The sequence below is a fragment of the Eptesicus fuscus genome, chromosome 6 (assembly GCF_027574615.1).
Source record: "Eptesicus fuscus isolate TK198812 chromosome 6, DD_ASM_mEF_20220401, whole genome shotgun sequence".
Lineage (NCBI taxonomy): Eukaryota > Metazoa > Chordata > Mammalia > Chiroptera > Vespertilionidae > Eptesicus > Eptesicus fuscus.
Genome location: NC_072478.1, coordinates 106,883,066 through 106,953,139, shown reverse-complemented (window position 1 = coordinate 106,953,139; position 70,074 = coordinate 106,883,066). Strand labels below are relative to the sequence as shown.

The 70,074-nt window shown below is 56.2% G+C and overlaps 1 protein-coding gene across 1 annotated transcript; it reads left to right on the top strand.

The window, feature by feature from the left end:
• Positions 1–13,989: 13,989 nt before the first annotated feature.
• On the top strand, positions 13,990–68,670 carry LOC129149256 (protein sidekick-1-like). The gene is made up of 5 exons (XM_054716759.1): positions 13,990–14,005; positions 14,585–14,744; positions 25,011–25,117; positions 27,663–27,810; positions 68,634–68,670. The coding sequence occupies exons 1-5, from the start codon at positions 13,990–13,992 to the stop codon at positions 68,641–68,643; spliced, it is 441 nt and encodes a 146-aa protein (XP_054572734.1). The 3' UTR covers positions 68,644–68,670.
• The last annotated feature ends 1,404 nt before the right edge of the window (positions 68,671–70,074 follow it).

Here is a 70,074-nt window from a genome sequence, read left to right as displayed (position 1 = left end):
GTTGCACGTTTTACCTGGCGGTGCGAAAGCATGTGTTCGCTGTGGGCCTGAAGCGCCCGGGGCGGCGGCTTTTTAATGCATCGCTAGGACTCGCCTGGCGGGGAAGGGCAGCAGGGGCTGGCGGGCGAGTGATCTGGAGTCCGGCCTCGGCCTCCTCCGCTCCGGGCTTGCAGGGGTCGGGCTGAGAGTGCACCGGGCACAGAGAGCTCACCCTGAGGACTGCTGCTGCCCGAGGGGGCGCAGAGACCGCGGCCTCACTGCTGGGAGCCCCCGGCTGTGACCACGAGCCAGGCTCAGGTGCCATCAAAAGAGCTTGTTCAGCGAAGGCCTGTTTCTGGGCGCGAAGAGCGTCCTTCTGAAGGAACGCTCTTCCCTCCGCACCTCGGGCTGGCACGGGGCACTGGCCTCTCATTCCCCCCGCCCTGCCCCGCCTCCCCCGCTCCTGGGAGGAGATGCCCGGAGACATTCCCACGGCCATCCTCCCCCTGCGAGGGCCCTGCCCCGGGGTCAGCCCCCTCCTCAAACTGTGCCTCCCTCGGGGCCGGCGGACGGCACACGCGCAGCCCTTCCGGGGTAATCCCGTCTGTTCGGAAGGAAACGCGAAGATGCTCCTCGTGCTGCTTCCCCTCCTGCTCGCCAGTCTGGGTCCGCCCGGCGGCGCCCCGTCCAGAGGAAGGTCCCCGGGCAACGAGGGAGCCTCTTAACTTCCGAGAACGATGCCCACACGTAAGCCAGCTGTCCTCCATGCTGGTTGTCCCAGCTTTGGGGGGGCTGTCAGGACGGACCCTGCTGTCAGCATCTGGCACAGGTCCTTGTGCGAACGCAAGTCTTCGTTTCTCTGGGGTCGGTGCTCCGACGCGGCGTTGCCGGGCTGTGAGGGGGGTGCGTGTTAGGGCCAGCAGACCCCCAGCCTTCCGAGGGGCGGTGTGGGACCCCTCCACCCACGGCCATTCCGGGGACCCGGACCGTGTCCCACATCCTCGGCATTCGGCATGTGCCGCTGTCTTGGAGGTTAGTCGTGCTGAGAAGTGTGTGCTGGTAACTCCTGGGGGTTCATCGGCATCTCTCCGGCGGGTCAGGTGTGGCCATCTCTTCCTGCGCGTGTTCCCATCTGCAGATCCTCCTCACTGAAGAGCTGTGCGCGTCTTTGCCTGTTTCCTGTTTGGCTTGTTCACTGTGTACTGTTGGTTCTGAGGGTTCTCATACATTTTAGATTCTAGTTCTTTCTCAGATAGGTGATTCGGACATATTTCATCCTAATCTGTGCTTATCTTTCCATCCTTTTCACAGGGACTCTTGTAGAACAAAAGTTTTAAACTTTGATAAGGTTCAATTTGTAGTTTTTCTGTCTTTTTAAAAAATATATTTTTACTAATTTAAGAGAGGAAGGGAGAGGGGGAGAGAGCGAGAGAAACATCAATGATGAGAAAGAATCATCGATGGGATGCCTCTTGCATGCTCCACGCTGGGGGTGGAGCCTGCAACCTGGGCATGTGCCCCAACCGGGCATTGAACCATGACCTCCTGGTTCATAGGTCGGCACTCAACCACTGAGCCACGCAGGCCTGGCTAATTTTGTGTTTTATGTATTGTAGTTTTGATGTTGGTCTGAGACTTTTTGCTTACCTTTAGATGCCAGAGATTTTCAGGATAAAACCAGGCTCAAAGAATGAGTTGGGAAATGTTTCTTTATTTTTATTTTTAATTGTGTAAAATTGATATGATTTCTTTACGTGCTCGATAAAATTCTCCAATGAAGTTATTTGGGTCTGGAGATTTCTCTTTCAGGAACTCTCTTTTTTCTTTTTTTAAATCCTCACCCTCAGGTATGTTCCCATTGACTCTACCTAGACAGGAAGGAGAGGGAGAAAGAGGGAAAGAAACATTGATATGAGAGAGAAACATCCATCAGTTGCCTCCTTCAAGCATCCCGACCAGGGATCAAACCTGCTTCCTGGGCATGTGTTCTGAATGGTAATCGAACCCGAGACCTTTAGGCGTATGGGATGACACTCCATCCAAGTGAGCCACCCCGGCTAGAACTTCAGGAGCTTTTAATGACAAATTTAACTTCTTTAATGGGTTATGGACTATTCAGGCCGTCTACCTATTTTGATCTTGCTAGAGGTTTGTCAGTTGTATTTTTTCCTCGAATAATCAGCTTTTTGATCCATTGATTTTCTGTATTGCTTCTCTTTTTTCAACTTTATTGATTCTGCTTCATTATTATTTTCCTTCAGCTTGCTTTGGGTTTAATCTTGATTGTCTTTCTTTTTCTGAGTTAGGAAGTAAGGGTATTCATTTGAGGCTTTTCCTCCTCTCTGATGTAAACTTTTAGTGCTATAAATTTTCCTCTCAGCACTGCTTTAGCTGTGTCCACCCATTTTGATACATGTATTTTCACTTTCATTCAATTCTATGTAGTTTTTAATTTCCTTTCAGACTTTCTCTTTGCCTGGGAATATTTAAAACCTTGTTTACAGATGTTTGAAGATTTTTCTGTTGTCTTTTTGTTACTGATTTCTAGTTTGATTCTCATGGTCAGAGGATACATTCTGTATGGATTCACTTCTTTTAAATGCGTTGAGGTTTGTTTTTAGGTCAGGAACATATAATTTCAAGTGCTTACATGCAAAACCATGTGGCAATCTAGTTGTTTTTTATTAAGCCACTCTTTTAGGTATTTTTGTTTAGGATACTATACTTATTTTTCAAGAACACCTGGATGTGTTCCTCAAAAGCTCCACACACTAAAATAACAGAACTTACAGGGAAAATAGGGTTAGGGGCAGAACACCCAAAACATTCGGGATTTTGCAACCAGGGCACCAATAAAAACTAACCCTCCTAGTAACTTTCTTCATCGATTTGCTATTTTGATAAAAATGGAAAAGTCTTCTGAATTTGTTTACCTGAACTTATCTCCATGGCGACATATCGTGGGAAGTAAAGTGGGTCCTGAGGGTCCTAAACCAGGACCTGCTTGCACGAAACTCACCAACGGGCTTCTTTGATTTTAGGGCAGTTGTGTTGGCGGTTATCATTGTTGTTAATTGTTTCCTTTTAATTTTCAGACTTACTTTTTAATACATGACAAAAATTATCTATGATTGCATGATAACATTAATATGCTGGGCAAAATCATGTCCAAATGAATACCACTTTCATGCTGTACTAGTATCAGCTTTCTGTTTATCAACCACATTTGACATAATGTGGGTAAAAGAAATCAGAGCTTTAGCAAGACTCAGTGTACTGTGTATTTTCTGTGTTTGTTTACTATTGATCTCTCTAAACTAGAATATACACTACATGAAGATAAGATTTTTGTTTTGCTTTTAATTCACATCTGTATTTCCATCTCATAGGTGGGGTGCCACTTAAAGTATTTGTTGAATGAAAAAAAACACACCCATATAATTAAGTCAATACTTAGCTCTGGCTGGCATGGCTCAGTGGTTATAGTGTTGGCCTGAGCACTGAAGGGTCGAAGGTTCAATTCCTGGATTGCAGGTTAGATCAGTCACCCCGGTTGGGAGCATGTGGAAGACAACCAATCAATGTGTCTCTCTCACGTCGATGTTTCTCTCTCCCCCCTCCCTCCCCTCCCTCCCTTCCTTCCACTCTTTCAAAAAAAATTAATGGAAACATTTCCTCAGGTACGGATTAACAAAACAAAATTTAAAAAATCAATATTTAGACTTCTCAGAAATTCTGAAATAATTGAAAAAATGAACACCTGTTTTTTGTTGGTTGTTTTTTTTTGTTTAATTGAATAATTTCTTTGGCTTAATCGCATACATTTAAGACTATAACCTGATCTGTGTTATGTAGAAGGCCAAAAGTAGGTGTGTTTTGAATGAAGCTCAAGATTCAACATTCTGTAAGAAGGTGCAATGTTGTTCTATGACCATATCCTAGTATATAGAAAGCCAGGGGTTGTCACCACCGAAACAACTGGATGGACAACTGAATGTGGGGTGACCAGGTCTGCAGGGGGGGCAGTGAGGGACGACCAAACCACTGAACAGCAGGCTGTGTGGGGTGACCAGGTTGGCAGGGGGGGCCGTGAGGGACGACCAAACCACTGAACAGCAGGCTGTGTGGGGCGACCAGGTTGGCAGGAGGGGCAGTTGGGGGCAACCAGGCTGGAAGGGGGGGCAGTAAGGGGCAATCAGGCCGGCGGGGGGGGGGGGGGGGCGGGCAGTGAGGGGCGAACAGGCTGGCATGGGGGGGGCAGTTAGGGGCGATCAAGCCGGCAGGCAGGTGAGCAGTTAGGAGCCAGGGGTCCAGGATTGGGAGAGGGATGTCCGACTGCCCGTTTAGGACTGAACCCTGGATTGGGCCTAAACCGGCAGTCAGACATCCCCCGAGGAGTCCCGGATTGGAGAGGGTGCAGGCTGGGCTGAGGGGACCACCCCCCCATGCACAAATTTCGTGCACCGGGCCTTTAGCGTTTTAATAAAAGCTAACGTGTCTATTGAGCTTTGGCCGTCGGCCCGTGCTACGCACTTGGCACACATCAGCTGGTTTAACGCTGTGACAGTCTCCGGGGTGGCAGTTCGCCGTGTGCTCTGAGGATCTCCTTTAGTTCTTGAAACGGAGACCCTTCCAGGGGTCCGAAGGCCGGTCATTTCACAATGGCACTGGGATGTGTTCGCTGGATCTTACTGACGACACGCAGCGATCCTGGAAGCTCCCGGGCCGCGGGCAGGTGTAGCCTTGGCAGCGGTGCCAAACTCTCCTCGCCGGCGTGGTCCTCTCCCCTCCACACACGGCAGTTAAATTCCCGAGAAAATCCTGGACGAAGTAGTAAACGTCGTTGGCTTGACTGGATGCTGACTCTAAGGCACACCTTCCTGACGTTCTCTGTTGAAATGGGAGTCACGTACACCGGCTGCTGCACACGGAAGCGCGAGGGCTGTCTGAGGCCACGTCCTCCGGAGCGGAGGTGCCTGCCGGACGGCTGCCTTTCTCATGGCGCCCGTTCTTCGTTGTTTTGTTTTGTTTTGTTAATCCTCACCCGAGGATATTTTTCTGTTGATTTTTAGAGAGAGTAGAAGGGAAGGGGAAAGACCCAGAGAGAGGAACATCAATGCGAAAGGGACACATGGATTGGTTGCCTCCCACACATGTTCTGAGCAGGGCCGGGATGAGCCTGCAACCTAGGTATGTGCCTTTGACCGGAATCGAACCCGGGACCCCTCCGTCCACTGAGCCACACCGGCTGGAACGCACGGCACCCATTCTTACTTGAAGTAGCGATTTGTAGACACAAACTCAGAGTTAGGTGTTTGGTAGCACTTTCTTGAAAACGATGAACATACCGTTGTGCCACCGGAAACAATTGACAGTATTTGTTCCGACGAATGAAAATCGAGCTCGGAAGAAAAATCGGAATTCCGGAAGCCATCTCTGTGCCCCGTGAGCTTGACGGCGCCCCATTGGCTGAGGACGTTCCTAGGCAGCAGCATTCGCACGTGACGTGTTTTCCTGCGCCATGACATGTGTCAACATGGGAAGGGCAGCCCGAGTCAGGGAACCAGCCCACGCGCGTGTGAAGGAGCCATTTAAATGCGAGCGAGGCCACAGGGCTGCGGGGAGAGAGCCCGGCCCTGCACCGCCCGCCCGCGGGGCAGGTTCCTCCGGCCACGAGCCTTCAGGACCCGCCGCTCAGGTGGGTGCCGTTCTGTAAGTGTCACGTGATCGGGAAAGGCTGGTGATGCCTCCCTTTCCCACTCGGTCGGGGGGCTGGTTATGTATTTTATATCCTCAACCGCAGCGGCACGGTAGCAAAGATTAAATGCAAGCGCATAGATGGGAATCGATTATCTTTGGTTAAGCCAGGCAGTGAAGAAATTGGAAAAAAAAAGGAAAAAGGCTTTTACTTTGGCTATCAACGTGCCACTCTTTTCGGTATGTTCTGGGGGAGATAAGGTCGTTATTTTTCATAACCATGTGTTTTGTTATAACATATAATAACTTTATTTATTTATTTATTTATTTTATCTCTTTTTCCATCTCTCTTTTTTTTTAAATTTCTTTATTGATTAAGGTGTCACATATTTGTCCTCATCCCCCCATTCCCATCCCACACCCCTCCCCACGGATGCCCCAAACCCCTGTTGAACTTAACCGTTGGATAGGCTCATATGCATGCACACAAGTCCTTTGGTTGATCTCTCCCCCCTCCCCGCACCCACCCCTATCCTCCCTCTGAGGCCCGATAGTCCGATCGATGCCTCCTTGTTTCTGGGTCTGTTCTTGTTCATCAGTCTATGTTGTTCATCATTTCCCCTAGATGAGCGAGATCATATGTCACTAGATATATACTTATAAGAACTGAATGTGAGACGAGCAATAATAGTTATGCTGACAGGCAAATGAATCAGTCTGTAGTGAGTTTCTTTCTGGGCCAACAGTTCTTTTGAGACCCAATTTCAATGTCCACCAGTTCCTTATGTGTACATGTCAGCACTGACCCCTCAGCTCTGAATGGTGGACAAATGGTGGTAACGGAGGTCCGACTCTCTCTGGTTTGGTCTCAGCCGGACCCAGGGGCACGGCTTCACCCGGACTCAGGGGCACGTGGCCTCACCCGGACCCGGGACCCAGCCTCACCCGGACCCAGGGGCACGTGGCCTCACCCGGACCCAGGTGCGCGTGGCCTCACCCGGACCCGGGATCCAGCCTCAAACATATAATAACTTTGATGTTGTTATTTTAAAAAATTAAATATTTTCAGAGTTCTCTTTCACATTCTAATACGATGGAGGAAGACACAGCTCACATACGCAGGACACTGGGTTCATCAATAACGTTTGCAGACGCTGTAAAGGGGCCCGAAGCCAGAAAGCCTGAGAGCCGCTGCTCCCCCGACGCTGGTCTCCCCGTGTGTCCACTGGGAACCCGAGCGCAGGAGGGGGGCTCCCCAGGCTCACGCCGCTCCTCCGGGCAGAGCTGGGGCCCGACGCAGGCGTGACCCCAGCCCGCCTGACCTCCGACTCCTTCTGTGGGAAACGTCGTGGTCTGTGACTTTGCTGAACTCACCCGGCCTTACCTCGCGACCTTGGATGTCCTTCGGGGGCTCCCGGTGCCCTTCTGGGTCTGGAGTGCAGCCTCCCCATGTGGACCCCCTTCTGCTTCTGTCCTCGGTGCGCGGGTGACTTCAGCTCCTGCGAGCCTCTCAGCGGGGGAGGTCGATGGCACCGAGCTTCGCTCCCTGGGCTTCCGGCCGGTATTTCGCCTGAGCTGGGTTTTCAGGATTATTTGAAAGAAATATTGAACCGTAGTCAAGAAAAATGGGGGTTATTCCCGAGCCTCCCCTCTTACTGTGGCCGGCCATACTTTTTCACTACAAACCGCAGAAACGACAACGCGGTGCGTTCCAGTTTGAAACAAGCTGTCGGGAGTGGGGAGCCCATTTCGGTTTGGAGGAGTCGGGAAGGCTTTCGTCCCTTCGCCTCTTCCTCTTCCTGTGGATCTGAACGCGCAGCCGAGGAGCCGGCAGGACCACACCGTCCGCAAAGGCAGCCGCTCCCGCCCCACTGCCAGCCGCGCCGCAGACTAATCTCGGGGAAGCGCGGATGGCCTCTTAGGGGCCAGCCTGGGAGGGAGGTTCACCCCGCGAGCGCCCTTAAACACGGTGTTAACCTGCATCGATCGCCGGGAAAACAGACAGAATCGGTGTGACGTCCCGGCTGACAGCACGCCTGCTGCTCCCACACACAGATCCAGAGGCCAAGGACACGCTGCGATGAGCTGCTCAGCCCAGAAAATGCCTCCCCGAGGAGGCCCGGAGAGAGACCAGGAACACGCCGGCCTGCTTTCTCCCGGGGACAGCGGCGCCCTCCGGACCCACTGAGGCGGAGAGGAGGACGGGCTTAGGGCCGCCGCGTACCCCACGCTCTGCCCCTCACCGAGCTTCGCAGGCCCTGGCACCCGCCAGGCCACCTCACCCTCAGAGCCTCAGGTGTCCTGCAGCGCTGCCCAGTGCCACAGCCAGACGGGCAGACGGCTCGCACCGCCTTCATTGGAATGGAGGTGTTTATCTAACAGAATTCGGTGCCCCGGGGCCGTACAGAGTGGGCGGCTCCTTAACCGGCCCCCGGAAGCCTGTGGGGGCCACTGGCGCTGGAGCGGCACTGGGAGGGCCCTGAGCCCTCGGTTTCTCTAAGACTGTGGCGGCTCAGGCCCCCCGGTGCCCCTCCAGCTGCTGCCCTGGCTGCTACGTGGGCACCTCAGCCCTGGGAGCCCCACGGCCGGGGACCCCATCGAGGGCCCTGTCAGCTTCGGGCATCGCCTTGGCTCGCTGACGGTCCCTCACTTCCTGGACTCTGAGTGCTCAGGCCAGAGACCAGCTGTGTCCCCGTGCCCAGCAGCGAGACCCTCCGCACCGGCGGGAGGATGCCGCAGCGCCGTCACTGTGGGGCCACGTGGCCGGGTGGCCGGAGCCTCCGCGTGGCCTCCGCTCCTGGCGAAGCTCTGCGAACGTGGGGAAGGTGGCGAGGGGCTCCTGGCTGTTGGGGGGAGAGGCTGCGTGCACAGTGGGGACTCGACTCACCTCTGCTCTCTTGGTTGTGCCCACCAGCAGCTTGGGAGTGGGACCACATGACACCCCATTCCTGTTTGCAGTCATCATGGCTTGGTTAGTTTTATCTTTGAAATAATCCTATATAATAAAAGGCTAATATGCAAATCAACCGAACAGCGGAAGAAGTGGTTGCTATGACATGCACTAACCACCAGGGGCAGACGCGCAATGCAGGAGCTGCCCCCTGGTGGTCAGTGCGCTCCCACAGGGGGAGCGCCGCTCAGCCAGAAGCCGGGCTCACGGCTGGTGAGTGCAGTGATGGTGGCAGGAGCCTCTCCTGCCTCCACAGCAGCGCTAAGGATGTCCGACTGACGGCTTAGGCCCGCTCTCCTCCTCCTTCTCTTCTTCCTCCTCTTACTCTTCTTCTCCTCTTCCTCCTCCTCCTCCTCCTCCTCTTACTCTCCTCTTCCTCCTCCTCTCCTCCTCCTCCTCCTCCTCCTCCTTCTCCCAACTTCAGCCACCCAAGTGCCTGCATCTGGTTAGAGAAGTGCAGTGGAGCCAGCTTGTCCCAGAGCACAGAGGACTGTCCTGAGACAGTGTCCTCACAGGGTCATCCTGCAGCATGAGGTGTGACCTCCCATATTTGAATATTTATCTAGAACATAACTCATCATTCGTTTCCATTTTATCTCCGAAGTGCATTTGAAATGCACCACTGTTTTCTTTAAGAAGATGAATGTGAGTGTGATGCAGGAGCAGCTCCCACTGTGAGATCACATGCCCGGCTCCAGTGGGCGCACTAGTCCCCTGCCAGCAGCTGGTGTGAGTGCCGAGTTTACCGGAAAGGGACCCGCTCCCCGCGCTTTTCAGGAGAGCCGCTCACAATGATACCTCACGCCCGAGCTCTCGTTTCTCCCTGGCTTTGAGGAAGGCGGCCTTCCTTTAGGGTAAGCTCAGGAGCTGGGGCATGGCACTGTTTGAATCTGGTGTAAGAGACGTGTTGAAAGGAGGATTAGTGGTTTAAACCAAAAGGTGAGTCGCCCGGGAAGTTCAGCTGCCGAAGAGCAGACTTGGGCACAGGCGGTCCCCCCGGGCTGAGGCCGCCCTCCTGCTGCTGCTCTTGGGTTGCAGCCGGCCGCCTGCGGGCCGCCCGGGAACGTCACCCCTCCAGACAGCGGGGTTCCTCCGCTCTCACCTCTCGGCTGTGGTCTGGGGGCGCCCTCTGCTACGCAGATGCGGGTCAGTCTTTCTTTAGTCACCGTTGCTTTAAGATGGAGGCGGGGAGCCAGTGCCCTGCTGCTGGTGGCCCGGCCGCAGGCCTCTAGCTGCAGCCACAGAACAGGCGGGTCTGACGCTCCCGCCTCTCTGTGCTCCGGTCTGTCCTGCCAGGAGCGGGTTTCTGGTGGTGGGGTCTCCAGTTTCCATGGTGAGCCAGGTAGTTATCCCACCGCGGCCCACCCTGCAGGGGACAGGAAGCCACACGCCTCCCAGCCTCCTGCCCCGCACCAGCCGGTCGTGGCTCCTTCCTAGATGAGCGCAGGCAATCGCGCTGGACAGGAAAGTTCAATGTATTCACGTTACCAGCGAGAAACCCTGGGAGTCCATTTAGGAAAGTGACTTCTGCATCATAAAATTATAATGTTGTCTGGAGAGAACATTAAGTCCATCCCTCTCCTCTGGATGGACCTTAAATCTGTGTTAGCCAGACAGACGAGCCTCTCTCTTTCATAAATGATTTATGTTCTATTTAAAAGATTGTGAAAATGGAAATGTCACCGTTTTCCTTAGTAATTCATTCCAGGGTCTTATAATGATCATCGTAAGAATACAGAAGCAGAGTTCATCTCTGCTTATTTCTCCCAAGGAAGGAGATCTTTTCATTATTATTGGGGAAGACAAGTGTGCGCACACACACACTCACACACACACACACACACACTCACACTCTGCCTCACAGGGCAGCAGGGGGACCCCACTGGCCTTTTCCCAGGTCAGGGTCTGATGACCTTATCTCAGAAAGAACTCAATCATTTCCGTCTTTATGGGCCTTTCCAGACTTTTCTGAGCCACTTTCGGCGCATAAAGACCACATGCTCTCACAGGGCCGGGGCCGACGGACACTAATCCTCTGTCTCCTCCTCTCGCCTGAGCTTTGCGTGTTGCTACCGTGATGCCTCGTTTAACTGCAGGATCCGCTGTCTGCTTCCGTGGTAAACAGTGCTGGGCTCGGGGAGAGAACTTACTCGGCACGTGGGCTAATCTCCGTGGAGATGCCGGTGGTCATAATTTCAACGTAGACTCGTAGATGCCACCCTTCCCCTCATGTAAGTGTCAGCGTCTGCGCCACCAAAAGGCTGCAGTGGCCGGCATCACGAGAGAGCTCGCCGGCCGGCTCTGTGCCGCTGCCCTCTGTGCGGAGTTCTCCCCGGTCAGGGCCCGGCGCCCCGCGCCGTGTCCGCACGGCAGAGGCCTGCTTAGCAAGCCGCGTGTTCTGTGGCAGCGTGGGCCACGGTGTCGCTCACGTTCAAACCACCGCGTCATCCATTTCATTGACGATGCCCTGTCAATTGTAAAACCAAGTCCAAGTTCATGCGTGTCTACCTCGAAGCAAGCTTCTTTCAAAAAGACGTATTTCCTCGGACTTACTCTTGTAGGACACTGCAGCCACAGGAAGTGACATTTCTCGTTCTGTCGTCAAGCAGAGTGCAGATGGCGGGCCATTCATCAAGCCCGTTGCGCCGTCGGCCTCAAGGCATCGAAGCTACAGCCGTTGCAGTTCCGCTTTATTACGCGCTCGGGTCACGCGAGTGGGTGGCTCCGCTGAAGTACAGAGCAAACAGCGAAACTGGACATAGGGTGGTGAATCCCAACCTAGAAACACACGTGAGGGCTCGGAACACGTGACGTGCCGCTGAAGCAGGGGGCCCCTGGACCGGGCCGAGTTATACTTATCAGCAGCAACACCTCACGCCCCACGCCCCACGCCCCACGCCCCACGCCTCACGCCTCACGCCTCACGCCTCACGCCGCAGACCCAGACTGTGATCTCTGAGGGGCAGTGCCTGTCTGACTCGCGTCCACGTCCAGGGCTGGCTGCAGAATCAGTGTTTATCGAACAGAAAGTTGGGCGGGTCAGAGATCTCGATCCCTCCTTACCCCCCTTCTCCCTCACCCCGTCTCCCTCACCCCTTCTCCCTCACCCCCACCGTCAGGCCATCACTGCCTTTTCTTGCCCCCAAACAGTGTTTGAAAGCAGCCGTTTCTCTCCACCACCACAGCCTCTATGATTTCTTCGCCCAGATCCACATCACCCTCCAGAGCGTTCCCTGGGCCCCTGGCCTGGCCTCCCGCCGGGTCTGCTCGCACCTCTGGGTCCCTCCTGATCCCTCCTTGGTGCGGCCAGAATGAGCTTTAGGGACGGCTCTGTCCAGGCTTCCTTCTGTCCCTCTAGAGTGGGGGTGGGGACCTTTTATCTGCCGAAGACCATTGTGCATTGATGACATCGTTCGAGGACCATAAAGTTATCAACGTGAAAATTAGCCTGCTGCTATATTTGATCAAACATTTAATAACTCACCCCTAATGACCCGGGCAGGGCCAGACCCAATGATTTCTCGGGCCTTAGGCAGCGGCCGTTCCCCACCCCTGTTCTAGAGTAATAGCGAATCACCATCTGTATATATAAAAGGCTAAGTGACCGTCCGACTGGCCGGTATATATGACGCGCACTGACCACTAGGGGGCAGACACCAATGCAGGAGCTGCCAAGCTGCGGTGACTTGGCAGCGGCGGTTCTTGGGTGACGCACCCTGGAACCAGAGAGGAGGGAGTGCGGCCCCACTTCCTTTCAATGTGCACGAATCCGTGCACCGGGCCACTAGTTATAATAACATTGACAGTGCTGTTCACGAAGGCCTGTGACTAGGCGATCATGTAACTTATTATTCACACGAGACCATGTGGAGTGTGAAGTGAGCACCACTAAAACTCACCGGGGATGGCGTGGAGACCGGCTGCGGCTGGGCCCGGCTTACCTGCGCCCATCCCCACCGCCACCTGCCGGGCTTCTAGCCTTTGTACCTCCCAAGGCCTCGGCGCTTGGTGGGATCTGAGGGTCTGACTGGACTGAGCGCTTGGCTCTTGGCCGCTGCATGTGCTCAGTGACCGGGTTACATCTTCTTATTTGGGGCGGGGGGTGTCCCGGTGGGAAAGGGCAGAGGGAAGGCCCCAGGTGTGACAGGCTTTCCTGGCTTCAGAGGTAAAAAGCCGAGCGGCGGAGTGACCGTGTGAGGGGAGGGGAGGAGGCCTGGGAAGTGGACAGGGCGCAGGTGACACAGGTGTGCGCTGGGATTCCATTAGGAAAGTGAGCAGGCGTCTAATTCCCTGTGTTTTACCGATGAATAAACAGAATCCCACGCGTCCGGTCAGCGTCATGCAGGGAATTAGAGATGGCAGGAACTAGAAGCTGAGTGTCCTGTGGTCATATGTTTTTTAAAAATTATTGAAGCAGCTCTAACCGGTTTGGCTCAGTGAATGGAGCGTCGGCCTGTGGACTAAAGGGTCCCGGGTTCGATTCCAGTCAAGGGCATTGTACCTTAGTTGTGGGCACATCCCCAGTGGCGGGGGTGCAGGAGGCAGCTGATCGATGTTTCTCTCTCATCGATGTTTCTAGCTCTCTATCCCTCTCCCTTCCTCTCTGTGGAAAAGTCAATAAAATGTGTTTAAAAATTATTGAAGCATCTATACAAAAGTTGCACAAGTCATATATATGCCTTTTCACTAAATAAGTACCCCCATGCAACCACACAGAGTAGGTCTGGCCTGTCTCCATCCGCAGCCCCCTTACGCCCCGCCCCATCCCCCAAGGTCACGCCCACCCTGACCTCTGACACCACAGACAGTGCTGCCTGGTCTTAACTTCCCGGAACCCTGGGATGGAAGCTGTGCGGGAACTCCTTCCTGCCCGGCATCTTTCACCCCGTGTGTCTGTGGGGCTCGCCGGCTCCGGGTCGTGTGTGGCTGTAGGTGGTCCACTCCCTCTGCCGTGTGGTATCCCTTCGTGTGGAACACACAGGTTCCCGGGGTGTCACCGTGGCCTGTGTGTGAGCTGAGCTGGGTGACGCATGGCGTCCTGCATGCATTAGGTTTGCTAGTTACTTTGCAAAGCAAGGGAAGGTGACGTGAGGGCGTGGCCTCCTCAGCCCAGGTGCAGCCCCGCTGTCACGTGGAGGCCCGTGTGCCTCGTTGCCCCTGTTGTCACGTGGGGCAGAGGGCCCGCCTGCCCCGTGGGGAAGTAGGATGGAGCCCACGTGGACTAGCCGGGCGGCTCCGTCGGTGAGCGTGCAGCCACGGACCTGTCCTCACGGAGCTCCCAGGGGCTCAGATGGCCACCATTGCTACTTTTAAAACAAGGCCCGTTTATTTTAGTTCGTTTTATTGGGGTGACGTTGGTCCACATGAACATACGGTTCGGTGCGGGTTTCTAAGGTGCAGCATCTGTTATCGCACCATGGGCCCCCCCCAGTCAGATCTCCCGTCGCCTCCTGTGGGACCCCTTCTCCCCACCCCTCCCTCCGGCGGCCACCACTCCCGTGTGTGTTCGCGAGTGTCAGTTTGATGTCCCACATCTGAGTGACATCACGTGGTCCTTCGCTTTTCCGTCTGAGTTCTGTCACCCCGCACAACATTCTCCAGGCCCATCCGCGCTGCTGCACATGCGCTGCTCCTCCTTATGGCTGAGCGGCCGCCCGCTGTGTGTGCGGGCCACGCCTTCGCCATCCAGTCCTCTCCCGCGGCTCTTTGGTGGTTTCCATATCTTGGCCGCCGTGTATATGCCGCCGTGTATAATGCCACTGTGTATATGCTGCCGTGTCATGTGTAATGCCGCCGTGTATATGCCGCCGTGTATATGCCGCCGTGACCATAGGGGTGCATGTCTCTGCAAATAACTGAGTCGATTTAAACAAGTGATTCATTCACTGATGAACGCCATTTTCACAGTCACTTCATTCAGTTATTTTTTTCTCTCTCTTCTTCTCTAAAACGCTTCAGAGGACGTTGTGCCGTATTTTAAGACGGAGCCGGGGCTGCCGCAGACTCACCTGGAGGGGAACCGCCTGGTCCTCACCTGCCTGGCCGAGGGGAGCTGGCCCCTGGAGTTCAAGTGGCTGCGCAATGACAGCGAGATCGCCGCCTACAGCAGCGAGTACAGGTACCGGGTCGCCTCACGCTAGGCCTCCTGCACGCGGTGTGTTTCGAGCATTTGCCTTGTCGGCCGCGGCAGCACAGGGGTTGGCTGCAGTGGAGCGGGTTCTCACACACCTGGGACGAAGGGGCTGGATCTGAAGCTGCACGTAGACGGGGTTCACTCTGCTGGTGCAGGCGGTATTGCTCACACGTAGGAAGTCGTTCATTCTGTTTGTAAAACAGCCTGGAGTGGAGTGGCCAGACCCGAGAGAGGAACGCAGACCGCAGCCTTAGCTTAGACCTGCGTCTCCGGGCAGCAGCCCGGCTGGCAGTGCCCTGTCCGAGGAGCACACGCGTGTGAACAAGTCTCAGACCAGAGCACGTGCCGCTCTGAGGTCGGGAAACCTCCTTGGGAGCTCGCGGAGCTGGGACAGGAGAGACGGAGCCACGGGGGGGTGGGCCTGCGGAGGGCGCCTGCACCCCAGCACGTTCCCCTGTGGGTGCTGGCCCGGGCCCCGGCCTGAGAATGACGCTGGGGACTGCGTACAGGCCGGAGGCGGGGAGCAGAGGCGGGGAGCAGAGGTGGGGAGCAGAGGCGGGAGCAGAGGACAGGTCACGCCTGAGCTGGGGCCTCACCGGGACGGGACGGGGCAGCCGCAGCGCCCGCCTGTGGCCCAGCGGGTCTCCAGGTCGATGCCTGTTCAGCCTGCATTTCTGTGTGAGGAGGGTCACGCTAGATGCTGCCCTTCTGGGGAGGACGGGCAGGTAGTTCCGGCCAAAATGTCTAAGAGGCCCCGGGCAGCGCCAGCAGCAATTCCACGCTCTCCTTCCCATGAGGCTGGAAAGAGAAGGGGCTTTCCTGGGTTACATTAAGTAGAGGGAGGAGCTTCCCGAGGAGGCGTGGCCACCACTCTGTCCTCAGAGCTCCAGTAAGGCCAGCCAGGAACCACACCCTGCCTGCCCACCCCCCATCCACACCCTGCCTGCCCCCACAGCCCCTCCTCTCTGGGATCCACACTCTGCCTGCCCCCCCATCCACACCCTGCCTGCCCCTCCTCCCCCCCACCCCCCCCGCATCCACACCCTGCCTGCCCCACCCCCATCCACACTCTGCCTGCCCCCCCACCCCCCCATTCACACCCTGCCTACCCCCAAAGCCCCCCCTCCCTGGGATCCACACTCTGCCTGCCCCCCCATCCACACCCTGCTTGCCCCTCCTCCCCCCGCATCCACATGCTGCCTGCCCCCGCCCCCCTTCCCCGGGATCCATACCCTGTCTGCCCCACCCCCATCCACACTCTGCCTGCCCCCCCCTCCCCAGGATCCACACTCTGCCCGCCCCCCGGGATCCACACCCTGCCTGCCACAGTGGGGTGTGTATTTAAAAAGTCAGTTTGAAGTCTACATGGCTACACACAGAGTAGAGTTCTTACTTGACGGCAGCATGGACGAAGGTAAGATATTACATAGAAGTGGGCTCTCGGGCCCCCCTTGACCAGTCGGCAGGCCCCACGGAGGAGCAGGCGCTGGGCAGAGCTGCCTTCGGGAAAGGCACGGCCACTGGGTCCCGGGCACGCCCTGCCCCACCCCAGCAGGCCGCACGTGCTGGTCAGTCCAGTGTGGGCCCGGCCCGCGCAGGCCTGAGCTGAGGCCGCCTGTCACCAGCGGGCCTGTCCTGTCGGTGTCTGCTCTTGGGAGCGCTTTATCCTCATGGTCAAGCTGGTTGACCCTGAGCAGACCTGGGTGAGTCCCGGCCCCCACAGTTGGCATGACGGGTGACCTCGGGCAGGCGCCCGCGAGCCCCTCGTTCAGGGTCCGCAGAGGGACGGTCACACCTCACTCGGCACTGTGAGCCGGAAACGTGCTAATATGTGTCCATGGCCTGTTCCTGGCCCACGGCCACCTGTTAACAAAGCCTCGGCCACACTGTGTGTGATTGGCCACACTGTGTGTTATTGGCCACACTGTGTGTTATTGGCCACACTGTGTGTTACTGTGCCGGGGCTTTCTGGGCTGGCGTTGTCGGGAGCACAGGAAAGACAACAGTGGCCTCAGAAACGGAACCCCGATGAGTCCCGGGCGTTCCCGCAGATGAGGAGGGTGCAGGCACTTCTGTTCAGCCGACTGCCTGCTGACTTAGGACAAGCTATCTAACCCGTGACCTCACTTCTCTCATCTCTAAAATGGGTATCACAAAGCCCCCCTCAGAGGGTCTCCTAAAATTCAAATGGCAATGCTTTGGCGCCGCAGGCAGACAGGAGTGACGATTTAAAAGAATCCCGAGGGTTCGTCCTAATAAAAAGAAGTCGTCAGTGGACGGCCTGTCCTGGTGTCTTCACCCGAGGTCATGGCCAAGGACAGTGGCAGACAGACTGTGTTCTGGGCCCTCGTCTCCTCTGGCTGGCGCTCTGAACCCGAGCCGCTGAGAACACGCCCGTGTGTCCTCCTGTCCGGCTCCTGCCTTCTTTCTCTCGTTTCACAACCGAGAGCCACCCGCCCCGTCCGAGTCTCCCCGCTCAAAGCCATCCCAGGGCGCCAGCCACACACACTTCAAACCTGTGGCTTAACCCACAGCAGAGCTTCTTGCCTTTCCTGCTGCACATACTTCTCATGACTGCCAACCTGACCCTGGAAACGGGGTGCCCTGGCCAAGCCGGAGCCCCCTCGGTTCCGCCGTGCGGGTGGGCAGCCGGCGCAGCCGGGCTTGGCTCCCCCTCGCCGGCTCTGCTCCCCAACAGTCCTCAGCCAGGCTGGCGTGCCTCAAGGAGTGTTGGGCGAGCGCCCAGCGAGGAGGGCACCTGCGAGAAGTGCTGCAGGTGAGGGCGCGCCGCTTCAGCAGGCGGAGCTCTTAGTCCTGCTTGGAGGCCCCGCATTTACATACATTGGCACGGCCTAGCCCGCATTTACATACATTAGCACGGCCTAGCCCGCATTTACACACATTAGCACGGCCTAGCCCGCATTTACACACATTAGCACGGCCTAGCCCGCATTTACATACATTAGCACGGCCTAGCCGAGGTTTGTTGGAAATTTGAAACAAGCTGAGGAAGTCTCCCAGGAGCACACTGTACCTGGTTTCAGGGGCGCAGTTACGGATTGCCGGGAGGAGGGGCAAAAGCTCCCTCTGCCCCCAGGCCCTTGTTCTGTGTTGATACAGAAGGAGCGCCCCCTACAGGAAGCCTGAGCTCATGTTTCCCCGAACATTTCTGCAGGAGACACGTCCCTTAGCTCCCCCCAAAAAGAGCACTGGCTGTGAGGTCCCGCCCCTTGTGTTACATCAGCCCTTCCCGAGGCAGCCACGGCCCCTGCTCTGTGCTTGCTCCTTCCTCCCGCACACTCGCTCCCAGCACACGAGCTGCACCGGCCTGGTCAGGACCTCCTCTCCTTCTTCTTCTTTAAATTCCGTCTGATCCTGTTCATTCTGGTAGCAACTAACCTGCCATTCAACGAAATGCGAAGTAATTGAAAACAGTCACTTCCATCTCACCAAGAAACACGTTTCCTTTCTACGTTTTTAATGTTTAATCATTTTTTGTCGAAGTATGTCATGCATTTATTGTGTTTTGATTAACAGTGAACATGGAACCCAGAAAACAATTTTTTAAAAAGCACTTCCAATCTTTGGGACAAAGGGAATGCTCTTTAAATCGCTACTTCTGTGCACATTTTTATTTCCGAGAAGTAGGGTGGGCGATCGGTGTGCATCCTTCGTGCATGAATCTCTGTTACATGAGGATGTTTCTGTGGGGTAAGTAGGGGTAATGTGCACCTTCAGAGAGAAAAGAGGAACCGGGTGGAAGTTGAATTGGTTAGAGTTGGTTTTGAAAAATGGATAATGTGGCTATCAAAACCACTCCACTATTTAGAGTCCACTGGAGACATTTTAAAACAGCGGTGGAACATTCTTACTCCAAAGCGCCCAGCGCTGCACGGGGCCATCGTTTTATCTGTGCAGCCATCTGAACGCGGGGAGCAGTTTTGGCGTGAACTTGGAGGTGCTGGAGGAGGGAACTCTGCCCTGGCGGCTGCGCCTGCTAATCGAGGCTCTGGGGAGTCCATGGGACACCCGCATTCTGCGTGGAGCCAGGCCGAGGGGACGCACTGGGGAGTCCACGGGAGACCCGCATTCTGTTCCACGTGGAGCCAGGCCGAGGGGACGCACTGGGGAGTCCACGGGAGACCGCGTTCTGTTCCACGTGGAGCCAGGCCGAGGGGACGCACAGACCGCGCCGCCTCCCTGGGAGCCCGCTGCCAGAGACGGGTTTCTGAAGCGATGATTTGGGCCGACGTGATGAATTGCACTCTATTCATGAGGGCTCCAGGACTGAGATGGGTTATCAAGGATCCATCGTGTTTTGTCATCATTTTTTTCAAGACATAAAACCTGTCTGAAAACCTCAGGCTGGTTTTTCAAATTACTCCTTCATCGCCTTACCCCGCTCAGCACCGTCAGCGGCCAGGCGCCCACCTCCGCGGCGGCTCTGCGGCCCGAATTGAAAACACACACACACACGGCGCCTTCCGAAAACGGTGGCTGTTCCTGCCTGACATGGATGCCGACCCCACCCCCACACTCGGTGTCAGCGATGAAAATGCTAACCCTGTAAAAGAGAAAATAATGTAAATCCGCCTGTGCAGCTTTGACAAAAGATAGCATTTTCCTGGCTGTTTGCATTACGGTTAAGCTGCACGGTGAGTTCTGGCGAGTTCCAGCCGCTGAATCATTCCTGGGCCTGCTCATTTCCACATGTAAGCACAGGTGACTACACTGCAAAGCGATAGCCGTTTAATGAGAAGACAGTTTTCTACCGCCCTCCACCACCTCCGTCCTCCCCCAAAAAACATTTATTCTAAATTATTTTCTATTTTGGGCTAAAACATTATTTTGCAATTGTATTCAAAGTATATATCTCCAAGCCAAGACTTTCCTGGTGCTGGGCACAGTGCTCACTGTTAGAGGGGGGTGATCGGATGCTCTGAACTGCTGAAGGCTCTCCCCGCTTCCTCCTGGGCCTGTCTCTGTGCTCAGCCTCCAGGACAGTCTAACGATAGAAATTTTATGGATGTTCACTCCATTTTTTTCATTCCAGTAAAATAATAGGAATTGTTAAGGGGAAAGATACTTTTTCTTAAGTCTTATCCAAAGATAAAAAATTTCATAAATCAATAAAAATCATTCAATGCCTGGAAATCACCTTTATAAGAAACGAGGGGCCCAGTGCACGAATTTGTGCACCTTGAAAGGAACTACGGGCCACGAGGCTGCGGTAGGCACAGGGGCGGATCTCGGCCCATCCTCCACACCCCCGCCCCGCCCCTCCTGCCACAGCCCCCGGTCCCCTGTCTGCTGGCAGCCCCACTCCTGCCGCTGCCGCTGCTCCCACGCACTGACCCGCTGACGGCGCAGAGCTATTGGGGCTGGCGCCTGCAGTGGGTGTGAACAGGGCCGGCGCCGTCAGCAGGTGCAAGCAGGACCATGGTGCACAGAAGCAAAGAATTTTCAGTAACCACCAGAGGCTCGCCCCGATGACAGTGACCGGCGCCCCGCCTTGGTCTGGTACCCCCGCTCACCTGCTCCACCATCCCGCTGCGGCCGATGCCCGCCATGTTCCGTGCTCTGCCACCTGCTGCTGACGCCTGCCTTGTTCTGTGCGCGCCCCATGGTGGTCAGCACACATCATAGCAACTGGTCGTTCGGTTGTTCCGCCATTCGGCCTATTTGCATATTGGGGTTTTATATACAAAGATGAGTAGAACCTACATGAAGAAAAGTAGTGAACGTCACCCTCGTTGGGAAATTAAACCTTGTAGAAATTTAAATTCCTTTGATTGTTGTCGAAGTTTAGCCTAATTTCAAGAAAAGTCCCAACGGGGTTTCCTGAGGGTACCGTGATTCCTGAGCGGATCCAGAGCGCATGTAGAAATATAAACAGAAAAAAAGCCCAACGAATCTTCAAAACACCAGGTGAATACAGGGAGGGGTGTTCCCTCCGAGGAGCCACCGTAAGTAAATGACATATTAATGGCACAGAAATATTCCAGAAGGGAGTTTGAACTAGACCACTGTGTCCATAAAAACCCACACCCTCACAGGAGCATTGGGACCAGTGGCAAAGACGTCAGTTATCGGGAAACAATATTGAACATGGGTCCTCTTTTTATACCAGACACCAAGGCCATTTCAGATTCATTTAAGAGTTAAATTTAAAAATTAAACTATAAGAAAACAAAGGCGAAATGATCTCTAAATATACCAACGTATATAAAAGGCACTAGAAAAATCACCAAGACCAGATCACAGCCATCTCCACTTTTCCAACGTAGCCTCCAGGGACCACTAGTAACAGGCAGACGCTGAACTAGAACAGTTTGCTGCACGTCGGACAGTTCGCTCCCTGGGAACAGTGCGAGGCGGGCTGGCGGGACGTGTCTGGGACGCTCAGGCAGCGAGAGCTGGGCCGAGCGTGCGCCGGGAGGAGGGAGACCCAGTGCAGCCCAGCCAGAGCCAAGGCACGCTCAGTGTCAAGGTCCTTACAGGGGCTCCCCGGGTGCCCTTGGGACTGAGGGAGCCGCAGGAGTGCCTCTCGGAGCCTCCCAGCCTGAGCGGGAGAACACAGTCACCTCCCACGGCCCCAGCCTCACTCCCGGCCCTCAGGCCTGAGTGCCCACATGGACATCCCGGTGCAGAGAACCCCGGGCAGGCAGCACGCGGCACGAGGCCTGGTGCATGCAGGGTGCTGCCAGCGCACCTGCACGCAGGCCGTCCCGGCTGCGGGGAGCTGGTGGCCAAGCCGTGGCTCAAATGAAAGGCGGAGCCAAACGGGCTTTTGGAATGGAGACAGGAGGGTCCCAGGGAGTCTGCTCTTTGAGCCCCATTGCCCCTTGCACCTGCTGCTGAGCGCCGGCCACAGGGTCCCCCCAGCATCGCCTGCGCTTCCACAAGGAGTTCCTGCAGCAGGTGGAGGGGCAGCTACCTGTGTTCTTTGAGCAAGGGCCCTGCTGCTGGTGACACGGGCCGGATGCCGCTGCTGGGGACGGTGCCCCGATGGGCATGGGACACGCGCACCGCTCTCCTGGCCCGGGTCTCAGAGCCCACAGTGCCAGCGGCCGGCGCTGGGCCGGCCTCCCCCAAGCCTCAGAGCGGAGCATTCTCCAAATGCGGGAGAGTGGGCAGATGCTCGGAGACCAGCAGTGCCTGCTGCCCTCCAGGAGGGCTGCTCGGAGCACTGACCTGGGCTGCAGTGTGCCTGCCGCGTCCCCGAGCCACGGGCTGTGCTGTGGCCCGTTCGGAGCGGCAGGTCAGGACTGTGTTCTACTTAGCGGCAGTGAGCCCTCAACCCTTGGTTTTGTTGTGATTTTGTTGGATTTTCTTTAATTTACTCTTCCTGATGATGAACTGGCCTGGACACTGTTCTGTTAGCCTAGTAGGATTTAAATATATATCCTACCTAATAATAGACAAATATACAAATTGACTGTACCTTCGCTATGCCCGCGATTGGCCAGGAGGCGCGGGGGGGGCGGGACTCGGGGTGGCCGATTGGGCCGGCGGGACACTGAGCTCGCGTCGCCAGTGGCAGCTCGAGCTCAGCGTCTGCGCCATGGCTGTGCTACAGCACAGAAGGGGCCTCTGGGGCAGCGAGCTCATGTCCCACCGCGGACCATCAAAAGCGGGGGAGCTGGGTGCCTGTCCGCTCAGGCACCAGGCCTTTCAGAAGCCTCCGGCGGGATGGAGGCTTCTGAAAGGCCTGGTGCACCAGCGGACAGGCACCCAGCTCCCCCGCGATTGAAAGCGAAAGCGTGTAGGGGACCCTACACGTGCATGATTCAATCATGCACTGGATTTCAGAGAGGAAGGGAAAGGGAGAGAGAGATAGAAACATCAGTGAAGAGAGAAAATCATTGATTGGCTGCCTCCTGCACACCCCCTACTGGGGATTGAGACCGCACCCCGGGCATGTGCCCTGACCGGGAATTGAACCGCGACTTCCTGGTTCATAGGTCGAGGCTCAACCACTGAACCACACCGGCTGGGCAGCCCAGTAGAATTTCGCTGTGATGAGTGAACACAGACATTCCCTGCTGAGTTTACTTGAAACCGGAGCAACATTTTCTGTGTTTTAGTGGCATCTGGTGCTCAGATTTCATCGTAGTTGCTTGTAAAGAGCAAGGAAACTTTTCTCTGCTTAAAAATGTGTGCTTATAAACAACGGCTTGCACTGAGTATTCCCATCTGTTGGGCGAACATAATTTGTGTGGGAAATTCCTGTAACGGGTGGGAGTACTTTGCAACTTGTTTGTATATGTTTTCCCCAAGTGAGGCGCTCAACTAAAGATCTGGTACAGAACAGCATGTCTGACACTCAGTGTTGTCTGTGTCTCTCCATTGTTGGAAAGCAGAGCTGAGTTTGTGCCCTGGTACGTAGGCGCGCGACAGAAATCCACCAGAATGTAACAGCTAGTTAAGATTCCTCCAAAAGGGAAACCAGCATGAGAACCGATGTTATAAATACGGTTATGCTGCAGTGATGACACTGTTCTTACAGTTTTCAAATACCTGCTCTAATGACTGTGTTGTTTCCTTTCCAGAAACTTCCGTTGACTTTGTTTTAATGCAATGTCAAAACTCCTCCTCCTTAGAGTCACAGTACATAATAAAAACCCCTCATCCTTCTCGTTTTATTTGTAATTTAAATAATGGCACCGACTCCTTGTGTTCTGTTCAGGATTATTCTGATTTATATGCATTAATTAATTTTTTATTTGAGGTAAACCATTCCTCAGAAAAGAATGACATTTCGAATATTAAAACTCAGCAATATTTTCCTCATAAAAGATTTTATTAATCTCGCCATAGGATCTCTAGGTGGTTATCAGAGGGAAAACATACTTTGATTAATATTTGTTTAATACTGAATTAGCTGTATGGTCCAAATGTTTTTTTTTTCGCTTAAAAATTATGCCTATCAGTTCCTTTTTGGGGTTGACCAATTGGACACACTTGAGTAAAGAGGTGGGCAATGGGGTGAATGTGAGAGAGTTCCAGGCGCACTTCGGAACTGAGCACAGAAAACATGCCACACGGGCGCCTCCCGCCTGCGTTAAGTACTCTGGCCGTGCGGTGTAAGAGGCGGACTTCTTCTTTCAAAACATTTTTATTGACTTCCGAGAGGAAGGGAGAGGGAGAGATAGAAACATCAGTGATGAGAGAGAATCATGGATCAGCAGCCTCCTGCACGCCCCACATTAGGGATGGAGCCTGCAACCGGGCCTGTGCCCTGACCGGGAATCGAACTGTGACCTCCTGGTTCGTAGCTCGACGCTCAACCACGGAGCCCCGCCGGCCGGGCAAGAGGCGCTATTCTTAGACCGGAGATGCCCGGGACCAGAACATCTTCTCAGCGCAGGGCGCCCACCTCTTCTCTTTTTCGGAAAACAGGCAGCAGTCCCTGGGCGTCAGCCCTCTCCTCCTGTGGCAGACGGCGCCCACGTGTGCCAAGTGCCCGAGCCCCAGACCGTACCCCCTAGTCTCGATTTGTCGCGAGCGCGGCCTAGACGCCCACGAAAGCACTCACGCCCCGTGAACGTGGGCCTCGGAGCTGTCCAGCTCACCCAGGTGGTTCTGGGCTCTTTATCCCACTTGCTTGCGGGTTTCAAAACACCCTCCGTTATAAAACTGACAGTAAACCTTAGCGGCCTTTTACGGACACTGTGTCTCCTCTCCACTTTTTCCTATAAACTTCACTGACGTTTTTTGAAAGGCGCTGATTTGCAGGGTGATTACTTCCAGTCACAGGAATGGAAATACAAATGAAATGCCCTCTCAGCCCTCCAGAGAGGTTTTAAAATGAACCTTGGGCCCCGGAGGAGAAGGAGGGAAGGAAAGCGTGTGACCCGTGTGGGCGGGTGCAGGCCCTGAGCGGGAGCGACGCTCGCGGGGTGGCACCGCTTCCTGGGCCTTGCTGACTAGCCGAATGCAACCTTGTTAGCTCTTCGCCTGGCGCTCCTCCAGCCGCGGGGGTGACGCCTCCTGCGTGCACGGCACGGTGTTGGCACCACAGGCGCAGTGATGGACACGGCAGTCTGAAACCTGTGTCCGGGAGGTTTGCAGCCGGTGGGGGGACGGAGATCGAGTGAGTGATCCCTCAAACTAATCGCGGCGGCAGCAGGCGTGCCGCTCGGGGAAGGATTGCACGGATGCTCTTTACCAGACATGGTCTTACGGAGCGCCAGGTGCGGGGGGCTCTGTGGGGCGGCGCCGCTAATGCCTGTGTCCCGTGTTCGGCAGGTACGTCATCCCGGCGCTGCAGCGGCTGGACGCCGGCTTCTACCGCTGCGTGGTGCGGAACCGGCTGGGCGCGCTCCTGCAGAGAAGATCGGAAGTCCACGTCGCATGTACGTGTCCACCGGGATCGCCGGGGTTCAGTGACGGGGTGGGGTGCCCGTCAGTCACCTCCAGCCACCTCGGGGCCGGGCTTCTGTCTCGCGTCCCGCTGGGAATAGGGTCCCTGCTGAAATTGGTGGAGAGAGGGAAATTTCGGGGGTAGCTGGTGCGGTGAAGATGATGGGGCTGATGAGGTGAAGGGCACTTTTTCAATTCAGCCGATCGAGGGCCCAGTAAGCACAGTGGAGGGTGAAAAATAAAAAACAGAACAAGCTGCCTTCGGTTTTATGAATTAGTTAGCTGCTCTTAGCTTTCATTATATTCAGATTCAGTGTTTTAAAAATAAAAAAAAACACAATTCAGTAACATTTCATCAAGTTAGAATCCGTCCTTGCAATGATGGTGTGTTCAGAGATCCTTGAGCTGCACGACCAGAGCCCAGGAGGTTAATGTAATAGCGGGCTCGTTAATCCTGTTGGGTTAGTTAGTCCTGTTGGGCGGGCCCATTGTGCAGAAGGAAACTTTTGAAAGTCGGGAGCTTGAATTCCAGGGGAGCCAGGATTCAACCAGGGGAGGGGAGTTGGCCCATTTACAGCATTTAGTACTTTTTCTAGCCCATAACCTGTGACAGGTCCCGTCCATCTCCGGTGGCCTGTCTGCTTCATTATATTGCGAATTTGCTACCAGAATGTCTCTTCCTTTCAAAGAAAGCGAAGGGCGTGATGAAATGTTAAATTCCACCCTGATGCGTCCTGACAGAGGCCGGAGAACCCAGGGCTCCTGGCGGGACCGTGCTGAGCAGCGATGGCCGCCGTCTCTCCTTTGTTGTTCTGCCCACAGTCGAGGCCCGCAGTGGTCAGTGTCCTGCACGAAGGAAAGCAGTCCCAGTTGCTTTCCTGTTCCCTGACGGCTGGGCACTGAGTGCAGCTCTCACACGTGCTCCCTCATGTCTTCCGTGCCCAGGAAGGCAGCAACTTTTCCGACTGGTGGGGAAGTCACTCGGCGAAAGCTGTCTGCAGAACTAACTGTTTAGAACTTTTTTCAATGGGAAAATTAAAAACATCTATACTAATATCAGTACTAATAAAAGGGTAATATGCTAATTAGACGGGGTGGACCGGACATCTTCCGGACGTCTGACTTCCTTCTGCACAAAGCCATGGTGGCAGGGGCCAAGGCAGAGGTGGTTAGGGGCAATCAAGCTGGCAGGGGAGGAAGCAGTTAGGGGGCGATCAGGGTGGCAGGGGAGAGCAGTTAGGGGGCGATCAGCCCAGCAGGGGAGGGCAGTTGGGGGCGATCAGGCCAGCTGTGGGGCGGGGGACAGTTGGGGGGCGATCAGGCCGGCAGGGGAGCTGTTAGGGGGCGATCAGGCAGGCAGGCAGGCGAGTGGTTAGGAGCCAGCAGTCCCGGATTGTGAGAGGGATGTCCCAGATTGGAGAGGGTACAGGCTGGGCTGAGGACACCCCCCGACCCCGTCACCCGTACACGAATTTTGTGCACCGGGCCTCTAGTAATAAATAAAGTCATACCCCAGACATTTGAATAAGTTAACAGCTTGGAGTTTATGATAATCTAGTAAATTCTATTTTGTAAAATTAAATTTTAGACTTTTCCTTGCTTAATTATTTATCTCATACGTTTTCTCTTACCTCTGTTTTCTCCTGCTCTTGGAAAACAAATTTTACTTTAAAATAACCACAACTGCTTTCCTAATCTGTGTGTCGTTTCCGTAGACTATTAAATGCTGCTTATAATATAGGAAGTAATTTCTCTTGAATAAAAAAGCCATTGATAATAGAGATATCCTGTTCCAAATTCCTATATGTTCAGACAAATGTAGTATATATGTCATATCTATGCATATACACATATATGTGTGCCTAATCATTCCAAAGATTTCAGATGTTACAAATTTAAACATTGGCACTTACACCACATGCTAATGGCTGGTTTCCCCGGGACCTCATTTTCTAAACTGGTACCAAGGAGCACAAAGACGGAACAACGCCCACCTGCCCCAAACTAAGCCAGCACAGGGGGGGAGAGCCCTCTGAGGATGGGCCAGGGCTTGCAAACGGCTCACCCCAGTTGATCTGTGAGGGAGCAGTCGCCCCAGGAACGAAGGGGAGGAGAGACTGAGAGGGGCGCCGGGCGGGCGGGCGTGGGAAACCAGCGTGCGGGATGTGGGAGCGGGGGCGTCTGAGAGCGCTACGTTAGTGTGGGCCACCGGCGCCTGTGGCTCCAGGAAGCTTTCCGCAGCGAGGCCCGGGGAACGTGTTAGAGGCCGTCCGGCTGCAGCAGCACGGAGCGCGGGCGAGGCTGCTGGTGGCGCGCGTGGGCACCTTGCCGTGGGCACCTTGCCGTGGGCACCTTGCCGTGGGCACCTTGCCCGGGGCCTCTCCCCGCCAGCCGGCACCATCAGCACCGGGCTCAGTCTCTCCGCTCTGCTCCTCATCGCCACGTCGGGGATGCTGTGAAATGCAGTTGTTTCCATCGGGGCCCCTCCCCCTCAGAAAGAGCTTTCTAGAACCTAAGAGGCCTGACTTGTCTCTGCAGATCTGGGGAACTTCCTGGCTGGAGAGCAGAGGAAGACGGTGCCCGAGGGACAGGCGGCCGTGCTGGACCTGCCGCCCCTCCGCAGCTACCCCAGGCCCCAGGTGACCTGGTTCCGAGAAGGACACAAGATCGTTCCCAGCGACAGAATGTGAGTCCGCCCAAGCGCCCCCCTTTACGTGCAGCCACTGCCTGCTGGCGCCGTTCACACATAGTGTTCACCGCCGACCGCTGAAAAGAACACCCCGCCAGCAGCCCGCCGGCCCTGAGCAAGCCCCGGCCTTCGCCTGGCGTGGGATGTGCGAGCGCTTAAGAAAACAGGCACCGCCCGGCCGGCGGCGCTCCGTGGTTGAGCGCTGACCTGTGAACCAGGAGGTCACGGTTCCATTCCCGGTCAGGGCACAGGCCCAGGTTGTGGGCTCGATCCCCAGTGTGGGGTGTGCAGGAGGCAGCCGATCCGTGATTCTCTCTCATCACGGATGTTTCACTCTCTCCCTCTCCCTTCCTCTCTGACATCAATTATAATATATATTTTTAAAAAATGAAAGCAGGTACCGTGATTCTTCAGTTTGCCGCCGCCCTTCCCCGCCCCTTACGGCCACGGCTCCCTTTGCGAGCGACTCTTGGCGACGTCGGGTCGGCCTGCGCGTGTCCGGCTCCCGGCACCAGCGGAGGAGAGCGGGTCCCTTTCAGAGCTGTGGGCGTCTCCTCTGCTTCATGAGCCGTGTTTGATGCTGCTTCCGCTGACGATAAAGCAGTAATTACTGCGTATTCTCTTTATCCCTTCATCCTGCCGTGGCAGTTTTATTTCCTCCGTCTAATTAGTGGTCCGCTCACCTATTGCAGAATAGTTGCTTTGTGATTAGTTAAGCATTATTCCAAGGTGCTCTGGCCTGCCCCACAGTCTGCATTGAGCTCTGGGTGATTACAAAGAGCGGGGACATACGCTTCCTACCGGGGCGTTCTCAGTGCGATGTGAACAGGATACACCAGGCGGGAAGGGCTCAGAGATGACCACCCGGAATAATCGTGAAATGCCGTAAGCTCGTCTACATAAAAGCCGTGTTTGAAAATTCTGGTATAAAGACCAGTTACCTTAGGAATGGGATGACGGCTATCCTTCATTTTGTTTTATGAAAAGCTGCTTGGGTACCCTCCACCTCTGTATGGTTTCCAGTGATCGCAAATGCTCTGCAGTTGGGGGGAAACAGAGACGAGTGAAGGGGGCCGCAGGTCGGTTCCTGTGCAATATTCCGGAGGGTCCTCGTGTGGGGCGCAGCGCGGCGGGCCGAGGCGGGAGAGCTGTGGGAAGAGCTGGTGCCGGGGGGCGGGGGGCGGGGGGTGCGGGGGTGGACACAGGCTCCTCTCAAACACCGAAGCTTCCACGGAAGGGCAGGGGCACCGTCCGTGGAGGAAGGAGAATTCTAAGTCGGCAGCAGGTGAGTGTGGTCACTTGTGTGTTCGCCTGTAGATCCACGAGACAGCATGTACCCAAGGAGGACTAAGGGGCACGGAATGAAATAACAGCTCGCAATCCCATAAGCTCGTTTCTTCCCCTTGCAAATGCCTGCCGAAGGCCGTTAATCCCCGGGAGCTAGGAGCGCCCAGACGCTGCTGCGGCTTAGCCAGCGCCGCCTCCGTCCATGGCCCGCCCGGCGGAGCGGTGCCTCATCTCCGTCCGGGGGACACGCCAGCGCCCTTAACGAGAGAGGCCACGAGGCCGGTGACGGGTGTGCACACGTCTGCGAGGCCCCTCAGCGTCTTATCTCAGTGCGTCCTCACCCCCCGTTTATGACGCGCCTGCCGTGCGGGGTGTCCTGAACCAGCCGCGCGTGGTCGCCGCCCGCGGGCCATCCTTCAGAGGCGCTGCTTGCCATCCTGCGGGAGTTCAGCCGCGGGCCGAGGGTGGAGGGGCAACTCTGAGTTCCCGCCGCAGGCTGGGCAGACAGAGCCGGCCACTGGGTGTGTTCAGGGCCCCCAGAGGGGTCAGGACGTTTGACCCGAGCGTGTGGCACGGCGTGAAGCAGGGCAGGCTCTGCACCTGCTCTACCCTGGCATCCGAGGTCAGCGCCCTGGCACCGCTGTCCGCCTGGGGAGGGACCGCCTCATCCCCCCGCCCCTCCCTGCTGTTCAGCATCACCCATGACCTCCGACAGTCGGCTCTGGGCTCACAGTTAAATGACCTTTTTGTCATTTCAAGGGAAACAGTGAGTCTGACGTTGCCTGACTTGAAGAATGCGTCGCACCGCCCCTGACTGATTCACCAGCAGCTGTTACTTCTGGTCCCTCCTGTAAGCAGATCCTCTAGCCCGGGGGTGCCCTCTGGGGCCGGGCTGATTGGCTCTGCTCGGAGCTCGGAGCTGGAGTGAGATGGCAAAGACCTCCCGGGGGCGCGGAGCTGGCACAGGGCGGGCCGGGTTCAAACCAGCCCTGCCGACTCTCGCCGCCGGCGCCAGCTGTGCTTCTGCCTCCCTGGCCGGCGGCCGCAGGCTTCTCCCTCACTTAGTTTTATTCTTGGTCTTTGGTCTTTCGTTTCCCCTTTCCTGGAACACCAGCTTCCAATGCGAATACCATCGGTTAGGGTGGGTTACCGTGAGGCACGCACACACACGTGCCCACGTCACCACGGAGCATGCCCATGTGGCACGTGGACCCTTTCGTATGGGGTCTGGTGGTCCCTAACGATAGGAAGTTTTGGCAGAGAGAAGGCAGCGGGGCCTCCCAGCTAAGGGTGGACTTGGTGGATCGGCGGTGGGGCGGAGAAGGGCTCTCTCTGTGGAGGGGCACCGGCGCCTGGCACGGTGGGTGGCACCAGAGGTGTGGTGATCGCCAAGTGCGGGCCCGGCACCTGCTCACGGCAGCCTCTTTGCTCTTGAGGGGGACTCGGTTGGGCGAGGGCGTTTAGATGGTGCGGAGAAACAGCAGCAGAGACGTCCCACGTCCCAGGAGACTTGAGTGGGTGGGGACCCGCGGCGCAGCATACAGGCCGCGCGTGGCAGACTTGTACGCTTGGCACCGGTGCGCCTCTGTTCGCCACCCTCGCCCACGCGTTCAATGCAAATCAGACGCAGAGTTCCCTCGGCACGCACTGGCCCGGGCACGCTGTGCCAGGCCCTGGCAGAAACAGCAAAGGTCCCGCAGGCCCCCCCGCACAGCTGGAGGAGCCGCTCAGGGTGCCCGTCTCCGTGCCAGCTGGCGGGGAGGCGAGGAGGAAGTCAGCGGGAGGTGGAGCGGGAGTGCGGGCTGGGGGCTGTGTTAGGCATGGACTCCGCAGGCCTCTGGCAACCATGTGGGCGAGACCTGATTGAATGGAGGAGGAGGCGTGGGGCGTCTCAGTGGGAACAGCGGCTGAAGCCCTGGGTAGTCGCGCGAGGAGGCGAGGAAGCGGGGGCGGGGGGGGGGCTGGTGGAGCCGGGGGAGTGCTGGGGGCCACTGCCACCATCAGGGTGGGGGCCACTGCCGCCATCGGGGCGGGGGGGGGGGGGCACTGCCGCCATGGGGGCGGGTGGGGGCGTGGTGAGAAGTGTCGGACGCGGGTCTGTTTGAGTGGCAGCAGGAGGCTGTCTGTTGGGTGGGAGGGGGCTGAGCAGGCAGGAAGCACAGAGAGCTCTGGGAGTTCCGCCTGGGCTGTGACAGGAAGGAGTTACCACTGGGAGGCGCTCTTGGTGGAGCAGGTTTTACGTGTTTGTGTGTGTGTGTTTGTGTGTGCATGTGCGTGCATGTGTCGCGAGGGGGTGGCGGTGGCGTCTGGAGTTTGTTCGGACACGTGGGTGTGAGAGGCGGGGCAGATGGGCGGGAGGGGCCCAGGACTAGGCCGTGCTCCTCGGTCTCGGGGAGCTGGGTGGGGGGTGGTCGGGCCGTTAGAGCCTCTAACGCTGTGTGTGAGCTCACAGGCCAGCGAGAGGAGCCCGTGGCTGCGGGTCACAGAGGGTGACAGCGGGAAGACAATGTCCCGGAGAACTGAGAGGACATGGAACCGAACCGGAGGGGAGGCCTGGCTCGTAACTGGGCTGCTCCCGGGCCCCAGGAGCAGGGGGCAGGGCCCCTTTGATGGCGCCCTTTCTAATTCCAGGCCCTAATTCCTGGAACTCGGGAATACGCTAGGTGACAGGCACAGGGAGGTGAGGCGGCAGAAGCCACAGGGGCTGATGCGGAGGGACGAGGGGGAGGACAGGAGGAGAAAGGCCACGTCCTCCCACCGGGCAGGCGGGGGTGCCTGGCCTGTGAGCTCACACACCAAACGCTGGCAGCTCTGACCCTCGGCCCGCGCCTCAGACGTCAGCTGTGAGGGTCCTGGTGGGCCCGGTCGCACGTGCAGGCCCGTCTCCCCACGTAGCTCCGGCCCCCTCGGGGTGGTAGCCACCTGAACCCCTCTTTCTGTGCTGTCTGGCCCGGGGCTCTGGAGCGGAGGAGCAGTGCTGCGTGGTGAGTGGACGAGCGGACGGATGACCGAAGCGCAGTCACGGAATGTCCGTGAGCTTCCTCGCCAGCGGGAAAAGCCTGACAAACCCAGGGCACCGCCGTCAGCCGCGAGTCTGACTTGGGAAGGCAAATGGCACTGAGAATCGAGAATAAGCGGTGCTCAGAATTGTGAGGAGGTAATTATGGGTTTTGCTTATGTGAGATGATGAAAAAATGCATGTTTGCGTTCTGATGTACTGAAGCCAAACAGAGGGGCTGCTGTCCTTGCATTTCAGAGATGAGGGTCGCCGAGTCCTGAGAACTGGAGCCTAATTTGATGCTAAAACTGTTCCGTGTTCTCCTGGGAGATCTGTGTCCGTTGTTTCCCTTTATTTCTCAAAATCTGAAACGTGGAGCGGGTGCCACACACGCCCTCCCCGGGAGGCAGTGTACCGGCCGTCAGCGGGTGAGGAGGCACACGCCTGGTCTGAGTGCCATTCCCCCGCCTCTTGCCGGTCTGGTGCGCGGATGGCGTCCTCGGCGCCTGGCGGGACCGGGAAGCAGGCGCTCGGCCTCCCTGCAGAGGCCGCGGTCGGTCGGTGTGTTCACCTCCAGGCGCCGGGGCCGGTGCGGGAGCTCCGAGCGGAAGTCAGGGCCGCAGCAGCGCCCGGGGACGGGGAGGCCGCCCGCCTCACAGCGGCCCAGGCTCACAGGCGGGAACCCCATGACCTCACGCCGCTCACCCGCTGCTGCGGGAGGGTGAGGGGAAGTCGGCACTGGGGTTGGCAGCCGCCACTTAACGCTTGAACGAAGAGCCGGTTATAAGGATGTTTTCAGTTAGCGGGACTTTCAAAGTAACGTGCTTCCAAGCTTCCATATTGCTTTACAGCACCGGTGACTGTTCGGAAGGGTTCTGTACGTGTGGGCCGAGCCACGTTTGCTGTGAGCGGAGATGTGGGTTCCAGACCTTTCCTCCGCCAGTTCTGCCCTGGGGCAGAGTCTTTCCCTCCAGGGCGCGGAACGACCTCCACTCAGCGATGCGCGTGGGCGGGAGCCCCCGGCCAGTTCTGCACCCCCCTCCCTCTCACCCGTGTACCCGCTCTCGCTCTCACCCGTGCACCCGCCCTCGCTCTCACCCGTGCACCCGCCCTCGCTCTCACCCGTGCACCCGCCCTCGCTCTCACCCGTGTACCCCGCCCTCGCTCTCACCCGTGCACCCGCCCTCGCTCTCACCCGTGCACCCGCCCTCGCTCTCACCCGTGTACCCGCCCTCGCTCTCACCCGTGCACCCCGCCCTCGCTCTCACCCGTGCACCCGCCCTCGCTCTCACCCGTGTACCCCGCCCTCGCTCTCACCCGTGCACCCGCCCTCGCTCTTACCCGTACGTTCAGGAGATGCTTCCTGGCACTTCCTTTGTGCCAGGCCCTGCCCTGGCTGCGGGGGACAGAAACGAGGCTCTGGGGGTGCTGCCGTCATGAGTCATGTTTCCGGTCTGGAAACAGCTTAGGGAGCAGATGCTTTCCGGGAGGACGGGCGTTCTGAGGGGAGCGAGTGGGCGGATGAGCGAGAACTGAGAGAGAGGGAGGGGAGGTACCTGCATCGAGTGGTCGGGTGGCCTCGCTCTGCAGGTGACATTTTAAGGATCACTTCCCTGAGTTAGAACGTGCGCACACAGTGCACAGATTTCACGCTCGGGGTGGGCCACTGAGCAAGTGGCTGTACTCACCCCCAGGGAGGGTCCCTCCCGCAGCGGCTGCCTCTCGCCGCCCACCCCGCCCACCCATCGGAGTCCATCACCGAGGCAGCGCTGTCTGCTCTGGAATCGCTTGTAAGTGGGGTCATGGAACGGGAAGTGGTTTGTGTCTGGCTTCTTTTATTCCACATAATTCCCGTGGCAGTCTCAGGGAGGCGTTAATAACAGTAATTATTAATAACGCTGAGTGCCCGGCTCCGTGGGAAGTGTTTTCCCTGTAATGACTCATTTGAGCCTCACAGCAGCCTAATGAGTTGTGCGGTTGTCCTTGCCTTTCTGATGCGAACTAAGGCGGAGAGCGGCCGACAGCTGGTCCCTGCTGGAGCCCTTGGCTCCTGCGCCCGCACGCCCTCCGCACGGCTGCGCTGCCAGGCGCGTGCTGGGACCTGGCGCCGTGGCGGGGGGGGGGGGGGGGGGGGCGCGGCGGGGGTGTGCTGGAGCCCTCGGCCAGGACGCCCTCGCCGTGCGGACCGCGTGGGCTCCCCGAGTGCTCGCTTCTGGGCCCGGGTGGCGCTCGCTGTGGTCGTCCTCACGACATTCAGGCTCCCGTCGTCCGCGCTCACGTTCCCGGGCCGATGAGTGTCCGCAGCGGAGGCTGGAGAGGGAGTTCCATGCGCGGTGGCCGGCGTGCAGAACGCTGACTGATCAGAAGCCGCTGCCGGGGAGGCGTGACGATGGCCGAGGCAAGTCATTTGCTTTCGGGTCGAGGCAGCGTCACGTTGCTGGATGGAGGGTTACCTTGTGAGCACGGTCAGAGCGGGCTGCGGGCTGCGGGCTGCGGCTGCAGCGGCCGGTGCAGATGGGCTTGGTGAAGGTCGGCCCAGCGTCTCCTCTCCGGGGCTGTTTGTCGGGCATGTGCAGGCTGCTCCCCGCTGCCCACCGCGCTGGGCAAAGGCAGACCCCCACGGAGAGCCCTCCCCGGGCCAGCTGCTGCCCCGAGGGAAGGCGGTCCTGGAATGACTTGGTTCCATTTCAGTTGGCAATGTAGCATTTAACTTCAATGACAAGGGTTTAATATTCTCTGTACCAATTTTTCATTCGAAAATAAAAACCACTTCATTTTGCATGAGCAGAGCTTGTGACAATAATAATGCATTGCTTTTCAAATATTAGCCTATTAGACACCTTAAGTCAGTTGCCCATAATTGCATTTCGCCAACTCGACATAATACCTTAATTAAAACTAGGATAATTAAAATACAGCTTTAATGAACAATAAATTCTGAGATTGCCAAGCCTGGAATATGTTTGTTGAATCATAGCTTGCTCTATTTTAGCTCCTAAATCTGTATCCACATTATGTTTTGAAATGGCAACAATCATGAGCAAAAGGCACTTTAATGCATATAATTGTACTAGAGGCCCGATGCACGAAATTCATACAAGAGTAGGCCCTCGCAGCCCCGACTGCCTCAGCCCTCGCAGCCCCGGGCCCTAACCCCCGCCCATTGGTCATTCCAGAAGGTCGTCTGGAAGGTTGTTCCGGAAGGTCATTCCGCTGCCCAGCCTAATTAGCATCTTAGCTCTTTGTTATATAGGATGTACCACTGAGTGCTCTGCCTCTCTGTGGCTCTCATGTACCTGTTCACTCCTTGTGTGTGGCTGTTTGTTTGCTACTAAATTTGATCCCTTGAGGCACAAAAATGTGTTGCTGTTGTTTTTGTTGCCAATCCCCTGGTCTTATTGCGATAGAATTAACCTCTAACAGTGTATTATTTTAAGGTATGCAATGTAATGATTTGATGTATGTACATATTAAGGAATGATTATCACAAGTCTAGTTAACACCCGTCACCATACAATTACACATTTTTTGTTGTTGTTTTGAGATCTGCTCTCTTAGCGGCTTTCAAATACACAAAGTACAGTATCGCTAACTATGGACCCCGTGCTGTCCATGCATCCCCAGGGAAACGGGGCGTCTCCCCTCCGCCTTTCCAGCTGCCGCTCCGTTCTGCTCTGTTCCCTGTGACGTGAGCCCAGGTGGTTTGGATCCCACCTGTAAGTGCGGTTGTGAGTGAGAGCACACGTTGTCTCACTTGTGTCGCTCAGACGCAGCCTCCTGCTCGCAGGGGCCATCCCTGTTGTCACAAATGGCGGGGCTTCCTTCTCTGGTCCGGCCGGTCAGACCCGTCACGTTTTCTTCTCCGTCCGTCGATGGTCACTGGGTTGTTCCCATGTCTTGACTTTTGTGACTGATGCTGCCCTGACCCCCTTTGAGATGGCGCCTTCACTTCCTTCGGAGAGACACCCAGGGGTGGACGGCCGGGCCCTGTGGTCACTCTGTCTTACATTGTTTGAGAATCGTCCAAGCCGTTCCCTAGGGGCCGCCTCCGCGTACACTCCCCTGCAGTGCTGGGTGCCCCTCGCTCCAGTCCCTCAGCATCCCCTCTTGTCTCTTGACACCAGCCATTCTGACGGGTGTGGGGACGCCTCACTGTGGCTTTGACTTGCATTTCCCTGACGATGAGGGACATTGAGCGCCTCTGCCTGTTCCCGTTGGCCATGGGAATATCTTCTTTAGGAAAATGTCTACTCAGCTTCTTTGTCTCCCCCCCCCCACCCCCCCACCCTTTTTTTTTAGTTGAACTATTTCTTTGTCTTTGAAGGCTCGGGAACTCAGCACAGTTCCTGGCCATATAAATAGTTAACACTTACCGATTGGCTGGACACGTATTTCTTGAGTAAATAAATAGGTAATAATGCGTGGCTCTTTCCGGGGAGATGGTGTGGGATGATGGGCACTAGACTGAGACTCACAGCAGGAGGGTCCCGGTCTCAGCTCCTCATCCTCTCACTGTGCCCAGCAATCTATCTATCTACCTATCTACCTATATAAATGCCTAAGCGATGGTTACAACCGAATGACCAGAATGACCAAACGACCAGAACAACTGGTCAACCAGTCACTATGACCACCAGGGGGCAGATGCTCAACACAGGAGCTGCCCCCAGGTGATCAGTGTGCTCCCACAGCCAGCCTCCCCCGGTTCCTCCTCCTGGCTGGCAAACCTCCCGCAGTCCCTACCCCAGTCTGGCAGGCCCTGTCCGGCAGGCCCTAGCTGGCAGCTGGCAGGCCCCGGCCGGCCCGGCCCTGATCAGGACTCGGCAAGGCGGTCCTGATAGGCCCTAATCTCCGGCCAGGCCTAGGGACCCCACCCGTGCATGAATTTCGTGCACCAGGCCTCTAGTGGTGATATAACAGGAAATCTCAAATGGAGATGCAAGTAGGTACCCAGCAAGCTCTTGGAGTTATTACAGGGAAGATTTATTTGGTGGAGAAAAATACTTAGTATTCGAAAGCAACTGCTCACTAAGGCAATTGGAACTGCGGGTTTCAGGGCGGTTTTGTAATGGATTTCCGGTCCTTGTACAGCAAGTAGAACGAGGCTCCAGCCGCCCCTTCCCTTTCTGTATACAGAGCTCTCCCCGTTACAGTGCCCTTGGGAAACTTCTGCTAGTCTTACTTTTTAAATCTTATTTATTGATGTGAGAGAGCGAGAGAGGGAAAGAAACATTCCACTTATTCATGCATTCATTCTTGTGTGTGTCCCGGCTGGGGATCAAACCCACAACCAGCGTATCGGGACGATGCTCGAACCACTGAGCTGCGGGCCCGGGCCTGAAGCTGGTCTCGATCGTCCTGAGCGATTAGGAGGCAGTGCTGTCTGTGCGTCGAACATGTCGTTCATGGCACAGACACAAGTCCCTTCCTTGGGTCCTTTTCAGAGGATCATCGTCAGGGTCACTCTTCCCAATGCAGGTCATGTTCTCATTCACTCGTCTGCTCGCTTAACAAGCACCTCATCGCGCCCCCGTCAGCCACGCGAGGTGCTCCTGGGAAGGAATGTGCTTCAGACTGTGGCCGCGGGGATCCTGCCGCTGTTTCGTTGGTAGCCCAGACGTAGGGCGGGGTCCTCCAGGGCAGCTCCGGTGACCCTCGAGGGTGCGTGTCACCTTGTGTGTCCACGGAGAGCCCGTGGTCAGAGCTCAGGTCAGTCCATACGTGCACTGTGGGGGCTCGGGTCGGGGCCAGCCTGCCCTTTGGGGCGTTATCCCGGCGTCGTAGGCAGAGAGCTCGGATACCCGGTGAAGGCCTCCCGTCCGGAGGAGCAGAGGGGAGGGGACCCTCACAGTCAGGGGGAGTCCTGGGATGGTCTCCCCTGGCACGTGTGCACTTTAGGCTGGGCCGTGGGGAGCCTGCGGCCTGGCGATCAGTGAGCACACGGAGGGTCGGAGAAGGTCACACGGACGGGCGGTGAGCCAGCGGAGCCTGGCGGTGCTGTCACTCTTGGCAGCCTGCGCACTTGGCGCCCCTTGGGAGGCGTTCCAGGTCAGTGCACCCTGAGTCCTTGAGGCCGGGGCAGGGAAGTGGGGGGGCCGGCTGGGAAGGGAAGGTCGCGCAGATGGGAGGTGTTCGCCGAGACTCTGGCTGAGGCGCGGAGGGCTGGCGGGGCCCAGCTGCTCTCCTGCATCCACTTCCGATGCGGGGCGGCCTGTCTCAGTGTTTGCGGGACTCGGTTTCTCACACGTCCATGGGGTGACCCCAGCCCTGCGGGTGTCCGACAGGAGGCCTTGCGTGGATGTGTGGGCTGGGCCCCGTGGGTGGGGGAGGGAGCGGCTGTCCTGGCGGCAGGGGCCATGATGCGTGGCCCCGCAGACGCTCTGGAGGGCCCAGCAAGCGCTTCCCTCATCTCCCTGCGGACCTGCCCGCGTCCTCCGTCCTCCGTCTGCTTGGCGTCCTGCTGAAGGCGCCCGGGAGCCTTATCACGCCAGGTCTGTGGGTGACAGCGTGGGGGTGATCCGGGCTCCAGGGCGCCCGCAGCGACAGAGCCGAGGACGGAGCCCGCCGATGGCCTGTCCGCTTTCCTGGGGATGTGCAGGGCGGGTTGCTCTCCGCCTGCCCCAGGCCGTGGCCCGCAGCAGGGGCCTGGCTGCGGCGGGGAAAGAAAAGGCGCTCCTGTCCGGGGATGAGGGCCCATGGGTCCCGCTTCTCAGCAGAAGTACAGCCTGCTGAGGGTAAACAGGCGAACGAAACGGGCACGTGAAGACACAAGGAGGACCGGGTGACAAGGGAGGCCCTGTCCAAGGATCTAACACGTGGACCGAGGAGGGAGAGGAGGAGCCAGCGGCGTGAAGAAGGGGGCTGGGGATGTGCGGCATCGGCAGGAAGGCAGCGGGAAGGCCCGCCCGGGGCAGCGGGTGTGGGGGGAGCGGCGCAGAGGCCAGCAGGCGGCTGTGGCTGTGGAGAGGGCTTCGGTGGCGGAAAGACGTGGGGACGCGGGGTCTGATGCTTTAAGAAACCCTGGCTGCTCTGTGAGGAGCGGATGCTCAGGGGCAAAGGTGGAAAGAGAACCTTAGGAACTCTTAGCCACACTCCTGTTTGCAAGCACGAGGGGCGGGCAGCCTGGTTAAGGCGGAGCAGCGGCAGTGGGGCCCGTGAGCAGATTAAAGCGATCGGTTAAAAGCAGGTCCAGCTATGGTGTGAACAGACACTAACAAATCAAGGATCTTAAACAGAAGCAGAGTCACCAGCACGTGCAGACGGAGTGGGCCTCGGGTGAGCCCGTGGCGGCTTTTCCTGAAGAACTGACAACGGCGTCGGAAGGGGCTGGGCCTGCAAAGTCGTGAGATCCTGCGAGCAGCCTGCGTAGCCAGAGCGACGCCCGTGGGACGTCACAGGTCTGGGGCGCGGAGGAGAGGGCTGGCTGGCGACACAGAACTGGGCGCAGAGGCGGGATTTCGGCCGCGAGGGAGGACGGAGGAGCATCCTGGGGGAGTTCGGAGGGAGGAAGAGATGCGAGCTGAGGAGCTCCGCCTGTAGAGAGGGGGCGCGGATGAGAGGCCCACAGAAGACAGGCGGGGAGAGGCGGGACCCCCAGTGCTGCGGAGCCACCGGAAGGGAACTGTTGGTGGCGGTGCGGCCTCCACAGAGCTGAGCGGGGACAGATGAGCGGGGATCACAGCCCGACACCCGGGCTCAGGCTGCACCCAGGACACCCCCCGCTGCTTCCGAGCCTGGTCCTCCCAGCGCTCCCGGGACTGCAGGTTCTGCCCTGGAAGGCACGCAGCGGGGAGTCCCGGGACCTTGTTGATCTTTCCGAGCGTGGTTCCTCCCTCCTCCAGCCCGGGTGTGCCCGCTCCTCAGCAGGCCAGGAGGCAGCACAGCCCAGGTGACGCGTGCCCGGGTGCTGCAGCCACGTGTGGCCTTGGTTTTACAGTCAGAGTCTCTAGTTTAACACGTTAAGCGCCCGGCCTGTTTTGTCTTCCGGACGGAAAGTATAGGTCAGTCCCAGTGAGTGACATGGCGCTGACCGTGTTAGTGCATGACCCAGGTTTGTGGATGCCCCGTGCCGGGTGGTGTGGGGCATGTAGACGTTGCCTGTGTGGAGTCTCCCCGTGTTCATGGTCACTACAGCATCCCGCTCGGTCAGTAACCACTGGGATGCCATCTCCGAGGACCAGCTCATTGCCCGCCGCGCTGCCTGCTCAGCAGGTGCCTGCAGCCCGGGTCCTGCCAGGTCGTCGCACAGCGAATCCGCTGCCGGTGACCTCGCCGTTTCCTGCCCTGTCACCGCGCACGTACAGAAGCGCCGTCTGCGGAGGCCGCTGTGCCCTGAGTGGAATCGGAGAGTCGTGTCCCCGGAAGTGAATGGGAGCAGGGCTTGTGTGGATTAAAGTTGGGGGGGGTGGCGGGGGAGTTGGCCACCTGCTGCTGGCTCGTCTCTGCCCGGGCTGTGCGTGGGGGGTCCAGCCCCTGCGTGCCTGGCTTGCCTCCAACACACGCTGCGAGAATTTAAAGGCATCGCACATGCCCAGATGCAGCTCGGTCATTTCTTGGATCTCATGAAGGAGTAAGGAAGTGTGGCAATCATGGAAGTTTTTTTTTTTTTTAAATATATATTTTATTGATTTTTTATAGAGAGGAAGAGAGAGGGATAGAGAGTTAGAAACATCGATGAGAGAGAAACATCGATCAGCTGCCTCCTGCACACCCCCTACTGGGGATGTGCCCGCAACCAAGGTACATGCCCTTGGCCGGAATCGAACCTGGGACCCTTGAGTCCGCAGGCCGACGCTCTATCCACTAGCCAAACCGGTTTCGGCCAATCATGGAAGTTTTGAAAAGCATCTAATGATTTAAAAAATAGCATTTCCAAATATTTAGTGGAAAATGCTCTTGCCATAGCATTTTCTGCCTTCTTGCTATCTTTTTACGAGGAAGAGGCCAGACAGACCTGGCAGACAAGCAGGAGAGAGTGGTGGCTAAGAATGTGGAGTCGGAAATTAAGCGTTGTGTGACCTTGGGCACGTGACGCAGCTGTGCCTCGGTTTCCTCTCCTGTAACAGTAACGTCTGCAGGCATGCAAGGATCCCCTGGGCCAGCACCTGTCCATTCCGAGGGCTGAGCCGTCCCCGGGTCATACACAGGCACCGCGGTGCTCACCCCTCTCATCGCCGCCCTCGTGGGAGCGCTTCAAACGGGGAATGACAGTGTGCACTCCCCTCTGGGTTAGTTAGTTCCCTTCAAGCAAGTCTTGCCAAGTGACACCGCGTTTTGTGTTTCTGATTACTTTCATCCCATCTGGAGGGTGACATTATTTCTTAATCCTTTATGTGGACCCGCGCCCAAGTCCTCCGTGGCAGGAGGCGAGATGGGACTAAGGAGCAGCTGTGACGCGGACCCCGTGGGTGGTGGGTGAGCCGTGACCGAGCGCGGGCTTTCCCCAATGACCAGCACAGCACATGCTCTTCCACACCACATCCTGCCCGGGCCCAGGACACGGAGCCCCTTTCCCGGGCGGGGCTGAGGCTTTAGAACCCCCTTCCCTTGCCTTACGCCTAGTCCAGGGGGAGCAAGCCATCACTGCCCACAGCTCGCTAGTCCATCTGTCCATTTCAAGACCCTGTTTCAGCCCAGCTGGGCGTGGCCCAGTGGTTGAGTGTCGACCCAGAAACCAACAGGTCACGGCGCAATTCCAGGTCAGGGCACACGCCCGGGTTCTGGGCTCGATCTCCAATAAGAGGTGTACAGGAGGCAGCCAATCAATGATGCTCTCTCATTGATGTTTCTATCCCTCTCGCTCTCTTCCTCTCTGAAATCAATAATCTACACTAATAAAAGAGAAATATGTAAATTGACCATACCTCCATGATGCCCACAGCCAATCAGGAGGGAATATGCAAATTAGCAGAACAAATATGGTGGCGGCCCAGCCACTCCAGGTACAGAGCGGCCGGGCAGGCCAGGACGCCTGCTATGAGGGGGAGGACAGGGGGTGGAGGGAGCTACATGAGTGGCGCTCTGGCCGCAGCGAAGCGAAGACTCTGGCCGGAGTCGGTGAAAAGCCTGCAGGCTCCAGCCAGAGCAAAGGCGGAAGGCAGCGGTCAGAGCGAAGGCTGGGTCCTGGGTGCCAGAGGAAAACCGGTGCTGGCAGCCAGATGAAGGACAGCCTATTGCACAAATCTTCGTGCAACGGGCCTCTAGTAATAATAATAATAATAATAATAATAATAATAATGAAGACCCTGTTTAGTAAGAAGGCAGCCAGATTGTCTTTCCTGAGGCCCCTAGGCAAGTAGGTGCTGACCAGGACTGCTGGGCGGTCGGAGCTCACAGGCTAGGGTCAGAGGAGAACAGTTACTGAGAACATAAGAGTTCCAATACCACATGGATTCGTTTTATAAGGGCCTGCAGCGTATGGGTGTGTGTGTGCACATGCATGTTACACCTGTCAGACAGCTAGTGCATCCCTGATTTCATCTTGGATTTGAAGGAATGCATAATTAGGGGAGTGCATTCTAATCAGTGTGAATGTGCTCGCACTACGTGGAGTGACATCTCTCAGCCTTCACAGCCCGTTACAGAGGTGAGGGCCTTGGCTCGTCCGCGTTCGCAGTGGCCAGATGGTGACGCTGCTGCCAGAGGAAGGTCTGTGTGACAGGCAGACACCCGTCTCTCTCACTCATGGGGTGACGAGGACGCTTAGCTCATGGGTACTGTGTTTTCTCTTTGAGTGTTTAACTGAATCAGGTGTTAGGGAAGCGGACTGTATGCTTGTGACACAGCTTCTGGAGCTGCGCTTGTTCTCACGGGTTACTTTCCGCGGTTCACTCTTAGAGGCGTGTGCGGGAATGGAGGGGTCTCCACAGCGAGGCATTGGACGAGATTGTGCGGGAACGGAGGGTCTCCACAGCGAGGCGTTAGACGAGATTGTGCGGGAACAGAGGTCTCCACAGCGAGGCATTGGACGAGATTGTGCGGGAACAGAGGTCTCCACAGCGAGGCATTGGACGAGGTTGTGCGGGAACAGAGGTCTCCACAGCGAGGCATTGGACGAGGTTGTGCGGGAACAGAGGTCTCCACAGCGAGGCATTGGACGAGATTGTGCGGGAACGGAGGGGTCTCCACAGCGAGGCATTGGACGAGGTTGTGCGGGAACGGAGGGTCTCCACAGCGAGGCATTGGACGAGGTTGTGCAGGAACGGTGGGTCTCCACAGCGAGGGATTGGACGAGGTTGTGCGGGAATGGAGGGGTCTCCACAGCGAGGCATTGGACGGGATTGTGCGGGAACAGAGGTCTCCACAGCGAGGCATTGGACGAGGTTGTGCGGGAACAGAGGTCTCCACAGCGAGGCATTGGACGAGGTTGTGAGGGAACGGAGGGGTCTTCACAGCGAGGCATTGGACGAGGTTGTGCGGGAACGGAGGGGTCTCCACAGCGAGGCATTAGACGAGGTTGTGCGGGAACAGAGGTCTCCACAGCGAGGCATTGGACGAGATTGTGCGGGAACAGAGGTCTCCACAGCGAGGCATTGGACGAGGTTGTGCGGGAACAGAGGGTCCCCACAGCGAGGCATTGGACGAGGTTGTGCGGGAATGGAGGGTCCCCACAGCGAGGCATTGGACGAGGTTGTGCGGGAACAGAGGGTCCCCACAGCGAGGCGTTGGACGAGGTTGTGAGGGAACAGAGGTCTCCACAGCGAGGCGTTGGACGAGGTTGTGCGGGAACAGAGGGGTCTCCACAGCGAGGCGTTGGACGAGGTTGTGCGGGAACAGAGGTCTCCACAGCGAGGCATTGGACGAGGTTGTGCGGGAACAGAGGGGTCCCCACAGCGAGGCATTGGACGAGGTTGTGCGGGAACAGAGGTCTCCACAGCGAGGCATTGGACGAGGTTGTGCGGGAACAGAGGTCTCCACAGCGAGGCATTGGACGAGGTTGTGTGGGAACAGAGGGGTCTCCACAGTGAGGCATTGGACGAGATTGTGCGGGAACAGAGGGGTCCCCACAACAAGGCATTGGATGAGATTGTGCGGGAACAGAGGGGTCCCCACAGCGAGGCATTGGACGAGGTTGTGTGGGAACAGAGGTCTCCACAGCGAAGCATTGGACGAGGTTGTGTGGGAACAGAGGTCTCCACAGCGAGGCATTGGACGAGGTTGTGTGGGAACAGAGGTCTCCACAGCGAGGCATTGGACGAGATTGTGTGGGAACAGAGGTCTCCACAGCGAGGCATTGGACGAGGTTGTGCGGGAACAGAGGTCTCCACAGCGAGGCATTGGACGAGATTGTGCGGGAACGGAGGTCTCCACAGCGAGGCATTGGACGAGATTGTGCGGGAACAGAGGTCTCCACAGCGAGGCATTGGACGAGGTTGTGCGGGAACGGAGGTCTCCACAGCGAGGCATTGGACGAGGTTGTGCGGGAACAGAGGTCTCCACAGCGAGGCATTGGACGAGGTTGTGCGGGAACGGAGGGGTCTCCACAGCGAGGCATTGGACGAGGTTGTGCGGGAACAGAGGGTCCCCACAGCGAGGCGTTGGACGAGGTTTTGCGGGAACAGAGGGGTCTCCACAGCGAGGCATTGGACGAGGTTGTGCGGGAACAGAGGTCTCCACAGTGAGGCATTGGACGAGGTTGTGCGGGAACAGAGGTCTCCACAGCGAGGCGTTGGACGAGCTGAGGTCATTAACACACTGCGGACCAGTAGTTTTATTGCTAGCTTTACCCAGTGGCCAGATAAGTTTCTATTGAACGAGTACAAAAAACGTTTTACGTAAATGTTAAAGGCACACTTTAAAGTTAAATGCCCGTTGCTTTTTGAAGTTATTTATTACGTGTTCTTACAAGCTACTGTCTTTTTAAAGTAGGATACTTGGTAAAACACTGTGTAATATGAAGTGGAACTAAACAAAGCTGGCAAATGTAACACGTGTCTCTTCTCCTACCGTTGCTGTTGCATACTTTGCAAACTTCAGTAGGGTATTTCTTTTTATATAAAGTTTCTGCAATTGAAACGCTATTGTAATAGTTATCTTTGTATATGCGATGCCTCCAATTCCAGATACGGCCGAAGTAGTGACAGAATAGTCATTCAATTTTTTCCCTTCACCTGTGTCAATTTCCATATTGCAAATATACCCAGTCTTGCTCTCACACACCATTCTTACAAGTCAACCATGTTGAATAATTTCAGCTGGGTTGTAAGTTCAAAATAGAAGACGTCCCCTCCAGGGAATGATGCTTCATATAATAATAACTCTCACACAGGTTTATATATTGTTTGAAATTTACTAATAAAGTGGCGAGTACAGATTGCAATTTAAATAGCCCGGATGAAGAGTTAGTCATGTTTGCGTTGTCATGGAAATGCCAGTAAGTCCAGATTTGTTCAAAACGATTTCGACTCGTCGTCTGAGGAAATATAGGAACAGCTAGAACTGGGTTTGTAGACCAATGTTCTCTCCAAGGATCCTTTCGCGTGTGCCCCATCAGCACTCTACGTCCTAAAGATTTTTTCATATCTGTTGGCGTAACAGGAGACCACTTTACTGCTTTCGAAATTTTGTGCTTTCCAAAATTTTGGTTGTAATATACGTTCGATTGATGACAAATAGTTCAAACAGATCGTCGTCAAAAATCAAGTTGGTGACTGCAATGATGTTCTTAGAATCATACGGTATAACTGTAACCCCAGAATTACCTTCAAATCTTTCCAAATTAGGTTGAAAGTCCTCTTTTGACCAATCATTATCTCGGCAACCAAGATGCAAGTTACACTCAAAATCATATGTGGAATTGTTCAAATTTTCAGGTTCGGAATCACTTGAAATGACTATTTTTCGCCTTTTTGAAGGAATAACTATATCACTGCCACTGTCAAAGCTTTCATCACTTTCACTTGAAATATCTGATAAATTGTCAGCAAATATATCCAGAATTTTATCATGTACTTTGTCACTATCCATGGTTACTGAGCACTTTAAAAATATCAAATTGATATTAAAAACAGTTATTTTTGTTACTAACGAGAAGAGATTAATCACCTTTAAGTCCTTTTGTAATTTTTAACTTCAGCGAATGCGTTTTCTGTTACACTGTTTTTCTCTAAATGACAACAATGAAAAGCCAGGAATTTTTTAAACTTAAACTTCTTCTAACACCACTTCTTCAGCATAGACTCGCCCAGGTCGTGGTCTTTTGTGGAAGAGCCACACTCAAGGGGCCAAAGAGCCGCATGTGGCTCGCGAGCCGCAGTTTGCCGACCACGGCCCTAGGGGAAAGCCGGGCGTCGGTAAAGCGTGGCGGTGGAGCTGTAGGCCAGCGTCGCTATCGATCCTGTACTTGCTGAGCGGGCAGAGGTGTTTCCTGAGCAGAACTCCGTTGACCTCCAGTGCTCTCTTGGTGACATGTCGCTGTCATCGTGGGAAGAACGGGGGTGCTGCGTCGGAGGCCACAAGCTGGTCCCCGACCCCAGCGTCCGTCCTGGCCCCGCAGAGTCACACCTTCCGCAGGTGCCTCCAGCGCACGGCCCGGTGGCTGAGAGGCGCCTGTGGAAACGAGCCCGTGAGCAGTTCCGTTTGCCCGAGGCCCCGAGGCTCCTCTTCCCAACCGGCTTGGGAAGGCCCATTGGAGCCGGTGCCTGGCCTCCTTCTCCCCAGTTCCTTCCCTCATCACAGCGACTGCCAGTCCTGTGCGCTCCCCTCCTGGGGTGTGTGTGTGGGGGGGTAGTTATTAAACATCCATAACGCAGAAAAGGGCGTGAAACATAAAGTGCAGGGCGAGCATCCTTATAAAGCCGACACCCACCCGACCGCCTCATCCTGGCACCCTCTCACCCCCGCCCCCCCACCCCCAGAAGACTGGACCTTTACGTACGCTCTCCTGCTTTTCTCGAGAGTTTTACCACTTACCATAAGTTCTATACCAACAGAATCCAACAGAAGGTATTCCTTTGTGTCTGGCTTGTCTGATCCAACTTGATGTTTTTGAGGCTCTTCCGGGCCGTGCTTGTACCTGTAGTCTGTGCAGCTCCGGGCTGTATGGCACGTACGGCCGCCATGAACAGCCCCGCTGCGGGTCGCTCACACCCGCCCCTGCGCGTGGGTCACGGCCCAGCGCACCTGCCTTCACTGGCCGTGGCCGTTCCGGCGGCTCCCGCCCGGAGCAGCGCCTGCAGGCCCAGCGGCCTCTCGGAGGTGGAGCTCCGCCCTCCAGCGGCACTCGGCATTGTCGGTTTACATTGTCACTGACCTGGTGGGTCACCTCCCTGTGGTTCTAAGTGGCGTTCCCGGGTGCTTAGGGAGGTTAAGTGTGTTTTTATATGTTTGCCGGTGGCGTGTCCTCTCCTGTGAAGCGCCACGTCTTGCCCATTTTCTCTCTTGGATTCTTCATGTTTCTCTAATTCATTGGTAGGAGTTCTTTGTAAACACTGGGTACCCCTCCTCTGCTGGCTATGTCTTTCTCGTCGCTCTGGCTTGCTTTTTCACTCCTGTTGTGGAGTCTGTTCAGAGAAGAGCTGACTTCCCCTGTAGTTAAATCACCCATCTTCCCCTGTGGCCACTGCTCTGCAGCCCTGTCCAAGCTCTCCTTGTCCGCGGGTGCGATAAGGGTCCCCAAAATTCTTTTCTGAGAACCTGATGGCTCGCCCTCACATCGAGCCCCTCCCCCATGCCCCGAGGGCTTGTCTGTGGACGAGGGAAGTCCTGTGCTTGCTTCCTTCTCTCCCATCTCCTTCTCTCCCATCGGGCCCTCCACACCTGCCGTCATCCTCGCCCTCACGCCTGGCTGGCTGCTGGGTCCCCCCCGCCTGCCTCCACGTTCAGCCACGGCCCTGCTTCCTTCGCCGGGAAGTGCCCTGATGGACCATTCTGGGGCTGGATATTAAATTTAGAAGCCCACAATGCCCCTCTTTCATCCACGATTGAGTTCGGTGTGTTTTTCTGGTGTTCGGAGCTCCTGGCACGTCTGTGGTTAGGCGCAGCTTCGGCGGCGGAGAGCATCTCGCGGGGCAGCCCAGCTGCTCCCAGCGGCTCTGCCACGGCCAGATCGGGCCTCGGCCCGCACAGCCCGCACAGCCCGCACCCCGCACAGCCCGCACCCCGCACCGTGTGTTTTTGCCTCTCTTTCGTTTGTGCAGCTTTGTTTCTCTGGGCGGGGGGCAGGGGGGTTTGCTGTGAATTCTTGGAATTGATCCTTCTCAGAAGACCGTGAGTGATGTGAGAGCCACACACCCGCTTACTGGGGAGCAGCACATTCCGGGGACCACCCCTTCCCTGTCAGAGGGTGCAGGGAGCCACGGTGGCATCTCAGCTGCTCCCGTGCAGAGGAAAGCCGGACCTGTGACGAGTGTGTACCGACCACAGCGAGGCCGGACCCCGCGCCCTGACTCACAGCCGGCTCCCGGGGGGTCTGCATGCGCCTCCAGGCCCCTCTTCCCTCGCGGGCGGGGCCAGGGAGGCAGCACATGTTATCTGTTCCCCAGGGCACGTGCTGACCCACCCTGGCCCCCACCCTCGGAAGTCACACCCCCTCATCAGGAAGAACAGGGCAGTGAGTCAGCTGCCGGGACTGGAGCCTTTTCCCAGGTTGTTCTAGGGCTCCTGGCTGTCCAGCCCCTCCCCCGCCCGCTGCCCCCGTCTCTCTCCTGTGGACTCTGCCTTCCCGCCTGCCGGCTCCTCTCTCTAATCCTGACTGCGAAGTCGCCTCCTGGGGCCGAGCAGGCCACTTGCTATTTTTGAAGCACATCTTGTGCTTTCTCACTTCTTTACTTTTCGTTAATTATGTCATTTTTCTGTCTGGGTTAATCTGTCCCGGGTCCATTAAATCTTTTCATAAATCCTCTTCGGTGACATATACAGAAGCTTTCCGGCTCATTCCTCCTTCTCTAGGACGCGTCTCACCGTCTCACTTCCTGCTGACAGGCACGCTCAGCCGCACGCCTCCTTCCTGGGGCCACTGCTGGCCTCAGATCAGAGGGGACGGAGAACTTAACGCACCGGCCGGCCATCCACCGAACAGCGTAAAGACAGACGCGCTGAGGAATCCAGACACACCTGTGGGGTAGTTTCTTGGAAAAACCAAAGCCACCTGTCATCGGAAGCCACGGGGTTACAGAGGAGCCGCGCCACACAGAGGAAGCAGTTCTGCAAAGGGTGGGCAGGTGCCAATAGGAGCGGCATGAGGCTCACTGGGGGGGAGAGAGAGAGACAGAGCGAGACAGGCAGGGCAGGGCCTCCGTCCCCGATGGCCTCGCAGAGCAGCCCCTGTTGCCCGGCCAGTGCCCTTGAACCTCGTGCTTCATGACCAGGAGACCTGTGTCCTCATGACAGAAAGTCTCCCTCCCTGAGTCCTCACCCAAAGGGAGCATCTTCCTGCCTTCATTTTAGAAGGGAAGGTGTGAAGTCCCCATTTTAGTGGACCGCTCAGTGAAGTGTGACCCCACATACAGTCCCTGACCCACCCCCACAATCAAGGTATAAAACATGTCCATCACCCCCAGATTCCCTCATCCCCCTGGTAGTCAACTCTGCCCCGACCCCCAGGCCCGGGCCGTTGCGGTCCTGTAGTGTCTGCCTGTAGTTTTTCATTGTCAGAGACTCACAGCATCTAGCCTTGGAGGCCGGCGTCTTCCACGGATCCGAATCTTCTGCTCCAGGAGGGCGTGCCACCTGGTGTGCCCAGGACGGACCCAGGTCACGCCTGCCGCAGGTCACGCCCGCTCACTGTGTTTAGGGGTTCCCTTTCCTGCTGGTTTGTGCCGCGAATGAGGTGCTCGCCCTCTCGTGCTCAGCTCTGAAGGCACGTTTTCCAGGGAGCGTTCTCGGATGCTCCTCCCATCTGCTTCCACGGAGCGCCCTGTGTCTCTCCGCGCAGTGGTTATCACAGGTGTCATTAAAACGGGCCGTGGCTGACGTTTGTCCTCCGGGCAGGTCCGAAGCTCCCGTGGCGAGGACTGAGCCGGCCCCTCATTGCGGCATTCCCAGCGCTGGTCTGTGGGGAGCGCGTGCTCACTGAGCATGTGAGAGGGAGGGAGAGCCGCTGGCCCCGAGGCAGGTCTGGCCTCCTGCCCGTGTCTGCATTAACGTGCAGTCGTGTCCCCTCTCTGGGCTCCGTCCTCCCCTGTGCAGTGAGAAATTGGACGTGATGTTCTCTAAGCCTCCTTTCCACCATCCATTTTATGACTATAGGCACATCAAAGAAATCTCTTGCCATTTTTCTAACATTTAGAGTCATGAATTCTGAGAAAGGTATGGAACCCATTTAGATCCCCCGAAGATGGAATAATGTCCCTTTATTGCCCAGGGAATGAAGCCCTGATTGTTACCCTTTTTCTGATTATGGCCTCCTCATGCATAAACTGTAATGCTATTCCCTTTTCCTCAGTACATGAGAGAAATATAGAGACTGTGTGATGATACGATGATTGCTGACCCTTTTAACAAATGTAAGGCTGAGCTAATGATGATATGAAGTAAACTTGTCTTTCTCCAGCTAGTTAGCCAACCAAAGATGTTTTATTTTGTTGCTCTTGTCATTCAGAAGAAAAGTAAGCCTTAAGGAGACAGTGTAGTGAAAAATCTAAAGCATTTTCATTGAGTTTTATAATGAAATTAAGTAGGAATTAAGAGCAGGAAATGAAATCCATAACACCAGTGGGAAATCATGAAACCATTTCGTCGTATTTTCTTTCTAATTTAATTGAGTCTCATGATGTTTGTGAGGCGGGGAAGTTTTTAGTTTGCGTGCTGTTTGTATTTAGGAATATGAGATCAGCTGACGACCTTGGAAATGAGAAATAGCTATTCTGAAGTCATTTTGGCTTCTAGAAGGTCTTAACAATACTGTGGGATGTAAGGTCTCGTGGGGTCTTCAGGAAGTGTTCTTCAAACCTGAGGGTTGGAGGGCCATGGAGCAGTGACCACGTGTGTAAGGAAGGGAATGGTGGGCCGTGGAGCAGTGACAATGTGTAAGGAAGAAATGGTGGGCCGTGGAGCAGTGATCATGTGTGCAAGGAAGGGAATGGTGGGCCATGGAGCAGTGGCCATGTGTGTAAGGAAGGGAATGGTGGGCTGTGGAGCAGTGACAATGTGTAAGGAAGAAATGGTGGGCCGTGGAGCAGTGATCATGTGTGCAAGGAAGGGAATGGTGGGCCATGGAGCAGTGATCATGTGTGTAATGAAGGGAATGGTGGGCCATGGAGCAGTGGCCATGTGTGTAAGGAAGGGAATGGTGGACCGTGGAGCAGTGACCATGTGTGTAAGGGAGGGAATGGTGGGCCGTGGAGCAGTGACCATGTGTGTAAGGAAGGGAATGGTGGACCGTGGAGCAGTGGCCATGTGTGTAAGGAAGGGAATGGTGGACCATGGAGCAGTGGCCATGTGTGTAAGGAAAGGAATGGTGGGTTGTGGAGCAGTAATCATGTGTGTAAGGGAGGGAATGGTGGGTTGTGGAGCAGTAATCATGTGTGTAAGGAAGGGAATGGTGGGCCGTGGAGCAGTAATCATGTGTGTAAGGAAGGGAATGGTGGGCCGTGGAGCAGTGATCATGTGTGTAATGAAGGGAATGGTGGGCCATGGAGCAGTGGCCATGTGTGTAAGGAAGGGAATGGTGGGCCGTGGAGCAGTGATCATGTGTGTATGAAGGGAATGGTGGGCCGTGGAGCAGTGACCATGTGTGTAAGGAAGGGAATGGTGGGCCGTGGAGCAGTGACCATGTGTAAGGAAGGGAATGGTGGACCATGAATCAGTGGCCATGTGTGTAAGGAAGGGAATGGTGGGTTGTGGAGCAGTAATCATGTGTGTAAGGGAGGGAATGGTGGGCCGTGGAGCAGTGACCATGTGTCTAAGGGAGGGAATGGTGGACCGTGGAGCAGTGGCCATGTGTGTAAGGAAGGGAATGGTGGGTTGTGGAGCAGTAATCATGTGTGTAAGGAAGGGAATGGTGGGCCGTGGAGCAGTGGCCATGTGTGTAAGGAAGGGAATGGTGGGTTGTGGAGCAGTAATCATGTGTGTAAGGAAGGGAATGGTGGGCCGTGGAGCAGTGGCCATGTGTGTAAGGGAGGGAATGGTGGACCGTGGAGCAGTGGCCATGTGTGTAAGGAAGGGAATGGTGGGTTGTGGAGCAGTAATCATGTGTAAGGGAGGGAATGGTGGGCCGTGGAGCAGTGGCCATGTGTGTAAGGAAGGGAATGGTGGGTTGTGGAGCAGTAATCATGTGTAAGGGAGGGAATGGTGGGCCGTGGAGCAGTGGCCGTGTGTCTAACTGGAAGGGTTGTGGTTTGAGGGCAGGAGGATATGAAGAGGAGGTAACGATGGCTGGCGAGCACGGAAGCATCCCCCGCAGGGCTTCCACCCCGGTCCTGTGTCCAGGCTTCTCAGGAACGCCCTCCATCAGGGGGTGCATCTCCTGCCGCACCCCGAGCACCTGGAAGTGCTCCTCTCGTGGCCTCACTGGAGGCGGCCAGCGTGGAAAACTACTCTAAATGGATCCTCCTACTGAGAACTCGGGGAAAAACGGAGGATTCTTAGAAAGATAGGACCACAGAGGAAGAAGGCAGGTGCGCTGGAAACCAGGGCCTGCGTCAGTCCCGGATCCTCTACTGACAGACTCCAGAGCTGCCTGGATGCAGGCGGTGACGAGGAGTGAGAAAAATCTAGAAGCTCGGAGCGTGCAGAGAGCACCCTGTGCCTCACTGGTCCCCATCCCTGGACCCGTCTTTGAGCCGGCAGTGGGCTGTGGGTGAAAGCTCTATTCTAGCTCACAAAACAGCTAAAACTTTTCAGGGGCACCGTTCGACATTCTTGTTGAAGGATTTCAAATGATTCCATTGGCTGCGTCTAGCATTGTTGGAAGATAAACTTTTTTTCCTTTTTCACTCTTCTGGCTATGGAGCAACTCTTGCTGATAGTAAATAAATACGTAAAATACAAAGATCCTTTTTTCTTTTTGTAGCATTCGACCAATTTGAAAGGCAGTGGTTGCTAAATTTCAATGATACGCCAAGCTTTTCAGAAAATGAGTTCCAAAGGGGATTGATTTTATCTGCACGGCTCTCATCCCGCAGACAGGATATTGGCTGCGCTGGGCAGGATGGATGTGTGGCGCGGAATGAAGCATCGCAGTCCCAGCCCTGGGGGAGCGCTTCGCCATCCACCGGCCCATTCATTAGGGGGGTGGGGTGTCTGGGGGTGAGACGGCGCCAAGAGAGAAGACACCGGAAATAAAAGCCTCCTTTTCTGAAAGGCTCCTCCTCGGCTTCTCCTCACTGGCTCTTCTCCGTCCGCCCCCTTTTCCTGGTTATCCATCAGCTCAGATGAGAATCTCTGAACTGCTTGCGATCGCTAATCGCATCCAGGGGGGCAAAGGTAGGTTTACAGTTGTTCGTTTGGGAAAATAATACAATAATTAATAAGTAGTAATCCAAGAATAAGCCTGTGTGTTGCGTTCCCACAGCCGTAGGTCTGCCTTTGCCCGCCGGTATTCACACATCAGGATGAAAGTACCGGCCCCACAGTCCTACCGGCCTGGTCGCCCGAGAGCGGCTGCACACGCCTGTGAGATGCTGGCGTGGCTGCCCTGGATTCTGTGTGTTTGAATGGCGCCCTTTCCCAGGGCCTCGGGCCGCTGTGTCTTCGTGCGGGAGCCAAAGGCCCGCTATTGACGCGGTGCCCCCGCCCCCCGGACTGCGCCCCCCGGACTGCGCCCCCCGGACTGCGCTCCTCCTGCCTCCTGTCCCGTGTGCTTGCGAGCCGCAGGGCCACGCCGTCACGCGGCCGACGACGGTTTCCACTTCAAGCGAGAAAACCAGAAACGGTTTCATTTGGGAATTGTGTCATAGCATCGAGTCCTAAGCACCTCTTCTGAAACATTGAGATCATGACTGATGAAATGATTACACATGGTTCTTAGAGACAAGAAGGAAGCCGTTTTTATCTCATTAAAACTCAGGGTGGAATTTGTATAGAGAGTGAGGGATTCTTTCAAGGAGGTTCTAGGGGGTGACAAAAGGGACGTTTGTTTGATGGTGGAGCTTTTGCATCCCTTTGAAGTTCTGGAATGCATTAAGGCTCCGAGGAGCCATCCCTGTGCCTGTGGAAGTGGGGAGCCTAGAGACATAGCACCCAGCAGTAAGGGACACCTCCGAGAGATGCAGATTAATAGGACAATGAGAGCAGTGGCCATGTGTGTAAGGGAGGGAATGGTGGGCCGTGGAGCAGTGGCCATGTGTGTAAGGGAGGGAATGGTGGACCGTCACCTCAACACCCACCAGAGTGGCTCCCATCAACTAAATCCACAGGTGCTGGGAGGATGCGGAGAAAAGGGAACCCTCGTGCACTGCTGGTGGGAATGCAGACTGGAGCAGCCACTGTGGAAAGCAGTATGGCGTTTCCTCAAAAAATTCAAAATGGAACTGCCATTTGGCACGGTGATCCACTTCTAGGAATATATATATTAAGAATTCTGAAATACCAGTCAGAAAAAAAATGTATGCACCCCTCTGTTCATAGCATTGTTTACAAGAGCTAAGATCTGGAAACAGCCCAAGTGCCCATCAGTAGATGAGTGGATAAAGCTGCGGTCCATTTACACGATGTAAAAAAGAAGGATCATTTACCCCAGTGGTCGGCAAACTCATTAGTCAGCAGAGCCAAATACCAACAGTACAACGATTGAAATTTCTTTTGAGAACACAAAATTTTTAAACTTAAACTTCTTCTAACGCCACTTCTTCAAAATAGACTCGCCCAGGCCGTGGTATTTTGTGGAAGAGCCACACTCAAGGGGCCAAGAGCCGCATGTGGCTCGCGAGTCGCAATTTGCCGACCACGGATTTACCCTTTGAGACAGCACGGAGGGACCTGGAGAGTATCATGCTAAGTGAAATGAGCCAGTCAGAGAAAGACAAGTATCACATGATCTCACTTACATGTGGAATCTAATGAACAAAATAAACTCATGAACAAAATAGATCACAGACATGGAGCATGCAGCAGACTGACGGATTTCAGGGGGAAGGGAATGGGGGGTGGGAAGAGATAGCCAAGGAATGTATATGCATGGACAGACAATGGTGTGGTGAAGACTGGGGAGGGGATGGGAGCGGGGTGGAGGGGGTCAATGGGAAAAGGGGGACATCTGCAATACTTTCAACAATAAAGATAAATTTAAAAAAGCTGAAAACAAACAGCCTCCGAAGGTGACTGCAGAGGCGAAGGGATCGTGGGAAATGAAGTCCGATGACCTGACATTTGAATGAGGGGTGGAGGCAGTTAGAGGAGGAGGCGGCGGGTGGACTGGGCGTGGCGTGCACGGCTGGGAGGCCCTGCTCCACCCCAGCCCCGTGGTGCGAGCGGTGTGGAGCTCCAGGCTGCGGGAAGCCGGGTCTCCAGGGAAGCAAGATGAAGAAAGGCTGGCAGTACAGGGCTTCGGCTGAGGTCGGGCGGTGGGTCCCAGAGGCACAGGGAGCGTGGTTAGGGGTGTAGGATTGATGGGGTGCAGTGAGGCAGGCGGCCTTCCGAGCTGCCTGGGGACCTGGGTGTAGGAGATGAGGGACGGCGTGAGATTTGGGACTTCACCCAAAAACAGGGTACAGGCAGGGATGCACTGTCGTGTTCAGTAACTGGCTTTCGGCAAGGAAAGTAGCCCTGGCCGACTTCCATGGCGGATTCTCCTCCCAAAGCATGTTCGCTGCCACCGTGACAGACGTGTAAGGAGGCGGACAGAGGCACACATGGGCTCAGCTGAGCCCAGAGGAAATGATTGTCTCGTGTCCGGAGGCCAGAACCCAGGGGTAAACCCAGGGGCTGGGAGGCCCTCGCTCCCTCTGACACCTGCAGGCACCCTTCCCGGCTCCCCACGCCGCGGGTTCGCTGGCCCCACTCGCCATCTCTCGCTTTGCAGCGACGACACGCCCATCTGTGTTTTCATCACAGGAGTCTCTTCATGTGCCACCTTCTTGGAGCCCGGCCCGCTGCAGCGTGACCTCGTCCTGCCCGGACGTCTGCACCGGCCCCGCTCCCAGACGGCAGTCTGAAATCCCGAGTTTTGGGGCTCCCGGGTTGGTTGGTTGGCTGGGTTAGCTTGAAGGGGTGAGGAGAGGAGGCACAGGTCCACCAGAGGAGTCGTCTCAGAGCAAAGGAAATGACGAGAGACGAGAGGGACGTGACAGGTGCCCCCTGGAGCGCTTGTGAGGTCAGCCCCGGGCCGCCCACCCCAACAAAGCGGATATCGCAAACAAGTGAGTCGTAGGACACGCCTTGGTCTCCAAGTGCATGTAAAATCCATGTCCACACTGTCCTGAGTCTGTTAAGTAGTCAATAGCCTTATGTCTAAGAAGCAATGTATATAACTTAATTAAAAACACTTTCTAGCCAAAACACGCTCACCATCATCTGAGCCTTCAGCGAGCTGCAGACTTCTCGGTGGTGGAGGGTCTTGCCTTCAGTTTGTAAAAAGCACAATTTCTGCGAAGCCCAGGAAAGCGGAGGCCGTAAGCGGAGGAGTGCGTGTAGACGGCGTCGACAGATGGCCCACCGGGAAGGATAATCCTCAGCTCGCGCACCGCACAGCAGGGCCGCAGCCCGCGTGGAGCGGAAACTGCGAGAGCGGAGAGGAGACGCACACCAGCCACTGGCAGCCGAGGGCCCCGCACTCCCGTGGGCCCCGCACTCCCGTCTCGGCAGCCACGGGGCCTCGGGCAGGACGTCAGGAAGGCGGGAGCACGCTCAGCCACGAGGACGCCGTGAGCAGGCAGCACTCTGCACCCACAGAACAAAGCAGCACCCCTCAGCTCCGGGAACGTTCCCGAAGACAGACGTTATCCGGGCTGTTGTGCTGACCTCCACTGACCAAAGGAACTGAAATCAGACAAGTCTCCTGGGGCCTTCACGGAATCAAGTGAAAAACAAACCACGGAAAGACGGCAGGGAGATCTTCAAACACGTGGGAATCCAACAGCATACTTCTCAGGACTCTGGATCAAAAAGGAAAACTCAAGGGAATTTTTGATAATACAGAGACGTGAATGAAAATAAAATACAGCCTATCAAAATGTGCGGGCTGCGGCGAAAGTAGGGCTGAGAGGAAGTGCTATAGCACGTAAAAAGGTGTATTGCATTAGGGAAAGGGAGGAGGCTCAATCATTAAACTAACCCCCCACCTCGAGAAACTACAAAAACAAGAGCAAAATAAATCCAAAGTAAATCGAAGGAAGGACTACTAATTATAGGAGCAGAAATGGATGAAACAGAGAATAGAAAACTGTCAGAAACATTGTTTAAAACCCAGTTCTTTGAAAAGATCAAATTGAAAAACCTGTAGCAAGACTGACAATGAGAAGACACAATCGCAAGTCCCGAGATGACGGCTGTCACTCCAGATCCCGCAGAAATCAGAACGGCGGTAAGAGCCGTGAGAACCAGTCTGTGCACATACACTCGACCCCTTTGCTGCAAAGACCCTCAGGAAAGGCAGTTCCAGAACTCCAGCAGGTGAATGAGTGACCGGGAGAGTCCGCAGCCCTCACGGACGTGCGGTTTGTGGTGACGTGATCATGAGAGACATTCCCGTGCCGCTTCCGTGTCACTGCCTCGGAAGGGAGTTTCGAGGGACAATTTAACAAAACGCTTAAAGCATTTTACAGTCTCCTCCAAAGAAATGAAGAGGAGCGAATGCTTGCCAATTCACTCTGTAAGGTATCACTTTTATATTAAAACCAGATAAAGACAATACAAAAAAAATAGAAAACTATAGACCAATATCTCTCATACACTGTGTTACAAAAAAATCAATAAAATATTAGCAAATCAATTTCAGCAAAGCATAAAAAGAATTACATATCATGACCAAGTAGGAGTCCTCCAGTTATCGAAGGCTGATTGAATTCAGCAATCTTCCAAATGGTTCAATCTGAGAGTCACCCCAAACTGAAAAGCCCACATGTCCGTGGACCGGATAATGATAGCCAGACTGTGGTGCCCGAGATGCCGCCTGGGGCTCAGCATAGAGAGGGAGGAGCCGCTGGTGCCCGCCCGCCCGCCCGCAGCGGCCTGGATGCATCTGGAAGGCGGTAGGGGAGGAAAGGTCCGACCCCCACAGGGCGCACTGTTTCCCAGTCACGCAATTCTATTGAAATGCGCATTCCCAGGAACGGAGGACAGGCTAGAGGTTTTAGGGCTCAGTGACCCGGGGAGGGGCAGAGCGGGTGACGATAAAGGAGGGGCCTGGGTGGTGGGAACACGCCTGTCTGCTGTCCGGTCCGCATCCCGGCCGTGACGCTGGCCTGTAGGTTCGCACGGTCACCGCTGGGGAAACCGGGTCGCGGCACACGGGTGCTCTCTGATATTTCTCCCAGCCGCGTGGGGATGTGCAGTGATCTCGGCGTAAAAAGGCTGGTTGTTAAAAAGTGTTTATTGGATTAATAAGGAAGGAAAGCTCCCGGGGCGGGGCCTCGAGGGCGGCACTGACCTTGATGTGCGTGCGGTGACCTGGAGGCACCCGGGACGGAGTGTCGCCGGTTCCAGAGGACTGTCCCCTGGTGACAGAGCCCCACTTTCTGCGGTTTCTCAGGGAACTCGGGGGGAAAGGAAAAAGAGTCATTAAGGTCCAGTTTCAAACTGCACTGAACCCCATGGGCCTCCTCTGCTTTCCTGCCTGGGAACTGGGCTCAGGACATCGATTGTCAGAGCACAGGGCCCAGAGCTGGGGGAGCCGTGACCCCTGCGGGCCCCAAAGCCTCGGAGATTCCCAAGGACGTGCCCTGGGAGCTGTTTTAACTGAGCTCAGTGTGCTGACGAGGCCTCCCCCGGACCCCCCTGAGCGGCCTTCACTGTCCTGCTGTCGGGACAGCCCCGGGCTTCCCCTGCTGCTGGGTCAGGAGCCCCCTAAAATCCCGGGGAGCCAGGCACTCCCTCCAGCCTGGTGTGCCCGACAGACCCGGGCCCTCCTGGCTCTCCCACGTCCGGGCCGTCGGGCCTTTGGCAAGCTGGGTCATCTTCGGGGCTTCAGTTCCTGCACGCAGCCGGGGAACGGAGAGGTGACCCGTTACCTGCACTGAAGGGCGTTTGGAGAGCAGGGAGACGGTGCAGAGCACTTGCTCAGGGCTGCGCGGACGCCGGCGCGGCCACTGCTGTTCCAGAAGCAGGAACCGCAGTGCTGGGATCAAAATGCAGATCCCACCTCTGCTCCCAGCCGGCAGGGCCACTCGTCGGAAGTCACTTAACTTTCCCCTCGCCCCCTCGACTAGAGCTTCCGTGTCAGAGGGGTCAGTAGGCAGAGCGCCTGCCAGCTTTCACCGTCCTGGATTCTCGGTGAACTTGGTGGAGGCAAAGTGGTGGAGTGCCCCGGTCGGTGGTGGCAGCTCAGGCTGTGGCGTCTCACGGGCCTGAACGGGAGCCCTTCCCCTGTCCTGTGTGCCCCTCGTGGCCAGCCCATCAGCTTTCCTAGCAGGACAGTGATTTGTTCAAGACAGGGTGGTGTGCCCTCGTCTCCCATGCCTCCCCCTTCCTGTGCTGAGTCATGATTGCGCCAAGACAGGTCAGCAAACCACAGGCAGCGAAGGGCAAATCCGTGCCCGCAGCTGCCTGTTTTGTGTTTCTGTAAACAGAGCCGCCTAGTCTCGTATGCATCGCCTGTGGTTCTCCAGCTTTATGGGCAAAGTTGGGTAGTTGTGACAGAGGCCAAAGGGCCTGCAAACCCTAAACCTCTTACTATCCAGGTCTTTACAGGAAATTATGATACTCCTGTCCCTGGGTTTCCTCGCTTCCCTTGCAGCTATAGAAAGATGGAGGGGGCAGGATTCTTAACAGACATCCTGGCACTGCTGTGCGGTCTTGAGCTCCCTACCTCTAGTTACCTCGATATGTGGGAAAGTAAAGTGCGACTTTTGAAGGTCTTTTAAAATTGTTTGTGGTTGCTGCTGCTCGTGACTCAATGCCGTCCACCTTTTGAAAATCCTTTTGCTATTTGCGAACCTTTGGACAAATTGCTTAGCTTCTCCAGGCCTCAGATTCCTCATCCGCTAATAACCAGGGTTAAGTTGGATGATAACAATGAAGCTTTTGCTCAGCTCCTCCTATAGAGTAAGCAATTGATTGTTATCATTTTTACTTAAAATACTTTTCCTGATGAATGCACACATGCTTTTAAATCTCTTTGATTCTGAGTCTACACACGCACTCATTTGCCAAGTTAAATACCTTTTGCAAAAACATGTTTTATGGAGATCTTTTTTGACAGCCAGAACATGTGTTTCTGTTGTGAAGAAAAATGTTTCCAGTTTAGAAATGCTTGTTTTGATCATCTGTGTGGAAATGGGTGTTTTGCATTTGAGTGCTGACGCTACAACGTACGTTTGCTAACTGCTCTGGCCAATGGCTTGTCCAGTTCTCAGCCTGTTGCCTCAGAGAAACACCGAGGGAGGGCACTTGGGCTCTTGTGCGAGGGTTACGGCTTCCACCCCAGAGCCGCGCTACCCGGGGGAGGGGCCGGGGCGGCAGCTGGACGGCCAGCTGGTTACTGCCCGCAGTGCTTCCGGCGTCCCCGCCGACACTAACCTCATGCCCAGTGCTGGCTGCCTGCGCTTCACACGCCATCGCCAGGAATCCAGATTTTAATGACACGTTATTCTTATGTCTCAACCATCACACAATATTGATTTTTTTTATTGTAACTGTATTTTCTTCTTTGAGGGCCATGAGTAAATAGTAATTTTTTTGGCCAAAATTAAAATAATTCACATGAGGCATATTGCTAATGTCCAGTGTGGCAAGGGCTTACCCTTTTCTAACTCTCACGTTGTTTCTCTTTCAAACGTTACTTGTAGTAAATCAAAAAGTAAGCCCCCTGATAGCCTACGTCTTTTGCTGGCATTTAGGATAAAGAGAAAACCAATAAATCACTATCGAGCAGCTTTACCAATATTGACCTAACGATGAGATCACGGTCTAGCTATTGCAGATCCATCACCACGCTCTGGCCCAGTAGCTCGGATGTTTACAGGGTCGTCCCGATGTGCCAAGGTTGCAGGTTCGATCCCTGGTCAGGACACGTAGGAGGAGCAACCAGTGAATGCATAAATAAGTGGAAAAACAAATCGATGTTTCTCTCTCTCTCTCCCCTCCCTCCCTGCCTTCCTCTCTCTAACCAGCAAAAGCAGGCGTCACAGTCAGTCTTATTTAGAAACTAGTAGCCCATTTGCAGGAAGAATCCTGCAAGTGGCCTCTGCGGCCGCTGCGCCTGCACCCGCGATCCACTGCCGCCCGCCCCGCTCCGCCCCACTCCGCCCTGCCCAGGCTTTCCCTCTGGCAGCCACCTTGCTTTCCGTTTTTCCTCCCTCTTCCTTCTAAGTTGTCTTCAGTCTTCACTCCTCCCTCCCTCAGTGTATGCAAATTAACTGCCATCTTTGTTGGGTAATTTGCATACTCACCCTGATTGGCTGGTGGGCATGGTTTGGCTGCTGGGCATGGCTTGGGCGTAGCGAAGGTGCGGTCAATTTGCATATTACTATTTTATTAGGTAGGACTAGAGGCCCAGTGCATGATTCAATCATGCACGTGTAGGGTCCCCTACACACTTTCACTTTCGATCGCGGGGAGCTGGGTGCCTGTCCGTTGGTGCACCAGGCCTTTCAGAAGCCTCCGGCGTGGCGGAGGCTTCTGAAAGGCCTGGTGCCTGAGCGGACAGGCACCCAGCTCCCCCGCTTTTGATGGTCCATGGCGGGACGTGAGCTCACTGCCCCAGAGGCCCCTTCTGTGCCGCAGCACAGCCATGGCGCAGATGCTGAGCTCGAGCCGCTGCTGGCGACGCGAGCTCAGCGTCCCGCCAGCCCAATCGGCCACCCTGGCCACCCCGAGTCCCGCCCCCCCCCCCGCGCCTCCTGGCCAATCACGGGCATAGCGAAGGTACGGTCAATTTGCATATTTGTCTATTATTAGATAGGATAGGAAAACAGTTCTCCTCCTCCTCCTCCCCCTCCTCCTCCTCCTCCTCCCCCCTCCTCCTCTCCAATAAGAGGAAGTTTACTTAGCAAGTCACGGAGGTAGAAGCAGTGAGCCCCCAGCTCTGGAAGAAGAGGGCTCAGGAAACATTTACAGCAAAGGAAGGGCCTGGAGCTTCGGAGAGAGGGAGGGAGGCGGGCTGAGCGGGGGCAGGAGAGGCGCGGGCGGGCTCCGTGGAGGGCGCAGCCGCGGTTCTTTGTGAGAATCCACATTACTTTTGACCCGTGTGACATGACACCAGCATTTTTTCTAGTTGATTATACTCTTCCCTGCAAGGTCAAGATACACTTTACATCAACAAAAGCCAAATGGCTTGTTTTTTTGAGTCCCAAGACAACGTGATTGGAAAGTAATACTTTGCAGCTGTCGTAGCGTGTGGTCTCGGAACACTTCAGAAATAAACCCGCACACGGCGGCCCGGGGCACAGGCGTTCCCTGGAGACTCGGGGCCGCGGGCCCAGGCAGCGTATGGTCCGTCCTCGTCGGCGTCTTGCGCTTCAGGAAGGATCGTCTGGAAGAACAGTTCTCGCTGTGGAAAGGCCTTCTCTGGTTTTCTCATCAGCGGGCGGCATGCCAGTTTCTCTCAGACACTTACACCCATGCTCCACGCCTGAATCACCTTCCAACAGGCATGCATTCAAATGTAGATGGAAACCAGCGGGAGCTTGCTCAGTCCGGGCCTGTGCGGGGAAGCGGCTCACCTGGGCCTGAGTTTCCTGATCTCCGGGGAGCAGAGCGAGCAGGCCGCGTGGGCTCCCACTCGGGGCGGGCGGCTGGCCCTGGGCCCCCGGGGCACGGGCTTCCTGGGGCTGGAACAGCCCTCCCCCCGCAGCTGCGCCCACGCCGCGGTGTGGGGAACCGGCCGGGTTGGAAATGGCTCGGAAAACAGGGTGACCTCGTCTCTTCTCGGGGACCTCCCCCAGGAGGCAGTGGTATTCACAAGGAGAGTGGAAGATGAATGTTCTCTGCGGGATGATATTTTACAAAGAAATAACAATGCTGTTATCTGACAGGATCCGTGTGAACGGATCTTACCGATTGTCCTGCTGTGACCTTGGTCCTCAACACCAATCCCAGCGCGTGTCAGACCGGTCCCTGCGAGGCCGGCGTCCGTTGTGCTCAGAGTGGGTTAAAGTCAGGCAGGAAGCGGGCCTCAGTGAGTGTTCTCCCCTTCATTACCAGTAAGAAGTAAGTCTCGGTGCATCTGCTGCTTCATTCCTACAACCTGTGCTCAGCACGGATGTCAGCCATAACTGTTAGCCCGGGGGGCGCCCTTAGAAGCTGATAGAGGGGTCTGTGTCCGTCAGATTCACCACGGCCTCGCTTCCCATTGCCTCCTCCTTCTTCCCTCCTACTCCTTCCCTTCCTCCCGTCCTTCCTTCCTTCCTCCCGTCCTTCCTTCCCTCCCTCCCTCTCTCCTTTCCCTCCCTCCCTCTCTCCCTTCTTCATCCCTTCCTTCGTCCCTACCTCCCACCCTCTCTTCCTCCCTCCCTCCCGCCCTCCCTGCCTCCTCCCCTTCCTCGTTTATTTATTAATTCATGAATATTTTCAGGCCCCTGCAATGCCGCAGGCCCTGAGGCTGTGGCTGTGAGCACGGTGGATATGGTTCCCACTCTGATGTACTTCATAGTTGGGTGGGAAGACGGACATTAAGTAAATAACTGCATAAATAATTGTTGTTGCAAGTATAGTGATGATTCCTATCAGAGACCCAAATAATTTCTGATTTTATTTTCTTAAAAATTTTTTCTGATTCTAAAACCTTATAGACAACTTATAAAATGTAGGAATATAGCAAGGGGGAAAAAATAACCTAAAATAACCCACTAACAGCGTCACTGTTGTTAACATCTGATAGATTTCCTTCCCTTTGTTTCTCCTTGTACATGCGTGTGTGTGTGCACGTGTGCCCACATGTGTGTGCATTGGGATCATATATATTCAGTTTGCTCTTTCTTTTAGGGGCCTGTTTGCCCTCGGCGGCGCTCTGAGATACAGGCCCGTCTTCGTCTTCCTCAGAGCGCGTGCTCTCCTCGCTCCTGGCTCCTCGTCCATATCTCAGGTGGTTAAAAGGCAACACTGATCGTATTGAATGCAATGATTATCTAAATGCCTAACCCTTTATAGGTGCAAGCTTCTCAAACAACGTTAAAAAATTAAAGAAATAATATGTTTAATTATCTCCTTATTTATTGATTTTCTAATTGTCTCGTTAGACAGGGTATTGGATTCAGAGACCAAATCTAATCGGGAGAAAGCGCTTCTCTGTAACGGGAGCGCGCCGCGTGGTCTCTGATCCCCGCGGTGTCCGTGTCGCAGCTGGGCCCTGAGTGACAGCAAGGGGAGCGTGTGTGGCGCCCAGGCCGCCGGAGGCAGTGCTGCGCGGCTGTCGTTTAGGAAGCCGGTGGGGACCTCGAAGGGCTACGCGGCCTCAGGGTCTCAGGTGTGAGACGTGGACCGTGAAAGAAATCCTTCTTTTCCGCAAGTGTTTCCTCTGTCCGTCCCCGACAGGTCCTGTCATGGAACCAGGTGGCGGGGAGGAAGCGCGCCGGCCACTCCGCTGGTTCCCTGGGGCCTGAGGGACGCAGGGACGCGCCTGCGGGCGGAGGCCTGACGTGGCCGGCTGACTGCGGGGAGCGGGCGCGGGACGCGTGTGGTGCTAACGCGGCGCTCAGCAACATCAGCCCTGGCATCGTATGGACCGTCGCAGGGTCCTTGGGATCCAGGGCCGCTCGGAGCTGCCTCTGCCTTGTTCCCTGCAATTAGGCTTCCTCTCGCACTACCGGCCCGAGCCATGTCGGGCTAACAGGAGAGCGCTCCGCTCGGCATCGTTAACAGTGGACCCGAGGCCTTCAGAGGGGTCCCTGCGCTGTTCCTGAGGCCGGAGGGCATTAGCGCACCTCTAATCCTCCCTTCCTCACTGTTACCCTCTTGCCCCGCAGATTCTTTGATTCTTTGATCCTCTCCATCTGACGGTCATTACCTTTTGCCCTAAGCCTGTGGTCGGCAAACTGCGGCTCGCGAGCCACATGTGGCTCTTTGGCCCCTTGAGTGTGGCTCTTCTACAAAATACCACGGCCTGGGCGAGTCTATTTTGAGAAGTGGCGTTAGAAGAAGTTTAAGTTTAAAAAATGTGGCTCTCAAAAGAAATTTCAATCGTTGTGCTGTTGATATTTGGCTCTGTGGACTAATGAGTTTGCCGACCACTGCCTAAGCAAACAGCTGAGGTCCTTGGTTTTACTTCTAAACTCCGTGAGCAGCTCGTCACTGACCCGTTTCTGCTCCCCGTCACCCCGCGGCGGGCTCCCCGTGGTCCCCGTTCTCTGTGCTAACAGCCCGGGTCCTGGGTGCGGACGCTGCGTCTGTGGGAGGAGAGGCTGGCGGGCACCTTCGGGCTCTGGCCCAGCGGTCACCAGCCATTCGGCCTCACGGACCACCGGTTGGCGTCCGCCGCTCTGGGCGCTGCTAGACCTGCTGTCCCGTCCCGCCGTCTAAGCACGCCCAGGGCCCTGAGGACGTGCAGCGACACAGGACGCGGCAGGTGGAGGGAGACGGCCACGCCTCGGGCCCTGGGACGCAGTGCGTGGGGCTCCCCCGAGCTTCCTGTTTGCCTCGTCCGTCTGGGACCGGGTGCCCGAGGAAACCCAGATGCCAGTGGGCACAGACGAAAGAGAGCCTCGGAGAAAGCCAGCGCTTCAGCCACAGGCCACAGTGGGAGCCGCCCAGCAAGACCGAGACCTGGTGGGCAGGGCCGCCGCCTCCTGCGAGGCATAGGGACCGCTGGCCACGCCCACGAGCCCCACCGCGCAGGCGAGTGGGAAGCCCGTGGGAGCCCGCCCCTCCCCGGGCTCAGGCCAGAGGAGGCCCAGGGAGGAGTCGGGACTCTCACCCCCACCGGTGGTGGCAAGGATCCCTCCCGCTGCTCAGTGAGGCTGTGCAGGAGACCCCCCTCCATCCAAGGGGTCTCCCAGAGGCTACCGGGGAGCGTGAACTCACACCCCACCCAGCGATGAGGAGCCCTGCCCCCACCCCTGAGTGTCCACAGAGCCACGTGGGGACCCAGCTTTCCCCGCACCTGGAAGTGGTGAGAGAGGGTCAGAGCAGAGGAAGGCATGAGAAAACACACAACAAAAACTCACAGAGTAAGTGTAGCAAGGTCACAGGACACAGATCAACATAAAAATCAACGGCATTTCTGGTGAACATAGGGAAATGGCAATAAAAAATACTTCTCACAGCTGCTTTGAAAAGGAATTAGTGTAAATCTAATAAAACGTGGCCAGGGCCTGAAGCTGAGAGCTACGCAGGACTGATGAGAGGAATCCAAGACCTGAAGTACAGGGAGGCAGGCCGTGTTCGTGGGTTGAAAGCAGGCAATTTTCCCCAAATTGCTGTACAGGTTGAATGCAATTCCCATCAAAACCTCAGCGAGATTTTTGTGGGCGTAGGAAAGGTTATTCTCAAATGTCGGAAGCAAAGGAGCTGAAACAAGTCTGAGTCAGAAGGATAGCGGGGGGCGTCCCTCTCCCCAGTTTGGCGCCGCACCGTCCAGCTGCAGTGTGCGCTCTGTGGCCCGGCGCGGGGACACACGGACCCATGGACGGACCGGGGGACGCAGAGGCAGCCGCCCGGGGCAGCAGCTGAGCGGCGATGAGGGTCAAGCAGTTCAGTGGAGGAGGAACAGTCTCCCCAATGGGGCTGGGCCCACAGACAGAGGACACCCTGACCTGCCCTGACCCACTCCTGGGCTAACAAGCTCCTCAGATGTGTGGGGGTGCGTGTGACACGTAAAACTGCTCAGCGTCCCGGTGGACACATCGGGGGAGACCTCTGGGGGCCGGGATCTGGGGAAGAGTTCTCAAACCCCGCAGGCCTGGCTCCGAAAAGAAAACCATCGATAAATCTTAAAACTTTTCTCTGCCCAACAGCCCGATGAGGGAGCGGCAGGACGCGCGGGAGGCGGCAGTGAAACGCCTGCCGGCCTCGCGTTGGGGAAAGCACTCGAGTCTAGCCTGCGCAGAGAACTCTGAAAACTCTGCAGTCAGACAGATCTAGTTGTGAGCAGACATTTCATGAAAGGGGATGTGTGGGTGGCCAGTGAGCCCGTGAAGAGATGGTCAGCACCGTGAGCCACGAGAGACCGTGAAGGCCACGGTGAGATGGCACCGAGTAGCCGCTGGACCGCTACAGTAAGAAGTGGTGACATGCGCGTCCCGGTGAGGACCGGGAGCCGGGGCCCAGGCTCCGAGGGCCGCCGTCTGCGAGACCGTTTGGCGGTCTCATGAGAAAACTGGACGGCCCGGCCGGCGTGGCTCAGTGGTTGAGCATCGACCTGTGAACCTGCAGGTCAGGGTTCAATTCCCGTCAGGGCACGTGCCTGGGCTGTGGGCTCGATCCCCGGTGTGCGGCGTGCAGGAGGCAGCTGGTCCATTCTCTCTCCTCACTGATGTTTCATGTCTCTCCCCCTCCCTTCCTCTCTGACATCCATAAAAACGTATATTTTTAAAACGGGACACGCACTGAGGATCAGACTTAGCCGCTGCAGTCCTGAGCGGGCCTCCCAGGGAGAGGGTACCTCTGTCCACAGGAACGCGCACCAGCCGCTCGTGGGAGCGCCTCTGGGAGGGCCCTCTGCGTCCTCGCTGCGGAGGAACTGGCGCGGGGTGGTCCGTCCGGACCGCAGGCCGCTGCCCAGCTCCGCGGGGACCCCTGGAGAGCAGCCCTCGGAGGGGCGCTGGCTGTGCTGAAGGGGAGCCGGCCGCCGCGCCCTCGCCTCCTGTGATTCGCTGGCCGGAGCCTCTCCACGCGCAGAGGCACGCGCTGAAGAACCGGGTGGCGGGGTCCGCTTCGGGAAGGGGGGGTGTCTGCAAAGGCCTGCGGGGGAGGCGTGTGTGGCCGTGGAACGTTCCGGGTCCTGGTTGTAGCGGTGAAGCCAGCTCCACCCGCGGCGAAGGCCCCTGTGCCCACCTCCGTGTCCGGCTTCTCGCGCACCCCGTCCACTAAGAGGTGTCGGTCAGGAGAACCCGGGGAGGGCGCCGTTTCTCTCTCCTCAACCCCCTGGGACCCCGCGGTCATTTCGGAGTCACGTGTGCTTTTCCCTGCGGAGCCTCCGGGTGTCCTCGGTGAGAGCGGCCCCCCTTGAACACTGCGGCGCCGCCCGCGGCCGCCCACGCGCCTTGTTCTGCCCCTGGCGGCTTGGTTGTCTCGGTTCTTTGCGCAAACAGGTGCTTTCGCGCTGGTCAGTCGTGGTCCTGAAGTTGGGCGCAGGGTGAACCGGCCTGATGCCGCAGGGGCTCGGCGCCCCAGGGCCCTCCAGGTCAGACAGGCAGCGCCTCCTCCTGGGGTGTCACCCACACTCCGCGGCGACTCCGTCACGGCTCCGGGGGGACAAAGTGTGTGCCAGATGCCCCGAGACGTAAGGATTCTCCTTGCCTGTGTATTTTTATCATTTGATACATTTTTAGAAATTGTTTGGTATATCGACTACAGAGGGAGAAAGAAATGTTATTAAAACTTTTTAACATTTCTGATTAACCGTTAGGCACCGCTAGCAACGCCTCTTACAGTCACACCTCTCAGGCGGGCCGAGGCTGGGGGTTCCTGTCCTCCGGCGCAGAGTCTTGCTCATGGGCAGGAAGACGCGGCGGTGAGCCGTCCCTCATTGCACGTGCGCACCTTGTCACCCCTCCTGCGTCCCTGAGAGGGGCGGGGCCGTGAACCACCTCTGCACCCGCAGAACGAGCAGCTGATGAAGACTGTCACGTTCTGGACACACTTCATACCCCGCCTCTTCCCTGGCTCCTCAGCATCCCATGCTGTTCTTACGACACTGAGATCACCCATCGCCCAAGTCTGATTTTTTAAATTAAAATTCACGTGTTGAAATTACTGAGGACGGTGATCTGCTTGCTAGTTGTTTCTAGTTTTTATGTAAAAGCAAGCTGTTTAGGGAAAGTCTTTTTTTTGAAGATTTTTTTTTACATTATAGATTTTTAGCCCTGACCGGTTTGGCTCGGTGGATAGAGCGTCGGCCTGCAGACTGAAGGGTCCCGGGTTCGATTCCTGTCAAGGGCATGTACCTTGGTTGGGACACATCCCCAGTGGGGGGTGTGCAGGGGGCGGCTGATCGATGTTTCTCTCTCATCGATGTTTCTAACTCTCTATCCCTCTCCCTTCCTCTCTGTAAAAAAATCAATAAAATATATATTTTTTAAATTATAGATTTTCAGAGAGAGGAAGGGAGCGAGAGAGAAACATCAGTGAGAGAAGGAGCGTCTGTCAGCTGCCTCCTGGTGCCCCCTCTGGAGATGAGCCCACCCCCCGGCATGTGCCCTGACCAGGCATGGAACCTGCAGCCTTTGGGTGCGTGGGCTGATGCCTCGCCAGGGGCCACACCAGCCGGGCGGACGGCCTTGCTCTGGCTCGTGCTTCACTGGGTCGCCCACTTGTCTCCGTGCCTCCTGGCTCCTGGCGCCGCACCGAGAGCAGGACCGGCGGCGGCGGGGCAGGCCGTGGGCGCCTGTGTGCAGGGCTTTCCGGCCGCTGCGGAACCGCTTGAATGAGGCTCCCGGTGAGGGAGGAAGCACGAGGGGCTGCTGGGTCCCAGGCCTGGCGCCGGCACCCGAGGACGTGGCCCGGCCCAGGGAGTTCTGCCCCGGCACGTGACCACCGGTTTCCACACCGCCCGGGCCTTCCCACGGGCGGCGACGGCGCATCGTTAATAACTGCCTGTAGCCGGGCTGTCACTCTGCCTTCATGTGGCCGTGCAGAGATTGTCTCGGAAATGGAGAGTTTATCCGAAAACTGTTCTCTTACATTCATGTCAACTTCAAACTTCAAAATTAAATTTCATTTCCAGGGAGCTCTCCGGGGGTGCTTTGTGAATTCATCAACTCTAATTCAATCGCAGTTTGTATTGTTGTTCAGACGGTGGAATGGCTCTATGTCCAAAGGTTCACACTCTGTAACTGGAGAAGGCTGCC

What these genes read in the sequence shown, in the direction of transcription:
- LOC129149256 (XM_054716759.1), top strand. An exon ending in GCCTACAGCAGCGAGTACAG is followed by an intron (nt 14,745 to 25,010) that starts GTACCGGGTCGC and finishes CGTGTTCGGCAG; the next exon opens with GTACGTCATCCCGGCGCTGC. An exon ending in ATCGGAAGTCCACGTCGCAT is followed by an intron (nt 25,118 to 27,662) that starts GTACGTGTCCAC and finishes TTGTCTCTGCAG; the next exon opens with ATCTGGGGAACTTCCTGGCT.